Below are 72,089 nucleotides of genomic sequence, written 5' to 3'. Positions count from 1 at the left end.
AATGTCCAGACAGCACCAGGGACCAGCAACCCCGTGGGTAGATTGTACAATGAAATCACATTACCAATGGACTTTACTCACCCAAGATGAATTGAATGGAAGCCCCCGCTTTTGGTTTTTCTCTATTGTGGACTGGAATAGACATTTTTTTCTAGTCCTGGAACTAGAGATTCACACACCAGCTGCTCTTAAAGCTTAATGTTTGCATGCTTGGTCACAGTTTAGTATGTTTACTTGGCTGATAACTTGCAACCACACGGATATTAGCCTACAAATCCTAATGGAAATGATCTGCCCTAAATATGCCCTACCCCATCCAATGTTCAATCTTCACCAGCTTCAAAAATTCCACAAGTGTCAAACCCATACTCTACACCCAACAGAACGTGAAACCTCTTTCAACAAATTCACCTGGTCTATGAATTATAGTTGATCTCACTTTCCTATGCGTATTCACAAACAGGTTTGAAACCCTCTTCCTACACATTTCTGAGCAAAATCCAACTCTAAAGTTTGCATTCATCCACCTCCTGAGCAGGCAGGCCGTCACCCCAGTGAACCAGAAGACACCCTCATAAAGCTGTATAATCTATCTCATATCCTATGCACCAAACACATCTAGGGCTACTTTCAGGACTAGTACAGGGTCTTGCACACAGGACACCACTTGGCGCACTATACACTTAATCCCCTAAGCAAATAACGCAAAGAACGCACTTCAGAAACAAGATACACCACCACTTGCAGTTTTCAATCCTCGCAGAAAGCACTCACGACAACCCGTAGACTAGTTTTAACAGACGAATAACAAACACCTTTATGCAGAAATGACTGTCCTAAATTGCTGATTGGATATGAATTTTACAGATATTACATGTGTTACGGTAACGGTGGAGTTGGAGAGTGTAGTGCCTTCTCCAGGCTGCACGGCGAGATCCACCAATAGTGTGGTGGAACTTGTGACCCTTTCCAAGGCCACGACTCTTGCAGCCAGCAGATGTCAGCCCGCGCATCTCTCCGGGCTTGTGGACTGGTTTGGTGATCCGCTGGGTGTCAGGATTTCTTCTGATAGCTTTATGGAACGGATCAATGAGGATAACTTCAAAAAATGTATATGTGGAATCTTCACCAACCCAGTAGGACTCTCAAAGCCCCACAGTGGCGCCCAGGTCTCTCCTCAGCCACAGACTGAAGGCTTCGGGCAAATTTCTGCTGGCTAACGCCATGGTGGACAGGCTTGCCATAAGTTGCACCCTTAGGAACTGGGTGTTTGCGACCACCACGTCAGACACGAATCCTGTAAATGGCATAACCTTGCTTAGCCTTGTACCCCAGCCTTCGAGCTTTATCCGCGTGGGGCAGGAAGCCCTGTGCAGCGCGGAGAGCTGGCGGTTTTGCCAGCAGCGGACCCTCAGAAGAAAGCACGTCACGTCGGACTGCTTCTTCCTCCACAGCTCCAGTATGCACTCATCTTGGCTCACCTGATGGCTATTGCCCTTCTCCCACAATCCCTTTTGTGGCTCCTCCCCCCACCTTGGTGGCCCTCCTTCCGGTGGGGCGGGGTGGTAGTGGTGTTTTGTTTGATTTTTTTTTTGAGACTGGGCTTAGGCTGCCCTGAAATTCACTGTGTAGCAGGGGCTTGTTTGCCAGCTCCCACTTTCATTCTTAGCTTTCTTATATTCAGAATCACCAACCCAGGGAATGGTGCCACCCATGGTGGGCCGGGCCCTCCAATAGCAAACAAAGATCAAGATAATCCCTCACAGACATGTTCACAGGCCTATCTGACTGGGTGAGCCGTCAATTGAAACTCCCTTCTGAAGTGACTCTAGGCTGAGACAAGCTGACAGTTACACCTAAGTAGGTCAGATCGAGGCCTACCATGGACCCAGTTCAGTAAACATTGCTCAAAAGCAGTGACCCCAAGAAGCAACCTAGTGAAGCTTGGCTCTAAAATGCATGCATAGTGTCTGAGGATGTGAGAGACTGAAGGACACAGCCACCGCCAGTGACAGCATCCTTCCTACCTCAGGGTAATGCAGCAGAGGTCTTGGAGAGGCTCCCTTCTTCCGCTGAAATGAACATCTTGCCTGCCTTCCTCCCCAGCAACTGCCCTTGGTTACTTTGAGCGGTGGGGGCTCATTCACCCCGAGAGAGGTCTTCCACTCCAGAAAAGGCATCAGGAAGCAACCGTGTCCCAGCCCTCCAAGGCACTGCCTTCCCAGGGCACTGTGACAGAGGTGGGGGTGGGGCTGAGCAGGAGAAGCAGCAGTGGAAGCTAAATGAGGTAGGAGCCTGAACCTGAGCAGGAAGCAGTCACAGAGGCCTCTCTTCCTTCATTCGCATGGCAGGAAGCCTAGTGGAAAAGACAGACGTCAGGAAGTGCAGTCCAGGGGAACCAGCGGGGTCTCTGACATCAGCAGTCACTTCAGCAATCAGGAGTACTAAGGCCTGGCTAAACTTGTGGAGAGAGGCCAGGCCGGTGAGGCCAAAATTGTGAGGGCCTCAAACCCTGCTTTTTTTGTGAGGGAAGTCTCTCTCCGGGAGCTGCGGCTCCACCTAGCTCTGGGCGCACCAACAATTGTCATTCAGGGTTTCCCTGTGGGTCCACATACCTTGCACCCCGAGGCCTTTGGCCTTAGAACGGCGTGTATGTTCTGAGGGGCAGAAATCCAAGCATTCGCCATGGCCTGCACTCCTGAGTTTCATATTCCTTCCATCTGTCTGTCTATCCACTGTTACGGTGTCATACTGAGGACAAGGGGAACAGCTGTATAAGGGTGAGCTTTCCTGCCCTCAATAAATAGGTCTGGGAGCTTCCTCTGTGCTGGCTAGACTTCGTAGTTTGGGAAGGTGCTATGCAGATTGGGGGTGGTATTACTCAGCTGGTGATCTGGGTGCTAAGTCAGCCAGGCCAGATATGCCCACTGGTGAAATAGTGGCCAATGTGCCCTAGGGCAGCCATTGGCTTTCTGATTAGACCTGAGGCCTATGACCCAGGAAGGAATTCATGTCTGACATTTTAAACCTGGTCCACACCCCTGGGCTGGAGAAGTGATAGGCCCAGGTGTGGGAGGGAGAGCTGTTTTGCTAAATGCACATGATGTGGTCAAGAAATTGCCCCTGCACAACAATGTCAACCAACCAGACCCCCCCAGAGCTCCCAGGGACTAAACCACCACCCAGAGAGTACACATGGAGGGACCCATGGCTCCAGCCGCATATGTAGTAGAGGATGGCCTTGTTGGGCATCAGTGGGAGGAGAGGCCCTTGGTTCTGTGAAGGCTCAATGCCCCAGTGTAGGGGAATGCCAAGGCAGAGAGGTGGGAGTGGGTGGGTGGATGGGGGCGCACCCTCATAGAAGCAGCAGGAGGGGGGATGGAATAGGGGGTTCCCAGAGGGGAAACCAGGAAAGGGGGATAACATTTGAAATGTAAATAAAGAAAATATCCAATAAAACAAAAAGAGGTTGTCCTTGAAAAAACTATACTCATCTCTCACTGTGCTCTGTCAGAAAAGCTCCTGCCTGTTTTTGAGACAAGCTTTCTCTATAGCTTTGGCTCATCTGAAACTAGGCTGGCTCTAAGCTCAAGAGATCTACCTGTCTCTGCCACCCAAGTGATGGGGTTAAAGGAGAGCGCCTCCAGTCAGCCTAGAGAAGATGATGCTGAAGGCAGCAGTAACTGCAGACTCAGAATGGTCAAAGTGGGAGAAACACTCAGTCGTAAGTGGGACATCTGTGTTACCAGTGCACTAAGGCTTGAGAAACAGCAGGGAAGAGAAGGCCGAATGTTAAGAGTAGACAATGGGGTGGACTATTGTCAAATGTTATCTTCCAGATACGATGTCGCTGCTGGACTCTTGAACTCACAGCACAGGACCTGGATGGGAATGGGCCTGTCAACATCCTGACATGGAGGAGGAGGGACAGGCAGGCTCCAGACTTCCCTGAGGGTTTAGAACTGTGAATGGTTGCTAGGGGAACGAGATATGTTTCCGTTAGTAGTGTAGTCCTGGTAAGGTACCTACGCTCCTGTAAATAATCTCCTATCCCAGAAACCTTAATGAAACTCATTGGGCTATCCAAAATGGAGACAGGAAAGGGAGAAAGAGACTAGTAAGGAAAAGGAAGGGGGTCAGAGGGCTATAGCGGTGTACAGAGTAAGGGAATAGGAGTAGATATGATAAAATATATTAAATCATGTTTGATAATGTCGTAATGAAACCATCATTGTGTATAGTCAATATATGCACACACACACACACACACACACACACACACACACACACACACACACAATGAATTGTGGGTTGGGCACTGTCTCTAGGCCCACCACCATCACAGGGGCCATGGAGAGTTGTACTGGCCTGCAACCCCAGCCTCTGCAATGCCCAGTAGTGCCCACTGGGGGCCGCCACAGCCCTGAGTGTGCTGCTCAGAGATCAGCCTCACCTGAGAAAGAAGGACAGAGATGACATTACACATTACTGACTTTTATGTGAAAAAAAAAAAAGGTTTTGACCCAATTCTAGGCCAGCTCAAAGTCACCTCCCAGGTCTGAGAGAAATTGACTAAATTAAGCCTTAGGCCTCACCCCAGCCAGGAGCTGAATATCCAAAGTGCCCAACCTGAGCAGAGGAACTAGCTCTCCCCAAGGTGGGCCCTCAGACATCTTATCTGGACCCCGTTAACTCATGGGCCCTTAATCCAGGGCTTTGGGTTGGAGGGATGTGTTAATCCTGAGATTCGCAAAAGAAAAACCAGGTCCACAGTTTTGAGAGAAATTTGAAGTAAGCTTTAATTAACTACTGACCAGGACCACCCTCTGGAATTCCCAGCAAATGGTGATGAGACAGGATTGTAGGGCTTCTTAAGGACAAAGCTCTACTTCCACTGTATTTTCCCATATGGCGTGCTATTAAGAACTACAGCTCCCAGCATTCCAGGAAGGTACCTGGTCCTTGGGCAGGTGGGACTTACAGATTAACTTTAGGTCTTACAAAAGGAGAAGCATGTTTGGACTCTCTGGACAGATGAAGGTAGGTGTGTCAGCTAAGGGGTTTCCAATAGGGATCAGCCCAGGGAAAGGATTGAGGAGCCTTGGACTCCTGTCCAAGCATGGCTGCCCCTACACCCTTGGTCAGGCCGTGGTGGATGCCCTCTGCCTGCCGCCACACTTCTAATGACTGATCCTGCAGAAGGACTCCAGACATTTGGGAAACCCCACAGCTAGAGAGAGGCTATACTGATAGGTCAAGATCTTGCTGTTCTAGAAGGTTCCAGACATTGATGTGACCACGGGCAATGGCTGAAGCAGGAGCCAAGGACCCCGGGGCTCTCAGGGAAGGCAGATCTGCTCTTGGGTAATAAGACAACTTTCCCCTTAAGAAATTTCTAGAACCGAAGGGATCATCTCCTATCTCCATATCCTGCAGGGAGCCTCCCAGACCTCAGGCAAGTCTAGCCAGCCCTGGCATCACTAGGATGCTGAGTCTATCTGCTATATCCTGTGAATATCTCACATCATGCTGTGTTATCTCTGTCTCATTGACAGTAACTCTTGCTACAGACCTGAAGGACCGTCCCCCCCACCAAGTCTTTATTATACAGCTTAGGACAAAATCTACTAGTTGTCTGATTGCCTCCTTTATTGTTTGTGTGTTTGTGTGAGGTGTGCGCGGCACATGTTAGGGGTGAGTGAGTATGAACACATAAGCCAGAGAGGGATGTCAACACCTTATCCCCTTGGAGTTTCTCGTTGATCTGTGCTTGACTAGCATCCAGTGAAGTGCAGGGATCCCCTGCCTCTGCCCTCCGTACACTGGCATTATAAACCTTGCTGACCATGCCTGGCTTTTTACATGGGTTCTGGAGATTTGAACTCAGGTCCTTAAGCTTACAAACTTGCCCATTGAATCAGGTGCCCCCTCTCCCATCATGCCCCACAGCTGGTCATTTACAAGTGCTTCAGACCAATCTTCAGAACACATCCCTTGTAGACCTGCTTGGGCCCCCTCGCCAGCCCTACCACCAGAGCCCTGAGCCTCTCTTCCCTTGAGCCGTCTCCACTCCTTGGCCTGCTCCTGCTTCAGTCCCAGACATGGGACTTTGTGACTCTTGAAAGATAACCTCGGGGTCTTTTCACGTCAGACTCCTTGTCTGGCTGCCCCCTCTCTACCTGCTCAGGGGTGTTTCTGCCCACACATCACCTTCTCTGAGACCTGTCCCATCCTGTATAACACTATCTGCTTTCCTTTCCCATGACTGTTTTTAACTGTTATTGTACGAGCTGGAGATACGGAGATGGGGTGAGCATGCTGTAAGCCAGCTGTGGGCTACATGGAGTGAGGCAAGACACTACCCGTGTCTCTGTTTTTGCTGCTAGAAGCTGAGGCTCAGAGGGAGGTTTGACATCCTCTGACAGAGAGCATCAGGGAAGGCTGATTGACCCCCCAGGGGCTCTTGACGGTCCCTAGGCTCCCCTCATACCCAGACTGGGAAAGGTTTGCTTGAACAATGGGGAGAACAGCCCTCAGAGGTTCAACTAGCAGTACAGAAAGGCTGTGGCCAGCAGCCCTGGGGCCTCGTGTGACCAGAGCTTATCCGAAGGTGTAAGGTTGATTCCTGAGGGAGCCAACTCTTTAGGGAAACAAGGCTAAGGGAGGCTTCCCCTTGCAGAGAACCGTCCAAGGTCTGCAATGGAGACTTGCTTCATTGGGCAGCATGAGGGTAGAAGTGAATGCTTAATGGTGGGACCTCTTAGAATTCTGTGTCCTATTCTGGGCTATTCCAGACAGTAGTGTGTGTGTGTGTGTGTGTGTATGTGTGTGGTGGGGTAAGTAAGGCCTGCAGGGTAGGGGTGCCGGAGGGCTATATTTGAACCTAAGGAGTAGAAGAGAGGTGTGGACTAGGTCCAGGTACGCGGTACTTCTCTGCAGTTTAGCTGCCATCTTGTCATGCCCTGCCACCCCTCGCCCCCAGGGACAGAGCCGAGGACTCTACCCAAACCACAGCCACCTGTGGATCAAAAAAACCACAGCCTCTGTACACACGACTGGGGGCTGGGGCTGGGGAGAAGAGTGTCTCACGCATTCTTTTTCTTTCTGCACAGGACAGCAATTTTGCAGAAAGGGAGCAGAGGCTGCATCTGGGCCCCACAGCCAGCTGCCGACGTCTGCCCCACCTCTGCCTACTCTACCTGCCCAAACTCTTGTTATCACCCCAACCACTATGGCTTCCTGTCTCCCCATGGGAACATGGCATGGGGTCTGGGTACCTACCATGCCCAAGGGACTGGGTATCTCCCTGTCACAGTTCATGTCAGCAGAGGTCCTTGAGACACCTGGGGATCCAAACCAAGTCAGGCTGCCCTGTGGTCACTGCTGTGAGATTCCCGAGGTTCAGGTGTTCATGAATCTCCATGAAAGACATTTGAAATCAGAAATAAACCCTAGCAAAGCCAACCAAAGACTTGGCTGCACTATACCAACTTGAAGGCCACTGGCTGGGTAAGTTCTTGTAGCTCTTCTCATTGTTGCTTTTTTTTTGTTTGTTTGTTAGTGTGCTTTATATTATTGATTTTTTAAAATTTATTTTTTATTTATATGAGTACGCTGTAGCTGTCTTCAGACACACCAGAAGAGGGCATCAGATCCCATTACAGATGGTTATGAGCCACCATGTGATTGCTGGGAATTGAACTCAGGACCTCTGGAAGAGTAGTCAGTGCTCTTAACCACTGAGCCATCTCTCCAGCCCATTTTTTTCCCTAAAGACTTATTTTATTTTTAAGCGTGTCTGTGTGTGCATGAGCCTGTGCAGGCCAGAGGCATTGGGGAACCCTGAAGCTGGACTTACAGTTTGTTCTGAGTTGCCTGACATGGTGCTGGAAACTCAAGTCCTCTAAAGAGCAGTACACACTCTCTGGATCCATGTTTGATTTTTGTTTCTGGGATAAATTCTCATAGTCCAAGCAGGTGAAGAACTAAGCATCCCAGGTTGGTTCAAAATCACAGCAATCCTCCTGTTTTAGTCTCTTGCACTGGACAGCCTCTTAAACTCACAATAACTCTGGGCTCCTGTCAAATGAGATAAACACACCTTCCCTGTCTAAGCCACCATTTTTCATATTTCTGTCCTGGCTGCTGCTAACTGGCATCTTTAATGACACCCTCGGCAGAGTGGCTCTTGTTTGTTTTTCTTTTATTTTAAGAACTTCCCATCAGGACCTAGGGTGGTAGTGGTGGTGGTGGTGGCACAGGCCTTTAATCCCAGCACTCAGGAGGCAGAGGCAGGTCAATCTTTGAGTTCAAAGCCAGCCTGGTCTATTGAGTGAGTTCTAGGACAGTCAGGGCTACACAGAGAAAGCCTGTCTCAGAAAGCAACAAACAAACAAAAATAAAACAAACAAAAACACCCCCCCAAAAAAAACCCCACTTCCCATTAGGATCCATACCTCCATGACATTTCTAGACAATGTCTTGTCCACTGTCTCTTTCTGTACATGTATGTGTGCCAGCGTCAAATGTCTTCCTCAACTGCTCTCCATTTTGATTTTTGAGGAAGGGATTCCTACAGAACCCAGAGAACATCGATTTGGCTGCACTGAGTGGCTAGAAATTCTCAGGGATGTTCCTGTCTCTGCCTCCTCAGCACTGTGACCATCTCAGCTTCAACCACCTCAGCACTGCAACCTCCTCAGCATTGCGACCACAGGCAAAGTGCTGGAGATCCAAACTTAGGTCCTGCTGCTTGTGAGGCAAGCTCTCTGGAGTCTGAGCCATCACGGCAACCCTGTTTGGAGTGCTTCAGTATTCTTTCTTGCCTGCCTGCACCATCTGTGGCCAGCTGAGGGTAAGGAAGAACTAAAAGTGGTCAGCCCTGAAAACACACACACACACACACACACACACACACACATACACACACGCGCGCGCTCATATGTGTGTGTGTGCAGCAACAATTAATGAAAAAGAGAGGCCATGAATTTGAAACAGAGCAAGGAAGGGTCTATGGGAAGATTTGGAGCAAGGACTGGGAGAAACGATGCAATGATATTATTATAGTCTCAAAAAGAAAAGAAAAATGTAAAGGCTGTGATGTCTACAGAGGAATGCCAGCAGCCGTCTCTCTGGTGATGTAGAACATGGCTGTTCTCCTCACACTCCGAGTCAGGTGTGTGCCTGCTCCAGCTATTTGCACTTCAAGACCTTCTCAGGCAAAGAGCTCCTAGCCCTCTGGAGGTCTGGTGATAACTTCCTTGTCCCAGTTCTGGGGTACTGACAAGGTTAATGTCATGACCCATGACAAGATGTCACTGACAGCAAACTGTTAAACTGCCCCACGTGCCACACACTGCCCTGTGTCCCACTATATGAAGCTGACTAGAACAATATTTAAAAACTAAAACAATCCCAGTAGGCTGGGTGGTCTGGCCCTATTTGACAGGAGGGAAAAGGGCCTGTGTGGCGGCAGGCTGGCTCTAAACATCAGCTTCCAGCCTAAGGAGCTGCAGCTGCAGGCATCCGGTGTTGGGCGGGGACAGAGCCGTGGGACCGCAGGTGGTGGTGTGACTGATCCTCCAAGCACTAATAGGAAGCCACACACCGTCCATTCTCCTAGAATAGCTCTGCATCCGCTGAGAAGCAGTTTCTGTTGTGGTGAGAAGCAGTACAAGAGAGAAATGTAAAGGCAGGCCAGGGCCCAGACTGTGACAATTCTTTCTTGTGGTGAAGTTGCTGTGGTCCTCACACCTCCTACTCACTTTCAATCAGTGCCACTTGCGGCCACCGGCCACTCAAGCCACACAGACACCTGTGCAGAGGGGCAGCCAAGCCTGTCCCCAGACCACTCACCTGAGACCACTGAGGTCACTCTCACTGAGAGCCTTAGAAATGAACCCTAGTTTGGCCACATTTGGTCTCCATACTCGCAGACAAGTCATATACAGCTTGTTGGAACTTTAATTTCCTCTTGCAAAGTAGGAATAATGTAGCTCTCTTCAGAGGCTACTGTGATCTGGACCATAGCTGAGGGCAGTGCCTGTCCTGTTTGTGGGTGGAGATGCTCTAGTTGGCCTCCTGCCTGTCATGTGGCTGAGGAATATTCCACCAAGCTTGAAAGAAAGTATGTTTAAGGTATGATCAGTGTGCTGGCTAGTTTTATGTCAAGTGGACACAAGCTGGGGTCATCAGAGAGGGGGGGAGCCTTAATTGAGAAAATGACTCCATCACTTAGATCATGACCCTGTTCATGTAGTTGGATCCCCAGCGCGCGTGTATCCTGTGGACCCCACATGTGAAGAGAGTCAGTCCTGCAGAGGACCCAAACAATGAAGAGGAAGACCTTCACGCCACGAAGACAGCACCCCAGATCCGTGATACCCCAGAAGACATTGTGCTGGAAGCGCCAAATAAACCCTTTCTTCCCCAGGTTGCTTTGGTCATGGTGTTTTTTGGCAGCAATGGTCATCCTAAGACTGGTCCCTCTAGGACAGTGGCTCTTAATTGTCCTAATGCTGCAGCCTGATTTTCATGACTACTATAATCTTGCTACTGTTATGAATTGTAATGTAAATATCTGTGTTTTCTGATGGTCTTAGGCAACCCTGTGAAAGGGTTATTTGACCCACAAAAGGTCTCGACCTATAGGTTGTGAACTGTTGCTCTAGAACGTCCTCAGCCACCACCACACAGCTGGTCCTTCTGGAGGCTCCTGTGTATATGACCCCAGTCTGTGGCCTGAGACAAAAAGAGGAGGGTTCACCAAGTCAACGCTTTCATACCATAGATCAGATAAGCAAAGGGACACCTCTAAGCATTGGAATAGGACCATGTCCCACAGGCCTTGTCCTTGTCTGTCTGGTGCATTATCTCTTAGCTTAACTACTCACGTGAGAACAAAGAAATGTGCAGGGAAAATGAGGATCCCTAGGGCCACAGTTCAGCAAGGGAAAGAGAGACCTGGAAAAGAGGAAAGGGAAGAGAGCAAGGGGGGAGGCAGATGGGGAAGAAGGAAGCAAAGAGGGAGACAAGAAAGAATAGGAAGGGAACAAAAGAGGACAAAATTAACAGGGCGAAACAGAATCAGAGTAGACCAGATGTAGCATTAATCTTAGCATTTGGGAGGCAGAGGCAGGCATATCTCTGAGTTCCAAGGCCAGCCTGGCCTGCATAGTAATCTTAATGATTGTTAGGACTACATAAAGAGACCTTTCCTCAGACTGGAAAGATGGCTCAGTGACCAATCTTTAGTTGCCCTTCCAGAAGACCTGGGTTCAATTCCTAGCACCCACACGGCAGCTCACAGCTGTCTACAATTCTAGTTACCGGTGATCCAACACCCCTATAGAGACATTCATGCAGGCAAAACTCCAATGCACATGAAATTGAAAATAAATAAAAGAAATAATTAAAGAGACCCTGCCTCAACAAAACAACCAAACAAACAAAAACCCCAAACAAACAAAAAGAAAAACTTGGGGGTGGGATAAGCAAACATATCTCAAATTCTGATGAGATGGGGTCGTCTCTGAAACTTGGCATTCTTAACTTCACTTAATTAGCTTATGTTTGTCTAGCCTTACACCTCTTGGAAGGACGTCAAGCACACAGCAGCATAATTTAGAACTAAGCATTAGCCAGGTGAAGTGGTATATGCCTGTGGTCCCAGCTCTTGGAGAGGCTCAGGTGACAGGGCACTGAGCACAGAGGTGAAGACCAGCCTACATGGCCTTGTCAAAATAAATGAATAAAAGAGACAAGTAGGGAGAAAGAAGACAGCATTTCTGTGACTGCTGGATCAAAGGAGCCTTGGATCTTTCACTGGTTCTGAAAGCCTTTCACCCATGTCTGTGTTTTCTCTTCATGGCTTTTGCTGGTTCCCCTTAACTTTTCTTTCCTCATTTTTTGGATAAGGAAGCTCTGAGTGGGATGCTTTAACGCATCTTGTTAATTCCTACTTATTTCCCTCTAGTTCAATGTAATCTTCATATCAAAGTGACATTGTCACATAGTTTCATTTCCTACAAGAACTGGGAACATAGTTCCACCTATAGCATGCATGAATGCCTGGGTTTTATCCCCCAGAACTGTAAAAACTGGACATGGTGGCATATGCCTGTAATCTGAATATCTGGAGGGTAAAGAGGCATTAGAATTTGAAGTTCGAGATCACTTTTAGCTACATATTGAGCTGGACTAGTCTGGCACTACATTAGTGCTGTGGGCAGTTAATGATTGCCAAGCAAACACCCTACCATTAAGATACATCTCCAGTCCAAACTGCCCTTGAGGCATCTGGGCTGCCAGCTTTGTATCCTACCCTTTGACACTAAACCTTTTATCATATTGGATGGGAGCCCTGGGGACCTACCTTGTCATAGATGTTCTTTCTTATCTTCTGACAGTAGACACAACCCAGTTTCATTTTTCTAATCAAGATTGGCCACTGAATATGGTGTTAAAATGCCTGTGGGTCCCTTAGCCCCAAGTGGGCAAGGGGCAGCCTGTTTCTAGTTTAATGGAGTCACTTTGGAGGTATTCCTCCATTGAGAACCTGGACTTACAGCTTGAACTAAGTGACATGTAATTTATAGTGAATAGCTCACAACCTGTTGACTTGGTAACACATACTTAATGTGATGGTTGAAGGCAAAAGTTGTGCTATCTTGGAACTTGTTTTGTAGATAGGATGTCCTTAAACTCTGCCTTGCCTCTGGAGTGCTGGGCTTAAAACCATGCACCACCACACTGCTAGAATCTCGTTTTTGGTCTGTTTCCTGGGACCACTAATAGCATGTATTTATCAATCTAGATCCCAACAAGAAACAGATAACCCGCTCTGGACAGGTTAGTGTGAGGAGATCATATTAACAGGCACAGGGGAATCTAATAAGGAAGGAGCTGACAGAAGAGGTGAGAAGCAGTGATGGGATTTCAGTCAGATCTCGAGACAAAGCCGCTAGTGAGAACCTGCTATAAAGGAATGGAAGGAGCTGGAGGACTGTATTGTCTTCCATTTCTCTGACTCTCTGAGGGGTGGTGAGAGGGTTGGATATCCCTGCTAAGTCTAAAGGAATATGCTGGAGACCCGATGCTTAGTTCACACAAGTCAAATATGGAGAAAGTGAGGAAGCACCTGGAAGGCAGATATTTGGGAGGATGAAAGTGCGGCCACGGGAACCCAATCCTCCAGCATGGAGTCACATCCCTACAGCAATCTCCATAACGACGATGTAGTCACAGAGCCGGTTCTCAATGCGGGTAAAGACTGTAAATGTGGGGTTGGAGCAATGGCTCAGAGGTTAAGAACACTGACTGTTCTTTCAGAGGTCCTGAGTTCAATTCCCAGCAACATGTGGCTTAAAACCATCTGTAATGGGATCTGATACCCTCTTCTGGTGTGTCTGTAGACAACAGTGTACTCATATACTTTAAACAACAAACCAAACCTGTAAACGTAATTTAGTAATTGCCTTAACTCCTGATCTAAGTTCCAACTCCTGTTACCCCACTCCATATCCATGCCTGAGAGACCAAATCCAGCAAGATCAAGAGTTTTTGAGGGAAGCAGAAATAAAGATGGAGAAGAGCTATGCCACAACTATAACCTTACTTAGGCTAGCAGTCTGTTTCTTACCCCTTTCCTGCACAACTCTGCATTGGCAAAGATCAATTGCTGGTGTGGTGGTATATGCCTGGAACCTGTGCACTTCAGAAGCAGAGGCAAGCGCTGAAGCAGTGTGAAGCGGCAGCAAGGACGATCCCAGACGGACCAAACACACGTGCCGACGGGCGTCTCCTGCCTCCGCCATGCCCAAAAGAAAGCTGAAGGGGATGCTAAAGGAATCAAAGCATAGGTGAAGGACAAGAGCCGCAGAGATCTGCAAGGTTGTCTGCTAAACCTGCTCCTCCAAAGCCTGAGCCCAAGCCTAAAAAGGCCCCAGCAAAGAAGGGAGAGAAGGTGCCCAAGGGAAGAAGGGCAAAGCCGATGCCAGTAAGGATGCGAATAATCCTGCAGAAAAATCCAAACAGACCAGGCACAGAAAGCTGAAGGTGCTGGAGATGCCCAGTGCCGTGTGTGTAGTTTTCATAACTGCACTTCTGGTGACTGCACAGCTGGAAATACTATTTTTACCAAGCTGTATAAAAATACAGAATTTTGTTTTACTTTTTAAAAAACTATATTGTTAGCACAGAACACTTCATTGTTGGGGGGAAAGGATCAGTGTCACTAACAAAATAACTAACAAGCTGGACTGAGGACAGAAAACCTCTTTCCTTGATAATTTAGAAAGGTCCTGAATAGGTGGCCACCGAGGCACAAAATGCCTTGTGGTCTGGGAACACTTTAAATTCATTTTTATCACCTCTTTCTCCTGTGTACCATGAACGTAGACATAATTCCCTTAAAACCAGAGACCTGTTGAAACCTGACCCTCAAAATTGGTTTTCTAGTCTATTGGACGTGGACTTTGCAGTGACTTCTCGCTAATTTCCCCGTTTTGAAGCACTGAATGAAGATTTCACTGGGTTTTACAGTGGCTTTCTGATTTGGGCAGTCTATACAAGAAGGGAATTTGGAAGTTCTCATTGTCTGCCCATGTCCTGCCTGAATACCATGATTGTTTATGAAAAGTATCTTTAATAAAGCTGGTTACAGTTAAGCTTGGTGGGGGGAGTTGAAGGCCAGCTTGATCTGCATAAAAAGTTTCTTGAAGAAAGCAAAATGGTTTATATACTTTGGGACTCATTTTTTCCCAACTCTGCAATGCTCTGGACAATCTTCTTTCAGCTGAGCTCTCCATTATTTTTGTATACAGTGTCGCCATGACATGCCTTCCCATTCAGTTCACAACACTGGTTTTCTACTTACCTGTAGGCCGTGACTCCTTTGGGTTGGAATGACCCTTTCACAGGGATTGTCTGAGGCCTAAGGCAAACAAAGATATTTACAACTCAACAGTAGCAAAATTTCAATAAGTAGTAACTAAAGCAATGTTGGTTAAGAGCACCAACTGATCTTCCAGCGGTCCCGAGTTCAAATTCCAGCTACGCATGGTGGTTCACAACAATCTGTAATGAGATCTGATGTCCTCTCCTGGTGTATCTGAAGACAGCTATAGTGTATTTATATATAAATCCTAAAAAGATGGACTTTAGCTCAAACTAAGGGCATTCTTACCAACCCTCTTTACGCTTGAGGCTGATCTTTCCCTAACATTTTGTTGCATCTAAGCAGCTCCCTGGGGAAGGACTTGCAAGGTCCTTCTTTGGAGCATGTCTACTGATCTCTTCTAGTTCTTTAAGATTTGGGAATATATACAGCTTTACACTTGACAATAATTCTGGAAGCTGATGACTTAGAATCCCAACCAATCTTGGTTCTTCATCTCTGCTATGAAAACTGTGTTTGCACAGGCAATCCAGGGTGAAAGACAGAATTCTTTAAGTTTATTCAACTAGGCTCACAAGAAAGTGGGCCGGATGCACCATCTCAAGTACAATAGTAACAGTCTCAGATTCCTAAAGTACAACCTGCTTCAAGAACATACATACAAAACACTTGGAGTTCCAGTGGGCTTTTATTGAGATAAATTAACAAAAAGAAATAATCAAGATTTGACCAACCATCTTTTCTGAACCATGTATGAACTCCTTAAAGACTCAGGTCCATAGACATGTACATACCATGTAACACATCCCAACAAAAACAGACCCTCCCACTGGAACATTTGCCAATTAAACAGAAAGCCAATTTTCCCTTTCCCCAATTTTTTCAAAATTTTGAGTTCCTACTGTTCAAAGTGGAACTGGTCCCTTGTGACTAGGGACATTAGAATTTTCTTATTTTTACTAAACAAAAAATTGTGTTTTTTTTTTTTTTAAATTTGATTTGTTTCAAAAAAAGGGAAGTGACTTTGTATTCTCCAAGCACCCCTCCCCAAGAACCACTGGTAAGTACAACAGCCTGCATCTTACTAACCCAGGCCCACCCCTCCCTTGCCCTGCCCAGCTCTGTCTACTGAGATTTAAATACACTTCTGTTGGAGTCTGTCAGCTGTGGAGGGGCAGAGTCCAGGCCAGGCCAGCTCCCTCTGACCTCATATCTGGTACAACCCTTGGACACTCAACTCTTTACTCCAAAGATGAGATTTTACATTAGAGAAGAAAATAGATTTGCTTTGGGAGTTTTAAAAAACTATCTTTATGAATATAAAGTAGAACTACAAACTCACCAAAGTCCACATAAATTCACCCAAAATCTGGCTTACTTCACCTCCTATGAGGCCAATAATTTTGCCTGACAAAGATATTTGGCAAGAAAATCATTCTACAGTAACAATTTAAAAGATACACAGAAAGTTGAAAAAAAAAGTATCCAATTAAAATAACATGGCTTAATTCCCACAAACTTATTTCATCTTTTGTTACTCATCTAAAGGTCAGGAGTGTGGCTAAAGGCAGTTTCCCATGAGGTTATGAGCTTCCAAAGTGTTTCTAAATCCTTAGTGCAGACACCCTCCCTTTTGGGACACAGTACCCTCCCCTCCCACCCCTATTTAAAAAAAAAAAACAAAAACAAAAAAAACCCAAATGATCAGAATGAGATGTTTTGTTTCCAACACTTTTCACTCAAAGCTTTGTGCTGTGCTCTGTTCTAACCAAGCACGATGGTGTCCAACACAAAGCAGGTGGCCAAGGAAAGATGCCCTCATCTCATTCTGAAAACAAGTAATGACAACCACCCACCCCATCCCACCCCACTGTTTCGGGTCAACCAATTGTTATGATGCTGGTACCCATTTGGAAATAATTTAGAACTACTTTTCAGGAAAAATGTTTTATGGTAAATGTATTCCATTCCTAATAAAGTTTCTTTCATGTTCAGAACATTAAGGGAGAGAAAAAACAGGCCCCGAGGCAGCAAGCTGTGTAACAGTCCGTAACTTATTACACAACTACATGACCAGAGGCTAAAAGCATTGAGGTGGATATTAAAAATAGGACATAGTTTTTATCCAAATGAACTACTGGAAAAAAAAAAACATAACCACTACTTTAAAAATTACTGGAAAGAACCTGAAAGACAATTCCCAGTAGTAGCAATATTCCTTATTGAGAGGGATTTAAAAAAAAAAAAAGAAAAAAGAAAACCAGGCTTTGACCTGGTTAGTAGGGCATCTTCCCATTAACAGCTTAAGTGAGCTAAGCACCACCCCCACCACTGCCTCTCCAGACAGTGATCTATGGGGTGCTCAGCTGGACCAAGTGCCACAACTCAGCAGAGGCTGTACTTCAGAATACTCTCCATGTGGAGTCTGTGCTTTAAGAGGGACTCACAGGCATGCGGCACCTAGCGGAGCAGTCAGGGCTGGCAAGAGACTGCACTTTGTTGAATCACCCACATGCCCTCTGGTGAGATAGCAAATTGTGTTTATACTCTTTCCTGCTGCTCTTCTACATGGAGATCCCTCTCATCTCCCCAAAGGCAGGAAGGAGGAGAGCTGCATCGGTACAAGGGCAAGATCTGTTGGTCAAAGAGATTTTTAAGACCCCATTTCCACCCTCCCTAAAAAAGTGACTTCCTTAATTTGGTTTATGTTCTATAGCCAACACTGACTGGACTTGCCTTTGGGGTTGTACCGTGCAGCTCCTGCTACAGTTGTTACAGTCAGGGTAATATCTGATAAGGAGGCATCTGTAGGATTTTGATCCTCAAGGAATTTGGGATAAGTTACAAATAGTTTTGCTTTAGAACTAGGCAAAGTCAAAAAGCAACTGACTCCTTTATTCAGGTGAGGTAAGCATGGAAGCTTACACATGACATACCTGGTCATAGTTTTAAGGTTTTCAAAGTGATGGAATATGGAAATCAATTTTTTTTTAATTTTGTTTTTTGCTTTTTTTGTTCCCTAGATGCCTCCTGACCTAGTATACTGGGTTAAAAGGGAATTAAAAACATTAAAAAAAAAAAAAGTTCACTGGTTTTGATTCATCTCACTCCTTTTGCCTGGAGATCAGGCCAAACATCAAGCATGTTGGGAGGGGCACAATTTAAAGCAACACTACCCACCTAAAGCATCTGCCAGCAATTTACAATGCAAAATGACAGACAGCAAATCTTGTTGCGGCACAGAGAATGGCAAGCAGCTTTCTGCAGCATGGAAGTTAACAGCTCTCAGGGGTTGCCCATTCCTGCAAAAATGTATGTGTCAAGGTGGGCAGAGGGCGTTCACTCACACACTACAGGAGGTGACCGCAGATAACTAAGCTCCACAACTGCCAAGCCCACCAAGGCTGTTCTGGCTGGTCCGGTGAAGTACAAATCCACGTTCACACACTCTGCTCTAAGACTGCACTCCGTACACTTCTCATACTCCAAGGAAGATTAATCTTTGTTCCCCTTTGCAGAACTTGGGAAGTTCTTCAAACATTTAGGACAGGAGAGCCAAACCACAGAGCTTCTCAAAGCCCTCAGGGACCACAGACTTGCGAAGCTTCCTTTCTGTCTGCTAAGACGGCTGGCATGCACATTACAAGAGCGGTGTGGTGGCGCACGGGCACCCTGGGCTTCTGGGCCCTTTTCCAACACAGGCCCTGCAGAGTTCTACTTCCTATAGTTAGAGGCCAAAGCACTTTTTAGAATTTAGTGTTGCAGAAAACTGAGCCCCTCTCATCTTTAGCTGCTCCCATAATCACTCTAATCCCTTAATCCCAGCAACCTTCATCCAAAAAAAATAATATATATATGTATGTATATATATATATATTTATATATATATATATGAACCCAGAAAAAAACTTATTTACAAAGTTTATACAAGTATACACATCCAATTTTCTACGGGTCGCGCTTTGCCACAGAGGAAAGAGGGTCAAGGCTCCGACAAGTCTCTACACCAAGTGCCTTACTGCTCATGGAAGCGTGTGAGCCAGCTTAGTGTTCTGCTGTAGAGCACAGAGGCTTGTCATATGGCTCCTGCAGTAAGAGGCTGCTCTTTCCTTTGGGAGCGACGATGGTGTGTCTACTCAGCCCAGAAGAAAATTTTCCTTGGTATTGTTTTTTTAAATACATGTATTTACAGTGTGGGTGGACTGCAGTTGTGAATCAACTCCTCCATATGAAGAAAAGGAAAATGGCGCTACCATCACTAGTCCACCTTCCGGCCCTGGGCATGAGCACTGGGAGAACAGGAAGCGAGACTTCAACTTGAAACCAAAATGAAGAGGCACAGAAATAAAAAAGAAAGGAAAACAGAACATGACTTTGTTGATTCCTTGGGCTGTGTAAAGATGATATTCTTAATGGTCTTGTAGCATAAGGCACTTCGCACAAATAAGTAATAAGCTCTTCAGGCTTAAAAACGGATGAATAATCAGGAGAAGTTGAAATGCAGTAGAGTCAGCTATTGGAGAATTGTAGACAGGTGCATGTGTTCACCAAGATTCTTCTCTTTTTAGGGTTTCTCTCCTTCTCTTTCCTCCTTCCTTGTCCCCTTTCCCCAGAAAACATTTTTAAAAACCAGCAGTTAGTGCAACGAATGTTCAGTCAGCACACAGTGCAAACAAGTGGAACAAAAAAAGGTCTATTTCTTCTTTTCAGTTTTTCTTCACCAGTTAAAAAAAAACAAAGATGTCTGAGCTCTTATATAACTCTTCATAGTTCCAAAATAAAGATGAAAAAACCCACAAAGAGAAGAGCACCCCCCCAAAATGTGTCACAGATCCAAGGAGCCTTCTGTAGTTTGTCAAAGCCTACAGAAAAAGTTTAGAAATTTAAGATTAGTATCTATGAAAGCAATATAAAATAAGGATCCATGTTTTCACCAACCTCCCACTAAACTCTCTCTAGCATTTTCTCCTGAAACTGATCTACGAGTTACGGGAAAGATTTCACTTGGATGTGACAGCTCATGCATGTAAGTCTAGCATGTGAGAGGTTAAGGCAAAAGGACCATGATCAGTCTGTTTCAGTTGAGTTAGGGTTACAGATTGGCTCAGAAAAAAAATCAACTAAACTAGGACAGTTTGCTACATACCCCAGGACAGGATGAGATCGTCAAGTTCTGACTGCAGGCAGCCTTTATTCACAACTAAGAGGCCAAGTGTGTGGTTTACATCTCTAACCCACCACTTGGAAAGTGGAAGCATGAACATTAGGTTTTCAAGGCCATCCTACAGTAGACGGACAGTTTGAAGGCACCTCTCTGGCTGCCCGAGCCTCTCTCAAAAATAAATACACGAAAATAAAGTGAAAGAGTAGTATCAGAGACGCCTTTTGTGTCTGAATAATAGGGCTATGTTGCCCTGAATGACTCCAGATTCACAATTCAAAGTCTCCATGGAGTGCTGAGACTCCACTCACAGTGCACAGGGTTTGGAAACCCTCTGAAGATACAGCAAAAGACATGGCATTTACTGGGGGCCTGGAGACTTAGTGGATCACAATGCTTGGCCTTGGGTCCTAGCATTAAAAAAAAAAGGGGGGGAGGGTGTGGGAGCTGTAACTTGGAAATAAAGCAGCTCAAACCCAATCAAGGCTTCTAAGGAAAACTTGAAACAGTAGATACTGCTCACTGTTGAGCCTAACTAGAGCCACAGTGAGATGTGAGGAGAGGGCATATGAGAAGCTAAAAGGGCATATCCTTTATTCTCTCATTTTAGTTGAGAATTTACAATGTATCTTGATAGAAGGGGAATTTTAAAAACATCTTTATAATGTATTACATATTTGACAAGGTATTTATCTAACTTATTAATGTACCCCAGAAAAAGGATAGGTAAAAAGGGGGAACAGGAAATATCTTTAAACCAAGACTGCCAATGCTCTACCACAATGCTTAGGAAGCAGCCTACAAAGTAGTCTCTAACATGCTTCCCTCACCCAGGAGAGCCTTGGCTTTCATTCATATTTATGACACTGGGTGTAACTACTGTTATTACAAGAGGTTTGAGGAAGAAAATTTAATTCTTTCCTAAATCTGAAGGTTCTCCTCAGGTCACGTGTACATACGTGCTTGTTAAGGTTTTTCATCCTCTGCAGGCTCACTGTGGTATTCTGCAACATACAGGCTCTTGTCAATGTTGCTTGGGATGGGTTTGATCTCTGTCCCCAGCTGCTCTTCAATACTCTTCAGGTTGAAGCGATCATCATATGTGATCAAGTTGATGGCTAAGCCAAGATGACCAAAGCGACCTAAAGAAAAATGTGTTTAATGAGTTTAAAATTTGTTAAAAAAATTAAGAAGTGGTAAATAAAAGAAGTCAAAGTAAGAGCAACATGTAGGTACAAGTTTGTAAGAAGCCAAAACATACAGCAGGAATATATTCCTTTGGCACCATTCTGAATGGCACAAACAAGACTGAGCATATCAGAAATAAAACAACTTAAGGTCTTTCCATTTGTACATCAACTGTATAAAACAAACAACAGACTTCCCGGCCATTGGCCCCTAAACAATACAACAGTGTAACAACCACTTACAAAGTCAGCTTGTGCTATAGGAGGTATTTTTAAGGTATTGAAAATAAATTGCAGGCTGAGAGATGGCTCAGTGGTTAAGAGCACTAACTGCTCTTCCAGAGGTCCTGAGTTCAATTCCCAGCAACCACATGGTGGCTCACAACCATCTGTAACGGGATCTGATGCCCTTCTGGTGTGTCTGAAGACAGCGACAGTGTACTCTCATACATAAAATAAAGAAATAAATCTTTTTTAAAAAAGACAGTTGTCCATCTTTTGTCCGATATGGGTGCTGGACAAAGCTTTACAGACTCTTTGATAGCAAATCCATTTCTCCAACCCCTCCCCCAACTATAATCATGATCCTCCGGCCTCAAGGTCTTAAGCTCAGGGATAACAGGGTATGTGCCATCGTTTCCAGCTTACTTTTACACTCCCCAGGCCCCTGAAATTGGGTCTCAATCATATTTTTTTGAGGCTGGTGTCAAAATCAGTTTGTAAACCCAGTTGGCCTCTTAACACACAGATGTACAGATGTCACTTGCCTCTTCTTCCCAAGTGTACCACATCCAGCCAGCCTACCTCTAAAAATTTTTTATAATGTGTGTGTATGTATGTGTTGGCAGTTGGTTCTCTCTTGTTACTGTAAGTACCAGGATTAGATTTAGGTGCTCTATTGGGCTTATTTTAGTAAATAACATAAGGACTTGGGAGACTAAGGTAGGTACATTCATAAGTTCCAGTTCAGCTTGGGCTACGTATGTATGTAGCCAGACTCTGACTCCAAAAACAAACAACTAAATTGCAGTGATGTCTCTGTTCTCATAGCTGTTACTCCAGAAAGGAAATATTAGTGATTCTATTTCTCATCAAGCCATGTCTGCTAGGCTATCCCCACTTTTACTCACCTGATCTTCCAATCCGATGAAGATAGGTCTCTGCCAGCTTTGGGAAGTCGAAGTTTATTACCACATTCACAGCTTGTATATCAATACCTCGGGTAAACAGATCTTAAAAAAAAAAAAAAAGTACTAATTTTCATTATTGAAAGGTAATTCACTAATTATCCTTTCAGAAATCTTATCCACTTACAGTAAACAATTTACAACTCATCTGAAATAAACTAATAGGCAAAGTCCCTCAAACTCACAACAAGGTCATAACCAGGTTCTCTTGCCTTTCTCAGAAAACCCTTCCAAAATCATTCAGGACACTGACTTTTTTTTGTGATGGGGTCTCTGGTGGCCCAAGCTAGTCTTGAACTCACGTTCCTCTGTCAGTCTCCCAAATGTTAGGATTACAAGCACACACTACCACACTATGTTTGTTGGACCTGTATGGACCATTTTTAACCTAAGCCTTCAAACTTGAAATCTTTTTTTTCCCCTTCCACATCTCAAAACTTTCCCAGTCCAAAGAGCCAAGCAATACACCACACCATCTCTCCTGAAACTACTCGACCGCTATTACTTTTATATTCTAATAACCACCAGGATAACAATAAATAAACATGTTCCATGACTCCCTCGTCAACCAAGCTTAACTATTTTCAATACAGGTCTCTCTAGTTTTGGCCTTGTTGCTAGCAGAGCAGGTGGATCTTGAACCTGAAGCAACCTTCCTGCCCCTCTTCCAGTGCTTGTTGATTACACAACATCTGGCACTGACTAGTTTCTTTTGTTATTGTTGGCTTTTATAATTTTATTTTTAATACTCATTCATTTGTAATCCATTTTAAGGCTGTTTCTGAGATGGCAAAGTCTAGTACTTTTAATGAAGATTACATGCTATGCAAGTTTTGTTTTAATACTGACTTTCTAATTAAATCATCATTCCTTGAAGAAGTGGGATTTTATTATTCATTACTTTGCTTTTTTTGAGACAAGAATTCAATCTGTACCACAGGCTAGCTTCAAACTGTGTCAGTCACCCAAACAGGTAGGATTTTATATGCCAAAGATATTTATACATTCCACATATACGTTAAGAATCTTGATTGAGTGCAGTGTATAAAACCCTAACCCTAGGCAATCCTAGGATTCCAGCATCAAGTAAAACTTGGCATATTGGTACACCCATAATCCCTTGTCTCAGGAGAGGAAGCAGGTCATCCTGAGCTTCATGCTGAACTTCAGGCTATCCTGACTCAATAATAAATAAAACCAATTAATCAGTGTAGTTATATGTGCCATTGTACAAGCACTATAACTACAATCAATGTCTTTTTCTTTTAATATTAGGATTGAATTCATAGCTCCTAAACCCCAATGTTTTACCTAAAGTGGAAAAATGGAGAGGGGGAGGGGCAGGTACATGATAGCATCAGTTTCAATTTTCTTATGAATATTCAGTTTAACTAACAACTTTACTTTCACCAGTAAGTTATTTCATAGGTTTCCCAAATATAGGAAAAAATATAATAGATAACATCTATACATAGCCAAATTTTCAACACAACTTAAAACAGTTAACCACTCAATAATATAGCTGCCTCCATAAAACCTGCAAAGACCACACCAGCTGGCATGGCTACATAGGTAAAGGAAAACATCACAGGCCCCATCCCTACATGAACAACTACGGCACTCAAAAGCTGCTGAGAGGAGAACCACTTTTCTTCACAGCTGAGGCCCCCTAACTGGTTGATCTTAAATGCATGCTTTTACACAGGCATACAAAGCAAAAAAGACTGTGTGTCTACATGTGTGCGTATCCATGTACAAAACAAACAGCAATAAGTACAGAGGATGAGGTCATGAGTAAGAGGGGACAGTACAGGAGGAATGGTAATAATGCAGTACAATATATTTATGAATGAAATTCTCAAATTCAGAACTGGAGAAGGAACATACTTTGTGCTTTTGTGTAATACGATCATAATGTACAAGTGTTTTTTTTGTATCAGCTATCTAATTTTCAAAGAGTAAACTCTGTGGTATGTGTGTGTGTGTGTGTGTGTGTGTGTGTGTGTGTGTGTCTTGTATGGGGAGTAGTTGGTGCCTAATCTTGAAATTTTAGTATTCTTGCTGGACATGGTTATACATACCTATAAATCCAGCACCCAGGAAGTCAAAGTGCAAAGACTGTTGTTAGAGAACAGCCTAGGCAACCATCATAAGATTGCTTCAAAAACAACAACTAAGCAAAACAAAACAAAACCTAAAAAGCTCTAGTAATGTGGTGTATTTTCTGACTAGAATGTAAGCAGTTAAGAAAACTAGAAGCATGCAGCTGCTTTAAAGTCCCTCCTCACTACTAGGAATGACCAATTTAACCTCTGGTGGCAGTGACACGTGTTTTATTTATGTGCATTTTCACTAAGATCCCATCAAATACTTTAAAATAGGCGACTAAAGAGATGATGGCTCAGTGGTTATGAGCGCTTGCTGCTCTGAGTTCCATCTCTAGCACCCACATCAACAGGCTCCTAACTGCCTTCTGTTCCAGTCCTGGCTTCTGCAGGCACCTGTTGTACATGTGTGGGAGGCACTCAGACACAAAGAAGTCTTTTTAAAAATATTATGCATATTATTGTGCCAGCACTATAGAGGCAAAGGCCAGCTAATAAAAGCAGTGAGTTTAAGATCAGTCTGGTCTACGTATCAGTTTCCAGGCCAGTAAAACTACATAGTAATATCCTGTCTCAAAACAAACAAACAAACAAACCAAAAAAAAAACCCAATCAACTAATGAACCAAAACCTCTAAAATAAAATTTTATCTGAATGATTGTACAGGTACATGAATATGTGAAAATTCACATGATAAGAGATGAGCATATTCTCCAATGCATACGTTATAGTTAATCTCCAAGTCCTTCTACTTCCTCAATGATTATCCTTCTCATACTAATAGTAAAATTAACTTCCAAGTATATAGCTGGGAAGGCACACTCATTCTATGTCTTGCCTGAGCTATATTTGTGCCTCCCCTCCCTATATAAGTTTATTTTTCTATAGTAATAGAATAACCAAAATTTTTTTAAAATCTTGGCTTAGGGTATAGACTAGCTTGATTCTGAAAACAAAACAATAACAAAAAACCAAAAAGACACAACTTCTAAAATGCAATTTTTAGTAAAGTTTACTTTGTGTCTGTTCACTCACATGTTAAAACTGTCTAGAAAGCACATAAATGCAAAACCTATTTTAAAGCCACAAGTGCAGCATAAGCATCAGGATGAACCCAATGTGAGAACCAAATAATACCCATTCTCAACTTAGGAACTCAAGAGCATGCATTCTTGTCTTCAGAAGCTTTCAAAGTGGCACCAGGGTGTAAGGAGCTATTACAGGCTTCACTACATGACAGAAAAAATACAGCCAATTAAAAAAAAGCAGTAGATCCAAGTAATAAAACACTTACCAGTGCAAACAAGATTGCGGCATAAGCCATTTCGAAAATCATGAAAGACACGATTTCTATGTTCCTGGGGGAAGGGGGGGATAATGATAAAAACTATTGAGTAAAATTTATAGACAATTCAAAACTTTCTCCATAGTTTCTCCTACCCAATCAGTCCTTCAATCCCAAACTTGTTTATACAAACACCTATGCTTCTATAGCAGTCAAAACCTGCATCACTGCCTGTATGACACACTTCATTCTCATCATGCAAGCATTGTATCATTTTGTATCATCACAAGGACAGACATAAGACATGCTGAGATCACAGTCATGTAAAATTTATGACAAATATATTGTCCTATTTATTCTATTTCATTATCCTAATGAACTTTCCCCCATGCCTAATGTATAAACTGTATCATAACAAGCATGCACATATAATCTGGTGCTGTCTATAATTTTAGGAATCTGCTATGGGATCTTGGAACTCTTTTTTGTAAGAAGGAGTTGCTGTATATTAAATCCTAGAGCAGTGCTTTCTGCAAAAAGTGTCTGCACTGGTATTCTCTAATAAAAGAGTCACTAGCCTGAGGTATTGGACTGAGGAACAAGACTTTATATTGTATTTGCTTTTACCTAATTTAAATGGCTACATGGAGCTATCTAATAGTTATTGCACTAACAGATCAAATCCAGAAATTATCTGAGAATGTTTCTTCCTGTGTCCTTCCCTCCCCACAGGATTTCATGCCACTCAGGCTGATTTCAAACTTAGTATGTAGCAGAATGACTTTCTTCATTTACTCTAAGTGAAATCCTCATTTACTCTAAGTGCTAGAACTTCAGGCACAGATCAAAAGATCTGCCATTTCTGTACTGCTTTTTAAGCCTGTTGGTCTATGTGAAGGGCTCTTTGTCTATTACAAATAGTCCGTTCATATGTTCTTTTCCTGGAACCAGGGATTGCAACCTTGCTCTATCATTAACACAACAGTATCCACCCAAAGACAACAAATTACTCTTACACACAAGGCATTTATGGAATATTATAACAAAAGAAAATGTAAAAAATACCTAGGAAAAGATTTTTTATTTAATCTATGCAAGTCCTGGAAATTGTACTTACCTGCCTCATTTTAGCATGAATATAGAAGCAAGAGTACCCCAGCTGAGAGATCTTCTTGGCCAGTAATTCAACTCTCTGAGAAGAGTTACAGAAAATGATCGACTGGTTTATCTGAAGCTAAGCACAAAAGAGAAATATGAGAAAGCAAAAACATTTAGCCAAAACTTTCAGATGATTTGACTTCAGAAGAGTCAAATCTCATAAGGGCCACCTAACTGCCAGAGACAACATAGTGATGTCCTACAATGCCACTGTTAACACTGCATCAGCAAATAAGAACCACTGCTTCAAGGCTGAAGAGATGGCTATGCAGTTAACAACACATGCTGTTCTTGAAGAGGACCCAAGAGTGTGGGCTCGCAACTGCCTATAACTACTGAGGTGTTCCAACACCCTTTTCTGACACTCCCAGAAGCTGCACTTAGTCCACACAAATGAGTTTTTTAAAAAAAATCATCGTTTCTAGGGAAAATACAAAGTTAGGTACTTGTGAGTCTCTGGTCACACTTTATAAATAGGTAAACATGTAAATCTGTGAGTTTTCTGTTTTCTTTTCTTTAAGCATGTCTTATTCAATATATCTATAGTCCTAAACCAAAATAACCCGTGCCTACAAAAAGCTTAATATCTACTTCCCTGTACAGTACACATCAGGCTTCTTGTGCTTAAAAATTCTGGTTAGTAGTTCAGCAACAGTGCAGGGGCCATTTTGGAATGAAATGATGAACAGCACCAAATTTTGAAAAACAGTGTGGTTCAAAGACTGCAAGATGAATGCTTATTTATAGAATTTACAGCTAAAATAAGGCAGAATGTCCTCTTCTTGGACCTTAGTTGGGTTCAATTAATTTTTTTGCCACAATGCACATGTCTACAAAATGACCAGAACACTTTCAGTACTAATTTGGGGGTCACAAATAAATTTTAGCAATTAGTAGTCACAAATTAGAATGAACTATAATTACAATAAATTATTTAACAATTAAAAGTAAAGCATCTGTGTCAGTTTCAACTTTAAGCCAATCAAAGCAATCTTTTACAAAACAGGACTTTTTACAGTGAAAATAAAGAGAAGAATGATATAATTGTCCAACTTGCTAGACAGGACTCAGCACAAAAAGCCTACCACTTACCCTGGAGAAAAGTGTATTGAGGCAGTGCACTTTTTGGCGCTCTGTTACATATGCGTAGTACTGGGTTACTCCTTTGAGAGTTAGTTCTTCCATCAGGTTTATCTCGTAGGGTTTTTGCAGATGGGAATTCTGGAGTGGGAAGGAGAAGAGTCTGAAGTAAAAAGACTAGTCTTCTCTTTTTATGTTGAAAGATTTTCAGGCATGCTAAGCTCTACATCTGAGCTCTCATTTCTTGTCCTAAGTTTATACTATGTTTTTTGTCTCTGGCTCTAAGAGATATTATCTCTTTTAAAAAACAAGTATTCGTACATAAAATAAATTATCCTAAAATGGTAGGCCTCATATTCAAATGTAGCTCATAGAGATAGGCTATAACCAACTTATAATGAGATTTGTCACCTTGGCACAAAGAGTTAAAAAAAATAAAATTACAACTCCTCCCATTTTGAAACAGGGTCTCATGGCCAGCCGGTACTACATGTAGAAGCTGTGTCCAAAAACCAAGAAAAAAAAAAAGAGAGAGAAAAACAGACCAACCGATGGACAGATATATATACATATAGCATGGAACTCATGTAAACCAGGCTAGCCTCAGAACAAATAGAAATCCAATTAACTAATAAAAAAAAAAAAAAAAAAAAAAACATACTTTGGGGTGGGGTAAGATTGATTGATTGATTTTATGAGAGTACACTGCTATCTTCAGACACACCAGAAGAGGGCATCAGATCTCATTACAGATGGCTGTGAGCCACCATGTGGTTGCTGAGAATTGAACTCAGGACCTTTGGAAGAGCAGTCAGTGCTCTTAACCACTGAGCCATCTCTCTAGCCCACATACATACTTTTAATTACAGTACTCGAGGGGCAGAATCAGGAGACCTCTGTGAGTTTAAAGCTAATCTACTGGCCAGGGCTACATAGTGAGAGTCTGTCTTCAAAACAAAAATAAAAAAATCATAATAAATCTATACACAAATCTTTACTGATCATATTTAAAAAACAAAATAAAAAACCTGAAATAATATAAAGCATAAATATTCTGATAATAAAATGTAATTGCAGGTAAAAGCATACTCATAGTACCATGATAACACTGATTCCAAGTAGAGATTTAATACTTACCATAAACTTCTGTACACTAAGAGGGAAAGTAGCGGAATATAGTAAAATCTGCCTATTTTTAGGTAGTGTGAGAATAATATCCTCCATTATCTGCACAAAATCCTGTGACAGCAACTTATCTGCCTGTAATACAAAGAAAAGGTACTTTAAGAAAAAGAAAGAATAAGACATTAAAAGTTTTGGATGGCACTATAAACAAAGGGCAAATCACAACCTACACAGCTGTTCCTGGCTATGAACATAACATCTACTACATACAATATCCCAGGTTACCAAGTCAAACCCTAAGCAGTGCAGTAGGGGAAGAAGCTTAGCATGGTAGTATACTCCTGTATGCTCAGGACCAGAGGGGCTAAACTAGGAGAGAAGTGAGAATTTGAGGTCAGCCTGGGCTATATTGTGAATCTGTCTTAAAACAGAGTAGGCTATAATCCCTAAAGGAAAAAAAAATGTAGACTGTCTATCAAAATCTTTCTTCTTTGACAGAATTTAAATGGGATTCCCTTTAAAGAGATAATAGAGTATATTGGTCAAAAACAGATTTTGAACTTGACGTGGTTGGCATAAACCTTGCTCTCAGGAGGTAGAAGAAACATGACAGTAAATTCAAGGCCATTGGGCTGAAATGTTTTACTCATGAGCTGTACTAACTACATAGCTGTTTAGTCAACTATGATCACAGGTTATCACACCCCCATAACAACATTCTAAGATACCCATCTTATCATACCAAAAATCACATTAAGTATTTAATGAGACATAATAGTGTTATTCCTCATTAGTCAAAGGCTAGAAACTAGTAATCTAAAACAGAACCAAACAGGAAAGTAGCTGTATACCAATAGACTAATACTGACAGGCTCAATGTATAAAGCACTGCTACATCCCAGACACACAGACAGTAGTTTTTAGACAGTAGTTTTTATTGTTTTTTTAAGACATAGTCTCACTGTGTATTCCTGATTGGCCTGAAACTTCCTGTGTAGCTCTCAAACTCACTAAAGACATCTGACTCTATCTCCCAGGTAAAACATTTGACTTCAGTCAAGTAATTTTTAAAAAGGCATTGATACTAGGTTATAACCTACGGAACTAACAAATTTCATAGAAACTAAAGAACCAAACAAGATAAAGAAGCAGAACAAAGGGTTAAGAGATATCCCTTACATGCTTTTAAAATCTAACACTTTTTATTGCAAAATATAAAGACTTAAAATGAATTTGGCTTGGTTATTTGGTATCATACATATCAAGGACAAGGTTTGCTTTATTCACTGAAAATGGTAAGCAAAGCTCAAACAGTACTCAAGAGCCCTTTTAAATGGAGAAACATTACCTCATCCAATACTATCATCTGGACATGATCAACCTTTGCTACTCCTTTCTTGATAAGATCCAGGATTCTGCCAGGGGTAGCAATCACCACATGCACTACAAAGATTTACAGGGAAAAAAAAAGATTCAGAAAATATATACATTTTTTTGTTAATTTTATCTGGATAAAAAACCCTGTAATTTTATAATATGTATTTAGCATCATAAATGCTGTTTATAGAAATACAAATTAATACAAAAGGTACAAAGATGTATTTTGGGCTGTATATTTCCATCTCTTTTCACAACAGCTAGACATTACTTGTTTCATCTATTCAGTGAGTGGGCTAGTTTCCCAAATCACTAATTCCAACTAAGGGGCATACAATTTTTATCTTATAACAATCTTTAAGAAATAACAGCCAGAATACAGGGTTCCTCACACAAAAAACATGTCTTCAATCTGGGCAATGCTGCTCAGATTGTTTTAAGGGGGAAAATTATGCAAGTTAAAAAATATAGCCAAGTAACCAGATACTAATATATCCTGACATCCTGAGTAAACTCCGCATTACACTGGTCTGACTCTCACTGTTTGCTGCTACTCTTCACTCAGCATTACACCATGAACAACCCTTCATGACAACTCAATACAAGTCAGTACATCTTTACTGCATTCAGGCTGACTGCATCTAGCCAATCTCCTGAAATAGTTAAATTTACCTTCTTTTTCAGTGCTACAAACCACAACAGAGTAAACAACTTTGTATATATACAATCTTATATTTATCAAAGTCCTTGAAAATGTAAGTTTATAAACTGAAATACTGTCATGTATATTGTACATTCATGTTATAAAACAGCCTACTCTCCACAAACATCCATTATTCATAACTAATTACTTTTTAGCCTTGAAATTTAGAACAGTTAATATAAACACGGTACTTTGAACTACATTAAACAATACTAAAAATAATTCCAGCATTCCAGAGGCACAGACAGGCAGATCTCTGTGAGTTTGAGGACAGCCTGGTCTACATAGAAAGACCTTGTTGTCTCAAGAAAACAAAAACCAAAAATACTAATAAGGCTGAATAACCTTTTAGTTATCAATCTCTTTTCTCTTGAAAGAAATGGTTGGTTTTACTCCTCATTTCTTACCAGTGTTTCTGTTCATTGATTCCTTGTTTTGTTAGAACAAGGTTATCATGTGCTCCAGGCTGGCCTTGAACTCATTATGTAGGTGAAGAATAACCTTGAACTTTTGATCCTCTTGCCTTCACTTCCCCAATGCTGGAATTACAGGTGTGTACCACTAACTCCAATTTATTTGGTGGGGGAATAATCAAGGCTTTGCATGTGCTATGCAAGCAATTTACCAACTAAAAACCCTTCAGTTCTACAGTTAATTATTAAAAACATACTTTAATGCCAGACAGTAGTAGTACATGCTTTTAATCCCAGCACTTGGGAAGCAGAGGCAGGTGGATCTCAGAGTTTGAAGTCAGCCTGGTTCAAAAAAACAAAAACAAAAAACCAACAACGTTCTATTTATTTCCTAAAAAAAAAAAAAAAAAAAAAAAAAAAAACCCTTGGAGACTCAAGAGATGGCCTAGTGGTTAAGAGGTCATACTGCTCCTACAGAGAATGAGTTCAATTGCCAGCACCTACAGGCTTACAGCTGCCTGTAACTCTAGCCCCAGGGGATCTAATTCCCCCCACCCCAGGCACCTACACCACACACACACACACACACAAAACCAATCCCCATCTCCATATAAATACAAGTAAGTCTGAAAAGTAAATAATGAGACATTTGTAGTCACTATCAGACAGCTCTGCTGCCTTAATCATTTCCTACCTGTATCATCAAGCCTCATTATGTCATCCCGTAAATTGGTTCCTCCAGTGGTTGCCATCACTTTGGCCCCTCCCATGTGTTTGCTGACCTGGATGCAAATTTGACTGACCTGTAGAGCAAGTTCTCTAGTGGGAACAATCACCATTGCTAGAAAATATCAAAGAACAAAGGAGCGGGGGAAGAGAGAACACCTTTTAGAAATTTAAGAAGCTATGAAAAGTTTCCCTGAGGCAGTTTGCCTAAACACTCAGGCATAACATAGACATAATATACCAGAGTCTTAAAAACTACATTTGTTTGACAGAAGAAAGTCACTAATCTAAATACTCTAGAAAATGCATCCTGCTCAACAATGAGAGGAGAGATAATTATAAATTGAAAGTTGGGAAATTTAAGAAAAACTTTAGAGGTGAAATTTTAATGAACTGACTCCAAATACAACTAAAGAAATCTTTATTTCTACTGTCTAAGCTCTTAAAATTTGATAAACTCAAGTGTTTACAAACAAGCATTTACTGTTTCTACAAGGAGCTCTGCTTACATAGCTCCCATAAAGGAATTCAGTTGCACAGGCTGTAAGGCTATAAGCAGTGAATCATTTAATCTCTCATCAGTTTGGTTTTAAATAAAGCTTACTCAGCTTATCTCACATGAACCTTTTTTCAACTGTTTGTTGATCATTAAAAAAAAAAAAAAGTACTCGAAGATGGAAAATTCCCTTTAAAAGCTGGGAATAATTTTTTAGTCAATTAAGCCAAATATGGTAAAAAGAGAGTAGATTATATAAATTCTGACTAAGACTAAAACCTACAAAGCTCCAAGTACAGTCTCCCCTGCACCTCCCACCCCCCACTTTATTCAGCTAACCTTGAATATTGTCCTTCTTCAGGTCCAGCCGTTCAAGTAAGGGGATGAGGTAGGCACCGCTTTTGCCTGTTCCATTTTTTGCTCTAGCTAAGATATCCCTACCAGATAAAGCAATGGGAATGCTCTCCTCCTGAAAGACAAGGTGATGCAAAAATTACTTGTAAATTAAAAAATTACCAGCTTCTTCTATAAGTTATATCGAAGCATCCCCCCTTTTGGTACTGCTTTGAAGTGTACTATGTTTGTATCTTGCATGAATGGCAAAGACCCAAGTGAATTAGCAGGACCAGTGAGCATTAACACCATTTTGAACCAAAAGTCTGCTGAAATTGTTAACAGAAAAACATTAGCTGAATCCCAGCATGACACAAAGGGTTGTGAGCTGGGTGTGGGTATATACATCTTTAATCAGGTAGATTAGAGTTCAAGGCCAGCCTGGTGTAGGCAGCCAGGACTAAAGGAAAAAAAGACCCTGTTTCAAATAAACAAAATTAAAATAAACAAAAGTGCATGCCCCACCACGTTCATAGCAGCCTTATTTATAATAACCAGAAGCTGGAAAGAACCCTGATGCCCTTCAGTAGATGAATGGATATAAAAATTGTGGTATATTTACACAATGGAGTACTACTCAGCTATTAGAAACAATGACTTTATGAAATTCCTAGGAAAATGGATGAATCTAGAGATATCATCCCGAGTGAGGTAACCCAGTCACAAAAGAACAGACATAATACGCAGTCACTGATAATTGGATACTAACCCCAGAAAGCTCTGAATACCCAAGAAACAACTCACAGGCCATATGAAGCTCAGGAAAAAAAAAAAAAAAAAAAAAAAAAAAAGGCCAGAAAGTGGAAGCCTCAGTCCTTCTTAGAAAAAAACAAAAACAAAATACCCAACAACAACAAGTGTATAGCACCCACTCAGAGTAGGGTACACCTAGACCTTAAATCATTCATAACTCAAGAGCTAAGAAGATAGCCTTGTGGCCATTTTTGGTATTTAAAAATCATTATGTCTAATCTATACACACCAAGAAAACTTTGACTATTTCCAAGTTATGTTTTGTTTTATATGTACTTTATGCTTATGATAACTAGTAATATTTCAATGCATACTATCAAACCTTTAAAAAAGTCAAGTACTGACAAAAATATGTTCATACAGTTTTATGCCAAAATGCTTTTAAAAATCTGTACATATATCTCTTTTTTAAATAAAGTTCTAAAAAAAAGTGCCATGAATATGGGAGGGAAAATAGTGAAATAGTCTTCAAAGACATTTTTGTTAGAAATAAAAAATGACCACATAGTAGCTCATGCCTGCAATTCTAGCAGGCAGGAGCAGGAGTTCAACACCAGCTTGACAAATTTAAGAGCTTGTCTAAAAAAACAGAAAAAGCAACACTAACTCCAGGGAAAGGTTATACAGCATACACTATTTTCTCTTTAAATTTTATTATTATTATTTATTTTACTTATTCACTTTAAATCCCACTTACTAGTCCCCTTCTTCTTCTGAGTGGGGTGGGGGGTCCTGGGTATCCCCCACCCTAGCATATCAAGCCTCTATGAGGCTAGGTGCATCCTCTCCCACTGAAGCCAGATATGACAGCCCAACTACAAGAACATACATATCCCACATACAGGCCATAGCTTTTGGGATACTCTCCAATCCCACTCCAGTTGTTCAGAACGGAAATGAAGACCAAGCTGCACATTAACTACACATATTCAGGTAGCCCTGGGTTCAGCAGTGGATGCTCTTTGGTTGGTGGGTCAGACTCTGAGTACCCCAAGGGTCCAGGTTACTTGACAACACATGCTGTTTTTCACATTGGTAAAGTCAATCATGCCATATGAAAAATGTGTATACCTTGTTGGAGGTGTAAGTCACTGACTGAGTGTATACTTAGTCATTTGTTAGGCCTTTGGTTCAATGCCCAGTACAAAAAACAAAACAAAGAACCCAAAATCCCAGTTGGGGGGAGGAGGAGTGATGAGCTTTCTCTTACACAAAATAGAAATGTAGAAATAAACTGAAAACATTTATCTCTGGGGTCCAGCTGCTACTTATTTTTTTATTACATTAACTTCCAAAGTCTTTATCAAAACAACTTCTCTGTCCTGAATCATGTTCCATGGAAAGTGACACTTCATCTTCATTTTTAAGCTTACTTTATCATCATGTGTGTTTTCAATAAACATAACAAAAATAATACTTATTATCTGGGACACAGTAAAGAATTACCAAGTTACTAAAAATTAAGTACATATATTAAAAGGGAAATAGGCACAAGTAAGACAGAACATACATTTGCTCAGCTGCAAAATCCTATAAATAACCTGTTCACAAACCTGTCACTCAACAATGAGCTTTTAGCTTTTATAAGAGTGTTTGGAAAGGGTTAATGTAAAAATAAGCTTAAAAAGAGATATTTATGTGTATCTGTCTCTCTCTCTCTCTCTCTCTCTCTGTGTGTGTGTGTGTGTGTGTGTCCCCTCTCTCCCCCTTTCCATATCCCCGTCTGTCAGAAGAGTCCCTGGAGGTGAGTTAAAGGCAGTTTTGGTTAGTTATGAGTCACTGAGATGTGGGTGCTGAGAACAAAACTCAGGCCCACTGCAAGCAGCAAGTGCTGTTAGCCATAAGCCAGCTTCTCTTCAGTCCCATAAAAATCAAGGTCTTTAGACTTCTGGAAAGAAATCCAATCTTTATAACTTCCTACTTTACAGGTTAGCTAACTATGCAAAATGCTTTCTTATCCTAAGACTTCACATATAATGGCTCAACATCAATGCACTTCAGAGACAAACAGCTTGGTCATCAAACTCCAGGAGCAACAAATTTAATAGTAGTGGAGAAGCAACTGCTACTAGCTTTCACCATCACTAAACATATTTAGGTATAAAACCAATCCTTCAAGTTTGGGAGAAACTTACCCCTACCCCCACAAAAGCGTCTTTCCTTCCTATTCATTTCAAAAACTAAAAACATGAAAAGCATTCAGTGCTTTCTGGTTTATTCTGTCATATGGCTTCTGCTAGTCTGAGACCAAGCTGGTCTCAAACTCTTAGGAACCCTCTTGCCTCAGCCCCTGTATGTACTAAGTTTACCAACATGAGCTGCCAAGCTCAGTGAAATACTTCAAAGACAATTTTAAAAAGATGTATTTAGTTATGTGAGTACACTATAGCCAGTCTTCAGACACCCCAGAAGAGGGCATCAGATCCAATTACAGATGGCTGTGAGCCACCATATGGTTGCTGGGAACTAAACTCAGGACCTCTGGAAGAGGAGCAGCCAGTGCTCTTACAAGATTAGCCATCTCTCCAGCGCCACAAAGACAATGTTTTAGAAAACTGTTTGTATACTGTTTCAGAGCCTTTAGCCTTCCCACTTCCCTGACCCCTAACCAATTCCTAAAGTAAGAGTATAGTATATAAAGAACTTATTTTAAACTGCAAAGGCACATAAACTGGCAGGTGAACTTGCCAAGTAAAAGCACTTGCTGCAAAGCCTGCTCATCCATCCCTGCATCCCACGAAGAAAGGAGAAAGCTGTCCTCGGTTCTACACACAGGCAGGCAGGATCTATATAACCAACCATACCTTTTGCCCCCACATTTTAAAAAGTTCAAAAAAGTCAAAGAATTTTGAGCCTGCTCACTGTATCTAGAGCTCCAAATTCAACAAATTATCTTTGAATAAAAGATCAACTATAATAATTTGTCAATTATACCAAATACATTTTACACATCTCAACTGAGAATAATCATCTGTATATGACTTTTGGTAGGAAGGAGGGACAGAGCAAAGGACAGCTTGTATCCAAAGTTGGACTCTTAACTCATACAAGATGTCCCTAAAATTCTGGTCCTCCTTGTCTCCATTTCCCAAGTGCCAGGATTACTCAGTTTATTTGATGCTAGATATCAAACCCAGGGCTTCAAGTATGCTAAGCAGGTACCCTACTGAGTCACTCTAGCCCCTTCCTTTAAAAACACACACACACACACACACACACACACACACACACAATTTAAATTTAAGAGAAAAACCCCTAGAGTAGGCCAGCTGTGAACCTCAGTAACTGCTGGGAGGAGAGAAGAAAAAAAGCCTCCGAATTTCTAAGGCAGATACAAAGGATAAGCAACCTATGATGAATAGGGAGGTTTCAAATAAAGCACTAGCAAGCCAGAAATGTTGGGGAAAACCATTAAGGAAAGCATGATAAAATAAAAAAAAATATAGAAAAAATAAATGAAAAATGTGAATTCCAGGCCAGCTTGGACCATAGAGTCAGACCTGGACTTAAGAAAGGAATGCTGGAGATATAGCTCAACAGTTAAGAACACTGGCTACCCTCCCAGAGGACCAGGGTTAGATTCCCAAGTACCCACACTGCAGCTCACTGTTGTCTCTGACCCTAGTTCCAGTGGATCTGACATCCTCACAGACATACATGTAGGTGAAACACCAATGCATATAAAATAAGTAACTTTTTTGAAAAAATGAAAAGGGAGGGAGGAGAAAGAGAAGATGGTATTAATTTCCAACCTACTGTAAAAAACATATCCAGGGTTGGAGAGATGGCTCAATGGTTAAGAGCACTTCCAGAGGTCCTGAGTTCAAATCCCAACAACCATATGGTGGCTCACAACCATTTGTAATGGAATCTGATGACCTCTTCTGGTGTGTCTGAAGACAGCTACAGTGTGCTCAAAAATAAAATAAATCTAAAAAAATTCAAACTTAGACAATGGTAAGTAAATACTAGACTTAAGGACAGAACTTAATTCTTTTAGCCTTATTTTAATCCATGATTAGCTAGAATAACTCATTAAAGGATTCAGAATGTGTAATTACTGTGTATAAGCTACTCTGAGAAAGGGAGTGTGATTAGTTTGGTAACAGTGTTTAACTAATATGAGCAAGCAGGAAGACCTGAGTCTGAATCCCCAAAACTCACATAAAAGCTAAGGAGGTATGATAGCCTATATTTCTGTATTTGTAATCTCAGAACTCAATGGTGAGATGGGGGTGGAGACAGAATCCTCAAGGTCTTGCTATCCTAGCACACACAGCAATTAAGAGAGATGGGGAAGGCCACAGGAAAGAGATCTCCCACTTTAAAATAAAAGGCAAGGACTGACACCCAAAACTGTCCTCAGATCCTCACATAACTCAACATGCAGAGTTGCCACCTCAGGGGGTTGGAGAAATGATTCAGTGGTTAAGAGCACTGACTACCTTTCCAGAGGTCCTGAGTTCAATTCCAAGGAACCACATGTTGGCTCACAACCATCTTTAATGAGATCTGACTCTGACGCCCTCTTCTGGTGTGTCTGAAGACAGCTACAGAGTACTCATAAAATTATATACACACACACACACACACACACACACACACACACACACACACACACACACACACACAAAATGGTGACCAGAGAAAAGCAGATTCCCAGGTTCTCCCTCCCAAGGAGTACATGCTACCTTTAGAATGAAGTCACTCTACTGGACACAGGGCTCACTGTGACTCATTACAGATGGCTACATCTGGAGAGATGTATGGGCACAATCTGTTGTGTATCTAGTTCTGAGTTATCACTGTAAAACCTCTTTTGAGAAAACAATTTTTTTAAATTTATTTATTTATGTATATGAGTACACTATAGCTGTCTTCAGACACACCAGGTCCCATTACAGATGGTTGTGAGCCACCATGTGGTTGCTGGGATTTGAACTCAGGACCTCTGGAAAAGCAGTAGGTGCTCTTAACCACTGAGCCATCTCTCCAGCCCCGAGAAAACAATTTCATATGCCTCATTCTCCAATAATCTTACTGCCAAATCACAACTCAATGTCATCTCTTAAAAGTTGTTCAGGGGCTAGGGAAATAGCTCTTAGTATCATACTTGCTTCAATAACACTAGAACCTGAATTTGATTCCCAGCACTCAGGTAAAAAAGCCAGGCATGACAGCAGGGGTCTGAAATCTCAACCTTAGAGAAGCAAAGATAGACCCCTGAGATTTACTAACAACCAGTCTGAGCTACTTAGTGACTGGTAACTTGTAACACCTGAGGTCCTCTGGCTTGCACTTACACACACCACACAAAGTTCAGGGGAGAACTAAAAACTCATACCTGTAACCTAGTACTTGAGAAGCTGAGCCAGGAGGATTGCTGCAATTTCAAGGACAACCTGGGCTATACAGTGAGTTCCAGGCTAGCATGGGTTACAGAGTAAGGCCCTATCTGCAAACACAAACATACATGAAACAGTAACAAAAAAGCATGAATACTGAAAAACAAAACACACAACTCAAATATGAACAGCTTAAACATCTAACCAAGAAGGCTTTAATATTTTTGGGAAGATAGCTATTAAATTGCTCAGCGGTTAAGAGTGTCTGTTCCTCATGCAGAAGACCCAGGTTCAGAATCTACATATATCTCTAACCCCAGATTGGACATTCTCTTCTGATCTCTTCCAGGGACAGGCCTGCACATGGTGTGGGGTAAAACACAAACATAAAAAAAAAAATTCTAAAAAAAATCATGTTCTTTCAAACTATAATCTCAGGGATAGAGAGATGGCTCAGTAATTAAGAACTCCTCTAGAGGGACTAGAATTCCCAGAACCCAATGACAACTCATGACTAGCTGGCTATAACTCCAGTTTCAGGAAATGCAGAGGCCTCTTTTCCCAAGCACAAAGTGCACTTGCGTATATACAGGCAAACACATAACATAAACAAGCAAAACAAAAAAACAAAAACTTGTAGTTTTAAATAGCAGGAAGCAGGCAGATCTGAGTTTGAAGCTAGTCTGATTTACAGAGCAAGTTCTAGTGTAGCTAAGGTTACATAGAGAAACCCTGTTTTGAAAAGCTAAGAAAAAGGAAGGGAGGGGAGGGGAAGGGAAAAAAGGTAGGTAGATAAAAGGCAGACTTGCTGGCCCATGCCTACAATTCTAGCACCTGGGGAGGTTAAGGCTGGAAGACCTTGAGTTGGGAGTTGGCTTAGCTGCACAGCAAAATCCTGCTCAAAAAAAAAAAAAAAAAAAAAAAAGAGCAGAGGGTAACCTACCATGAGGCCCATTTTGTACTAGGTGAACTGTAAATCTCTTTTTGGATCTATTCACTATTTTATGCTTTCCATAGGTCTGATTCTCAGTATTGCATAAATTGGGTGAAGTTTAAGGTCATTCTCAGCTACTGAGGGAGTTCAAAGCCTGCTAGAGGGCCAGAGGTAAACAAGGCCCCTTTTGTTTAAACACTTACACACACACACACACACACACACACACACACACACACACACACACGCTCACGCCAAATATGATAGTCTACTGTTTTGATTCCAATACTTGGAAGGCAGAAGCAGTTTTAAGTCAGCCTGGACAGTGAGTTCCAGAACAGCCAGGAATACACAGTGAGACTGGATCCAAACAAGAACAAAAAGCTTCACCTACTTTCTCACCTATGGGAATCACTAGGTGTATCTCAACAGTTCTAATGCTGTGACACTTTAATACAGTTCCTCAAATTGTGGTGACCCTCAACCATAAAATTTTCGTTGCTATTATTTCATAACTGTATACATTAAAAGCTGCAAAAGGCTGGTGTTAGAATTCAGTGGTAGAGCACTTGGCTATCATAACCAAGTTCAACCCTTAGCATTGCAAACCCCCAAATACTCTTTTAAAGGCACATATAAGGGCACATTCTTTTTAACAAGGGCCAAATATTGAAGTACTGATTAAGCTGAAACTTACAACCCAAACCAACTGTATCAAGGAAGACTAAAGATGGTAATTAGAAAATTATCATTAATATAACCAGGAAATATGGCGAAGAGAAGGCTATTTGCTTGGTTTTTAAATAGTCTCTAGAATGTTTATTAGTTTTAAAGAGGGGCAAAAAGTAGTAGACATAACATTATGGAGGGGGGAAAATCAGACAAAACTTCGAGTTCAACAAGATAATCTAAATTAATGATATCAGACTATATATATGTACCTTCAAATTCAACACCTAGAGAAATCTGCTTTGCAGCATTTTTGCTGAGAAAAACCTGACTTGAGCCAAATCACAGGAACCCATCAGAAATGTCTGTTTAAAAAAATAAATTGATATAATTTTAAGCAAAAAAATGTTTAAAATCTTTACATTTATCTTTGTTTTGTAAAATAAAGTCATTTAAAAAAAATTAAAAAAAAAAAAATAAAAAAATAAATTGAAGAGCCTGGAGATGTAGCTCAACTGGTAGAGTGCTCTCCCAGCAGGCACCAAACCCTGACTTGGATCTCCAGCACCTATATAAAGACAAGACTTTACAAGCCTGTAACCCCAGCACTCTTCTACAGAAGGGTTACAAGTTTAAGGTCACCTTTAGATACAAAGAGTTTGAGGCCAGCTGGAATACATGATACCCTGTCTCAAAAAGCAATAGAGCCAGTAAGATGGGTTGGTAGATTAAAGTACAACAACCTGAGTCTGATCCCCAGAATCTCTATAGTAGAAAAAGAACTGACTCCTGTAAGCATCTGACCTCTGAATTCACAAAATGTTAAAAATAAAATCCAGGGGCAGAACAGATGGCTCAGCAGTCAAAAACACTAGCTGCTCTTCCAGAGAGCGCAGGTTTGACTCCTAGAATCCACATGACAGTACAAGACCACTTAAAATTCTAGTTCTAAGGGACTCAACACCCTTGTCTGGCCTCTTCAGTCACTGCACACATGTAGTACATGAACATACATACAGGCAAAACATTCAAACTCATAAAAATATAAAATTTTAAAATAAATAATAAATAAATAAAACATTCAAACTGTCAACCAATGACAATAAAGAACCCTACAGACACACAACCCCTATTTTTTGGGAAATAAACACCAAGAGACTCATAAGGGATAGATTCTGTGATTTAACCTTTAAAAGTTCAAGAAAAAAAGCTGGGAGTGGTGATGTTTGCCTATAATCCTAGATTTGGGAGAGTGAGGCAAGAAACGAGCTCAAAGATCACTTTCAGCTATGCCTTAAATCCAAGGCTATGTGGACTAGAGCAACCCCCCCCCCCCACCTTACTTCAGAAAATAACTGTCCTTGCACACACAAATACAAAGACATGTTACCATGTTACACTATGGCTCACAACCATCTTTAACTCTAGCTCCAGAGACTCTGAGGTCCTCTTCTTGCTTGGTACCAGACATACATGCAGATAAAACACCCCATACATGTGAAAATATCTATCTACCTATCTATCTATCTATCTATCTATCTATCTATCTATCTATCTATTTATTTAGCTGTCTTTCAAGACAGGATCTCTGTGGTCCTAGCTGTTCTGGAACTTTTACTCTGTAGATCAGGCTGGCTTGAACTCACAGAAATTTGTCTGTCTCTGCCTCCCGAGTACTGGGATTGAACGGTTATGTCCCCACACCTAGCTCTAAGTATTTTTAAAAACATTTGCTGAAGTGTGTAATATATAACCTTCATGTAACGAAAGGATGAACATACCTGTATAGGAGATGGTTTTTCCCAGCCCATTTCAAAAATTCCCATTAGCAACTCTCGTTTCAAACAGTAATCTTCAAACTCATTTCCTTTTGTGGAGGTCACATCCTAATCGAACAAACAAAATAAAATACATTCGGTTATTTCATAGTTAGCATGTTTTAAAAAGTATGCCCAACAGACTGAATTGAACTCTTTCTCCACTTCAATCTAAACAGACATACCACTACTGCTTTAATCTCTGTGTCAACTTTCCCTGAAGAATACTTCTCTACCTTCAACAAATAAACATCACTTTAAAAACGGACCTTTGGGCAAAACCACGTATGACCAAAGTCTAAAGTAGAATATTTCTACATAAATAACATTCCATTAGTTACAAGATATAAAATCAAACCCTAGTTCTCCCCACTCACTAGCTACTAATATATGGGCTATGTCTGGGTTTCTCAAGCACAGTGCTTTGACAGCTGTGGTCAGATAACTGTTTTGAGGCTATTCTAAAAGGATCTCTAGTTGTTATTAAATGTTCCCTAGGTCACAAAAAAAAAGTCACCCTTGGTTGAGAATACTGAAATAGAAGAACTTCTTCTGAATGCCTGTTCAATACACTCACACACAGTAGTTATAATACCTAACGTGTTTCTCACTGAGAGGCTGAGAAAAAGAAATTGAGAAAATTAAGGTTATAATACGCAGCTAGGCAGAGGCAGAGGCAGGTGGATCTCTCTTGTGTTCAAAGTCAGCCTGGTCTACCAGGTTTCAAGACAACCAGGGCCACATAGGAAATCCCTGTCTAGAAAAAGAAAACAATAACCAAGATATGCATACTTGTATGTGTGTCCACACACACAACTTAATATATGTTGTAACTACTGTGTAATACCACCAAAGACTGATAGGAAAATTTTGGCAGCCAGTATTTATTAACTATACAGTATCAACTATTTTAACACATAGTCTCAGCTCAACAGTGAAACCCTATCTGAAAAAAATAAAAATGCTCAAAAATAAAACTCTATTTGCTAGCTTGAGAGCACATACTTAACCACACTCCCAGAACTGAGGCTAAGGAAGGAGAACCAAGTTGTAACCCTGGACTACATAGGATATTATCTCAAAATCAAACAAAGCTAACAAATGCCACGTCATTTCATATAACTCCTTTACTTATACTTGTCCAGTTCTTCCATTTGAAATCTATATCCCAACTTACCGAAGTTTTGATTCTTAGATCCTTTGGGGGGAGTTTTAACGTCTTTTTCCAGTCATCACCAGGTCTAGAGAGAATATTGTAAACATGAAGTTATTGCAATTCATAACTACTTCAACAATACAAATGAAACATTTCAAGTATTAACATCTCTCTAACAACCACAATAAGTTTAATACATTCAAGCACTTAGCACAATTAACAAGGACATCAACTTCAAGAACATGTTCTTGGGAAATCATTAAGGAGAATGAAGACTTAACACAAGGGCTGGAGTAACCAAGTGTTTCTCAAAACATGTTTTTTTTTGGTTTTTTTTTTTTTTGTTTTTAGTGGTTTTTTTGTGTGTGTGTTTTGTTTTGAGCAGTAATCATTTAACACCTAAAGGCTCGGCTCAGATTCTGGATTTTCTTTTAAAAACTGTTAAATTCAATCCACAGTACTTTAGGAAGACACACTTTTGACTCCAAACACAAATGCACACAAAGTCCTGAAATTTCAAATAGAGGCTAAGTCTTGATTAGATTCCTATTCCTTCTGTGATGCTGCTCCAATTACTTCCCCAAACCTCTATTCTCATGTACAAACTGGGTGTCTAATAATCTTATCAATAATCTATATAAAGGTGGCACAATGAATGGCACATACCAGGTAACTCTAGCACTTAGAAAGTAGAAGGTGGAGGGTTAGGAGTTGAAGGCTCCTTGGCTATATAGCCTCTTGGGAAGTCAGTCTGGGTTACCACAAAGGGTTGTCTCAAAAAGCGAATAGGTAATTTTGAAAACCAGTCAGTATTATGCCTGACAAAATAAGAACATCTCAGTCATTTCAGCTGAGACTCTTGAAACTGTAACCAGAACACCCAAAGCTTGATTTATCTAAAGCTACAGCCTGCATATAAAGTGCAAAAGTTTAACACAGGTACCTTTCTTTATTTAAATAAGAGCTTGCTATTCAGCCCAGGCTAAATTTGAACTCATTCATGATCCTTAGCTTCAGCCTACAGCACTGAACTTTCTACACAAAAACATCAGGTAACAACCTAGTAAAATAGCTTGCCACATTGTCAAATTGAACAGTGCATAATATATAAGATAGTGCAAAAACTGGTCCACAAATTATACTCAATTATATCTTTAAAAAGAAGATTTATTTATTTTTATGTACAATGGTGTTTTGCCTACATGTGTGTCTATGTGATGGTGTCAGATTCTCTGGAGTTACAGTTGTGAGCTGCCATGTGGCTGCTAGGAATTGAACCCAGATCCTCTCAAAGAGCAGCCAGTACTTCTTACCACTGAGCCATCTCTCCAGCCCCCACTCAATTATATCTTAAAAATGAAAAATCAAAGTGAGAAAATAGGCGATAGAGGTAAGCATGGAAGAGTTCTAAAACAGCGGACAAAATTCAGACGGCCCTAAAGATACTAAAGATACGACACACTAAGATGCAGAAAAGAACAACAGAACTGGAAAGAAACCACTAATCCCAGAAGAAAAACTATTATCTCAAATCAAAAATTCCAACTGAACACTTTCACAGTGAAATATGTATCTGCCTTTGGGAACAAAAGGAAACTAAAATTTTGCTTGCCTATTTGTCTGTGTTAAAAGAAACTACAATTTAAAAAAAAAACATTCTCAAGCCCACTATGCCTTTAATACCAATAAATAAGAGACACAGGCAGGCAGGCAGATTAAGACCAACCTGGTCTTCATACAGGGTTCCAGGTTCCTGGCTAGCCAGGGTTAAGACAGTATGGTCCTGTCTTAAAACAGTACAAAAAAGTGGGCACTCTTAGAGACCAATACCGAACTGCATAGCTATGATCTATACATTCTAGTAACCAGGGAAGACAAGTTTCACCTAAAAAGATTCAGGTTACAAAACTTTAATGCAGTTCAAACTCAGAATGATAACACACACCTACAATTCCAACATTCAACCAGGGCAGGGCTACAAAGACCCTATCTTAAAAAAAAAAAAAAAAAAAACAATTAACAAGAAACAAAAATAAAGCAAGTCAATAAACCAAAGTATCACTATAGGAAGATTTATAAATGTTAAATTTTTTTATGAACGTCTTTATTTTTAGTAAAAGCCCACCTTCCATCCGGATAGATTTTGATGTTAATTCTTTATAAATCAATCTTTAGAGAGACAGTTACTTTCTTTTTGAGTTTCTCTGTGTCACCATGGCTGTCCTCCAACAGAGACCCACCTGCCCCTGCCTCTGTGCTGTGATTGAAGACAGGTGCCACCAATGCATGAGCACTGATAGATGATAACCTACAAATTCTGCTTTAAAAATATTTTGTTGTGAGCTAAGCCTGTAAATCTCACCACTTGAAAGGTCTCTGAGATAATTGAATCACAAGTTTAAGACCAGTTTGGGTCACATAGCTCAAGGCTAAGCTAAACTTCTGTACACTAAGACATTATCTTAAAAACAAACAAAATCAACAACAAAAGCCCAACTACAATAAAGATGAAAAGTCAATAATTTTAAGTTTAATAAACATACTTAAAACTTTTCCCAAAAAAGTATATTTTCAAGAGTTAAAAATTCTAAATTTTTATAATTTTGTATATATCCTCAGAGAAGAAACATTTTCTTGGCAGAGGGGCAGGGCTGAAACAATGTCTTACTATGTAAGACATTCTAGGCTTTACACACAGTTTAACTCAGGCAATCTTCGAACCCTAGTCACCACACCTGGCTGAAAAGTCAATTCCATAAACAAAACAAGATATGGATAAAATGTGAGTAAGTATCCTTGGATCTGAGAAGGCTTGTTAAGTGGACACAGTGGTATACACTATAATTCTAGTACTCACAAGTTTGAGACCAGTCTCAGCTACACAGAAAGTTCAAAGCCAGCCTGGTTTACACACCACGTTCCAGGCCAGCAGCTAGGATTCCAAATGAGCCTCTGGGCCATGCCTTTATCCCAGCATTAGAAGTCTAATCTCTTTGAGTTCAAGGCTAGCCTGGTTTACTGAGGACTACACAGAGAAACCCTGTCTCAAAAATAAATAAATAAATAATTAAACTAAAAAATAAAATGAGCCTCTGTCTTTTTTGGGGTAGAGGGGAGTAAAGTCCAGACAGGGTTTCTCTGTGTAGCCCTGGCTATCCTGGAACTCAAAGATCCACCTGCCTCTGCCTCCCTGGTGCTAGAAGTAAAGGCACTCACCACCATGCCTGGAGAGCCTGTCTTAAAGCTTGAATCTTTAAATTTGCTTTTACAGGGGGCTGGGGACTCAGTTTATTAGTTAAGAGCACTGGCCCAGATTCAATTCCCAGCACCCACTAAGAGACTCACCATCATTTATAAATTTCAGTGGCTGTAACACTCTTCTGGCCTTTATGACCACCAGACATACATATAGTGAAGAAACATTCATACAGGTGAAATGCCCATACACATAAAATTTTTAAATCTTTTAACTTTCAAGTAATCTTTAGCCATTGTGAAAACTAAGATAAGTTGCAGTAGTAACACTACAAGCAAAAAAAAAAAAAAAAAAAAGTTGGATGTAGTGGCTCACAGCTTAGTACTTTGTAGACTGAAACAGGAGTGCCATGAGTTCCAGGTCAGCCTGGGCTACCAAGTAAGCCTGCTCAAAAACAAACAGAATGAGATCATTTTATCCGCATAACCCAGTAGTACCTTCTACAATAAAATAAAACCAGCACATTTATTTCTAAACACAGTAATTTATAGACACTTATGTTCATTGGGTCAATTACAATGGCAGATACACATTATTCTATTACAAATACCTACGGGCCATAACAAAGTGATCTGTCCTCCATCTGCAATAAAAATGGTTAATGAATGTAAGGCATAAAGTAGTCAACAACAGAAATAAACAGAAACCGTGGGTCCCCAAGCTCTTCTTCTCAACACTTACTTAATAGTGGCGGCCATGCTCTGTGCTTGCTGCTGAGTGCCATTATTGATTGTGCTGGTGTTCTTCAACTGGTTCATCTGTGTCTGTGTCCCCCCTCCTCCAGGGCCAGCACTGGCCTTCACAGGGCCCCTCAGCTGGCCGTTCTGACTGGACAGACCCATGATAACAGGGTTCTCTGTTCTGACCGTGCTCATGCTTTGTCAGCTACACAGGTGACTCCTTCAAACGTCAAAGTCAGTAGAGAAACTGTAATAACAGTTTATGAGACTCTCCAAAATGAAGAGATAAATAAGTCTTGCTCAATATATGAGTCCTTTATTGCAATTCAGGCAAGCACCTGTAAGTCTCTCAACGGTGAGCAGCAGTAGTTAACTTGCTCTCATGCACCAAATCAACTCTGTATTTTTTAAAGCGCTCTAACAAGCTTGAATTAGATCTGAATTCACTCACTTCAATCTGAAACAAAGAAAAAAATTAAATTAGCAGACAACAAAGTTGGGGTTGGGATTGTTTCCTTTTAAAGAACTCCTTTGGAATGTTCATCTTCTAAAGAACCACTAATAGCCACACTCAGGCCAAATCACTACTTGAGATAGGAAAGACACAGCAAAGAATTGCCTTAAAAACCCAATCTACAAAACACACACACACACACACACACACACACACACACACACACACACAAACCAACCTCAAACACTTAAAATTCTAAGATCAAATGTAAAGAAAATAAGACACAAGATACTATTGATAAAAATTCAAATTCACTCGCAAATAACAATGTTTTCAATCTCCTCTCTGATGAATTCTCTCCAAGTTCTGCCACCTCTAAAAGCCATTACCTTTAATTGCATTAAGACTCAAAATATCACTCAATTTACTTAATGTACATCTAGATTTGACCAAAAGAAGATAATTCAATAACATCTTTCTATTTCTGACAGAAACCAAAAACCTTTACATGAGAACTTTTCAAAAAAAAAAAAAAAAAAAAAGTCTTCTTTCCAGTTTCAATTACAGAAGTTAAGCATCTTTTTTTCATTGAGTTCTGTCCTAACCAAAATAAATGAAGCCATCAAAGGACATGTATGGAGCAGTCTACATGTCAAAAATCTTTTGCTCAAAAAACTCTTAAGATGTTCTTCAACTACTGGGGGACCTCAATACTAAAAGCTGTTAAGTGTTGCCTTTTAATATAACACTTTTCAAAAAGTATGTCCTAATTTAATATAAAGTTCGAAGGTGTGTGGGGGGGTGTCCTACAGTTGAGGTGGGAAAAAAAACTAGAGGGTTAAACTTGTAGATGTTATAACATTCTCCCAAACCACCCAGAATACCGAGGCTAATGAACAGTTTTTTAAGAAAAGAGTTTTTCAACCTCCTCTACTTTAAATTGTTCCCCAAATGGAATTCCCAAAATTTAGTAAATAAAAAAAATTACTAACGACTAGTATAAGCCCAACTCCTTCAGTTTTATTTTGTAACTTCCTTACATTATTTCCTGGTTCCCGAAACACTAGCTTAATTAGTGCTGGTTATCTTTGCCACACACCAAGTATTCCAAATCCAAAATTTTCAAGTCAAAAGCTCTCTTCAAGTTATACACGAACTTGCGCACAAACGCTGCTTATCACATAAGGCTGTTTATTTGTTCTGTTAATAGGTATTTTCTGTATTGACAGCATATGATCAACAGTATCAGGTACATCTTACAGGAAGACTTACTATCTGTACAGCACTAAGAGGCTGAAGGGGGCAATCTCTGAATACCAACACCATGGGTATTGTCAATCAAGCACCTCCTAGTGCCTTAAACCCGGAGACTTCGGGATAACTGCTCCCTCCAAACACCAATACCTGCACTGCAGCTTTATGTCTCAGTGGGGAAAATATTCGTCCTACCCCTTCCCAATTTAGATCTGCAAGTTATATTCCTAAAACAAAACCACGAAGGAACGTAGACTTAGCTGGGAGGAGCCCCTGGTGGAGTTAATTACAGTACGGCCTAGACCGAGGTTAGCAATTGACAGTTTCACACCTAAAACAGTACCATAAGCTCCAATAAGGGCTTTTGTTTGCAAATACAGCGCGATTTCTCTAAGCCCCAGTAGGAAGTTGGAGTGATTGGGATTTTTTTTCCCCCCCAGAAGGAAACGGGGGCTAAATGGCGAAGGGAAAAACCAAGCTAAGCCTCGGAGTCCGGTAACCGTAGGGCAATAATTCCTTGCCCCCTCCCCCAACTACACTCTCTTCAAATCCAGCTCCCTCTGATCAAAACGCAAAAGGGTTTTCTGCCCTGCAATCCTATCTGCGCCACAAGAGCCGGAACCAGCTCTGCCGAGTGGGAAACAATAGGGACTCCCCTCAGAAAGCCCGGAAGAGAACCCCGAAACTGGACCGCCTCTCCTTTCCTCTTACGCCGCCGAGTCTCCCTACACCCCAGGCTCCCACCACGCTGCAAGGCCTACTTGCAACCGAGCAGCTGCGGATCCGCTCCTAGCCCGGTCTCCGGACAGCACAACCCTGCCGCCCCCAACAGGGCTGCCCCGCACTCCCAACCTCACTCCGGAGTCCCGGCCGCCGCTCCGTCCTCGCTCCCGTCCACCACACCGCTCGCCCAGAGCACTCCACCGCTCCTCCTCCAGACACCGCACACACACCACATTCCTCGGTTCCACTCCTCTCCGCCGCCCCCGCTCCTCTCAGCGGCCACCCGCCCGTCCTCCCGGACCAGGCCTGGGCCTCGGGCTTCCGCCCCAAGCGCGCCCTGACGCCCGCCCGAGGGTACTCCCCGCGACCCTCAGGGCCCTGCCGACCCCGACCACACCGCCTCACCCCACGTCCCGCGGCTCGGACCCGAGTCCTATCACCGAGGCCACTCCCGCTCCGCACCCTCGGTCCTTTATTGTTGACTCGAAGCTCCCAAAATGGCGGCGGCTCCTTCCTCCTCGGAATCCTCCGCCCGCCCCCACCCGGCCCCTCGCCCTACGCCCGCCGCCCCGCCCCCGCCTCGCCGCTCACCGCCCGCGCCGCCGCCACTATCGCTACCGCCCCGCTCTACCTCGGCCGTAGCCCGCTGTGCCGGCGCCCCCGATGTCGCCGCCGAACTGAGCTTACTCTGCCCCCTCCCTCGCCCGCCGCCGTCGCCTCCCTCCTTCCCAGCCTCTCCGCATGGCGGCGGCCGCGGCTCCTCCTCCACACAAGATGGCGAGAGCTCGGCCGCTGCAGCCGCCGCGGCGTCACGGCTTCCTGGGCGCGGCGGGCGAGGGTCAGGAGAGACCGGTCTCTGACCGGACCGAGCTCAGGGAAACACGGGGCTGCTTTCGGGAGGAACGGACGGACAGGAGGGATGGAGGGAGGCAAGGCTTGCCTGCAGAGCTGAGGAGACCAATGGGGAAATGAATGGTGGCCTGGAGTGTCGCCCTTGCCTTCTTCGTCCCTCCCGAGCTGGGTCTGACGGGTCCGGACCGAGGGGACGCCTGCTGACTGCTGACCCCGGACGCGCTCGGAGGGCAGCCTGCGCGGGTCGGAAGCTGAGCTGGGGTGGCTGGAAGGCTGCTGCCAGGCCAGGGCTCACCTCCACCCAGGGACGTGCAGAAAGATGGGGCCTGCGGGGCCGATGCTGTCGGCGAGGCAGCGGGGAAAGCCTGAGCCCGCAGCGCGCCCTCGGTCGTGGGCTACCAAGCCCAGAGTGCCAGCGAGGTGACCCTTTGCTCCTGCCCGCAGTGGCACTCTCCTAGAAAGGGCGGTTGACCTCTGCAAGCGAGGTCTCAAGCTGTGAAAATGGGAAACCAGTAGATTCTCCTGCCTGACCCTCACTGCAGATACCTGTGCATTTGTTTCTGTGATTCTCAGATCCTGATGACTTATCCTTAACCTAGAAAGCCGTCTTGTTTCAAGCAAAACAAACATTTTTGTTTAAGTAAAAATCGAGCTGGGCCGAAGAGAAAACCTATGTCTTACGCTACTGGAGGGCTGGAAATACTGACAATGGTCAAATCATTTGTGACAATAAGACTCCATACTAGAACGCTCGTTAAGGGGTTCTGGACAGTCAATATTCACTCACTGACTAGCAGCTTCCATATTTTAACTGCTGCTTCCAACTTGAGACCAATCAGAGATAGCCAAATAGGCTCTCTAAACCAATGACTCCCTGCTTCCAGCCCTCCTCCAGCTTTCTAGACAGCAACATCCAATCAGAATAAGCCTGAACCCCCCCCCTTTAACTGCATCGCTTTCCTATGGGGGGGGTTGTTGTGTTTGTTTGTTTGTTTTACTTAAGGGCCCAAGTCTTTACAGAATTCCAGTGGATGTTTGCTGACCCCATTGCCATAGCAAGCACTGAGTAAAAGAATAGCCGGTTATCATTTGGTGATTCTGATTTAGCTCCATAGAGCAAAGACAACCCTTTATTGTCTTGAAATAGGGTCTTGCTTGGTTGCCCTGGCTAGCCAGTAACTCATAGCTGGGACTTCCCAGAGTGTGCCACCACACCCAGTACTCTTAATTTATTGTTATGACAATGGTGATGCTTTTTGCAGTTCTCAATTTAAAGCATTTTATCTCCCACCCAAATTTTTAAATAGCTTCTCAAGTAAGGGAATAGGGCTGTACCTTGTGTTCACCCTGGGGAGAAGCTAAGTGATCTCTTAAGAAAAGGTGTGAGTTGTTGTTCGCCCCCCTTTTTGTTTGTTTGTTTGTTCTGTTCTTTATTTTTTGAAACAATCTCTGTGTAGCACTGGCTGTCCTGGAACTCACTCTGTGAAGTCCAGGGTGGCCTCTGCCTCCTGAGTGCTAGGGTTAAGGGCATGCACCAAGCTCTGACATGGCCAGACTTTTATTTTTTTAATGTGGGTTCAGTTTTAGTGGTTAAGAGATCCAACGATTATGACACGTTTTTTTTTCTCCTTAATTCAAATAGATTAGCACTAAGCTAAATCTCTAGCCTGAATTCTTATTTTTAAGGTAAATTGTAACCTATTAATCTCTGTAAAACGTTTTTGGACTAGGCTTCTGTTACATACACTTATCCTAGCACTTGGGAGCTAGGTGAATCTTTGTGAGTTTGAGGTATGTCTGGTCTATATAATGAGTCCCAGGCCAGCCAGGGCTACACAAATGAGACCATGTATTTTTTAAAAAGCAGGGAGGAGGAAATGGAGCTGGAGAAATGGTTCAGTGGATAAGAGCACTGGTTGTTCTTTCAGAGGTCCTAAATTCAATTTCCAGCACCCACATAGTGGCTCACAACCATCTATAATGGGATTGGATGCCTTCTTCTGGTGTGCAGGTGCACATGCTGATAGAGCACTCATACATAAAGTACATAAATAAATCTCAAACTACATATATATATATATATATATATATATATATATATATAATGGAGGTTTCCCAGCAGGTAAAATATTTGCAGCTAAACCTAACAACCTCATTTTGACCCTCAGGACCAGAACTTAACCCTACAAGTTGTCCTCATATCTCTGCCCACACATAATATTAAATGTGATTTTTTAAAAAAAAAACACAGATGAGGGTCTTGAGAGATGGCTCAGAGGTTAGAAGCTACTCTTGGAGTGGACCTGGGTTCAAATCCTAGCATCCATATGACAGCTTACAACTGACTGACTCCAGTTCCAATAATCTACCCTCTTCTGGACCAGGCACACACACACCTTGTGCACACATGTACATGCAGGACACCCATAGACGTAGAAAAAGTAAAAATAAAAATGAGCTGTTTTCTAGTATACATAGTATCTTTTCATTTATGAAATGTATACCTTCTCAGGAAAAATGATACAGAAATCTACCTCCAGAGTAAAACTGAAAAGTCCTTTCCCAGTAGGACAAAGAAGAATGGAAATAGATTAGACACATTTCTTGCCACTTTATCTTGCAGTTTTATTCCCTATGACAGGTGATGTCCCCTTGCCACCACTCAGCCAGCTCAGTTTGCCAGGTGTCTTTAGGCCTCGCCAGTCACACATGGTCTGGTCTGGTCTGGTCATCACCCGGAGGTCTTGCTATTCATTTTGGTTTCCAGTTTTCCTAAGATTACAGTGCACCACTATTTTTTTTTAAACTTATTTGAAAATAATAGTGAAAAGACAGTGAAATCTGGAAACTAGGTTTTTAGGCATAAACTTTGGTCTATTCAGATCAAGAAAAAATTGACAATAGTCCTCTTGCCAGATGTGTTGGTCCCTTGGGGACTTCCCAAGTCAGTTCTGGGGCAGTTGATGAAAAATAACATTGTGACCTTGTTGAGCTGCTGTGATGGCAGGTTAGGTACCAAGTCCCAGTGGTGCCTGACCCTATGACAAGACACTGTTTCTGAGTTCTCTGAGTGGGTAGCAAAGACCCAGAACAATCATGAAGCCTGCCCAGGCCTTGGAAGTAGAGCTATGATTTTAAAAACAAGACCTGAAGCAGAGCATGGTAGTGTATGCTTTTAATTCCAGCACTGGGGAGACACAGGCTGAAGGGTCACTGAGGTTGAGGCCAACCTGGTCTACATAGCAAGTTTTCAGGAAACCAGGGCTGCATAGAGAGATCCTGTGTCGAATAAGATCCTGTTTTGTATGTACATGGGATGTAGATGTTCAGTCTGTAACTCAGGCCTCTGTCCTTATACCTTCACCTGGGTTCCAGAGTTAAATTCCAGTTGCTAGGTGTATTCACTGACAGCAAAGTGCCTGCCTTCCTTCCTTCCCTTCTAATCAGAGACTCACTAGCTGTGGTTGTACTGGAACTTTCTGTGTAGACCAGGGTGGCCTCAAAATCACTAAGATCCTCCTGCCTCTGCCTCCTTGAGGCTGAGCACCCCTACGCCAGTTTCTCTCTTTTTACATAAATTCTTTCACTGCTTCCATCTCTTAGACTCTCCTCCCTTAGTGGGAATCTTCCCTTCAACGTGGATCCGTGCTGAAAATGTTCTCCGGTTCTTTGGTTTGTTTGAGTCTTCTGTAGCCCAGGGTGGCCTCTAGATGACTCTAAATTGAGCCCCACTTAATCCCACAGACTTTTCTCAGTTCTAATCAACAAACTGAAGCAATCTTCCCTCCCTCGCTCATTCCCTGCTAATGGCCTCCTGGGAATAGCGGCTCTGCCAGGTGGGGAAAGCCCTGAACTTGTTCCTCTATATTAACATTTCAACCCCACTATTGCTGCCACTGTCCCAAGCCAGGGACACTGTCTCCCACCCTCCACCCCCACTTGTTTGGACTATTCCAGTAGCTTAGTAGCCTTCCTCTGCCTCTCCCTCCCTAGCCCAGTGTGCACAGAAAGGCACAGGAATTTTCCAGTCAGATCACCAGCCAGCTTGAGAGGCCTTAAAAACGATTCTCCATTACTGACAGAATAAAATGAAGTTCCCATCTCCCTTTAAAACAGTGGAGCAGGACCTACTTCTCCGAGCCACTGCTGAGATTATTTTCATGATCTAAGAAAATTATTTACTAGATTTATTTTATGTGTCTCTGTGCGCTTTGCCTGCCTATATGTCTGTGCACCATTTACATGGTTGGTGCTAGAAGAGGATGCCGGACTCTTTGGAGCTGGAATTGCAGATGGTTGTGAGCCCCCATATAGACATAGGAACCTCAGCCCAGGCCCTGTGCAAGAGCAGCCAGGGCTCTTAACTGTGGAGTCATCTCCAGCATGTGCATCCGTATTTTTATTTTCCTGTTTTGAGATACAGTCTTGTTAAGTGACCCTGACAGTGGTGTCTGTTCTGCCTTCCTGCCTTAGTCTAAGTGTTGGGATGGCACATGTGCACCACCCTGCTGTGTGGCAGGCATGTGTGCATACATATGGTACTTAAAGCCGTGCCCCTCCCCCTCACTTGATACCCCATCTATTTGCCTCCTCTTGCTTACTGCCTCTGTCCAGCCCCAGAGCAGGAACATCATTAGCTGCACGAGGACCGTAGGCAGGGCCGGGTGCAAACGACCAAGCAGGCTTTAGTCAGAACAGTGTTTTCTGGAAGAAGGGGAAGACTCATCATGGAATAAAAAGACCTCAAGAGCCTGCCCACTCATCTGTGAAATGAGGGCCGTCCTGTGCTTCTGGGGGCAGAGTGTAGGAAAAATGAGAAAAGCATGTGGCGTGCTTAGCATAGGGTCTGACTCAGCATGTTGCAATAAACAATGGCCTTTCTGACTATGGGCCACCTAGGTGGCTTCCAAGCTGTTCTGATGCTAAAGGTGAAGCTAGCTTTTACAATGAAGTTCTCAAGTTTTTAATTAAACCTTGTTTCTAAAATCAGCAAGCTATAATTATTTACTTATTCATTCAACCATTCGTGCTTTTGTCATTAACTCATCAATCACTTTAAAAAGACTTATTTTTAAATGTTGTGTGTCTGTGTTCACACATCAATGCATGTGCCCCTGGAGTCTAGGGGTGTGATAACACATCATTACAGAAGACTAAGCCACCTGAGGGGGTGCTCTTACATACTTTTAACCTTTGCACCATCTCATTAAAAATTATGTATCCTCTGCCAAGTATACGATAAATGTTGGTAAATGCTACTGAATGGTGCCAGCAAGATGCCTCGGAGATGAAGATGCTCGGTCACCTGAGCCTGGTGACCCAATGACCTGAGTGAGTTTGATCCCAGGATCCACATGGTTAAAAGACAAAACTGACTTCTTAAAGTTGGCCTCTGACCTCCACACACATCTCATGGTGCACATACATACACAAATAAATGTGTGAAGAAAGAAATCAAGTGCTATTTAATGAATAATAAAACAATATTAAGTATCTTGGGAGAAATGAAGACTTGGAGCTATGTATGCCTTCACATGGGCATTAAATGCCCGGTGTCTAGGATCAGGTCCTCAAACTAGATGTTTAAAGTCAGTACTTTGTAAGGTAAGGAGGGGTCCACAAAAAAGATACCTTGGACTTAAATAGTGTATAAATGCAAAGAGTGTTTTTATTCTGCAGAAGTCCAGCATGCTGGGGTCTACCATCTACAAAGACGGAGAGACCCTAAAGTAAATTCAAAGGCCCAATTTAAATAAAGCACATTAGGGGAATTCTGTGGAAAGGTAGATGACCTCTATCTTAATCTTGGCTCTATCTCTAGTGACATTCCAGAACCACTGCTGCAGCCTGGGGGCTGGGGGATGGAAACATTGCTGAGGAAGTCTGGAAACGGCTGCTGACCCATTGTCCTTGCCTCAGGCCAGGTGATGTTCGGAGGCCTGGACTTGCCCAGTTCTTCAGAGATTTAGGCCTGGTCTTCTGAACTGCCAATTTGAAGCCCGACATGGAGTCACCTAGCCTTCCCAGGTACCCATCCAAGAAAACACACCATTCCTTTAAGCCTTGACATTTGTGACCTCCTCCAAGCAGGTAGGTGCCCTAACCCAAAGGGAAAACATCAACGTGTTGGAATTCTGTTTCCCAGTTTCCTTCCTTGGTGTCTAGTCTCATCTTCCATAAAGTCTAGCCTTACTCCCTGAGTTTTCAAGAGCACGAGCAGAGGTTAATGACTCTCACCTTCGTGGTACCACCGAACAGATTTCTATTACTATGCAGATCACTCAGTATCCAAGGAACATCTCTTTATATTTGCCCCTCGTGAGGACTGGCTTATACTGTTAATGAGTTCACAGCATGCACATGCCCTGGTATTTGCTATGTGCTCTGTACATGTTTGCTTAAGGGGCTCTTAAATCAACTTCTCATTCCATCCTTCCCTTTAGTCTCCTGGAGCCCTAAATCTGTTGGGTTTCATCTCTAACATATTTCCTGTGGGGAAAGGAGAGGGATGGTTTAGTACTTTCAAGTGAGTACTGTCTGCTCTTTGCAGAGCACCGGGGTTTGGTTCCCAGAATCCACATGGTATGGCTGCACACAATCATACCCAACTCCAGTTCCAAGGGATCTACAACGTCTGTCCTCCACAGGCAGTATACACATGGCACACAGACATACAGGTACATAAAAAAAAAATAAACGCCCTGAATCTGCCCAGTCCTTCCCATCTAGTTGTCCCCATATTCATTCTGATAGAAGTGACCCATCTACTGCTGTAGTTCTAACTCTCGATCCTGTGACCCTTCTGTCTTCCTTCCAGAGGGCTCTGGCTGGTTTACAGCTCTGCTTCCTCACCTGGGACTCCTGCAGAGCCCCCTCCCTTATTCGGAGGTAGGTTTCCAAGTAAATCTCATTCTTCAAAGAAACAGACTCCTATCGAGGAACACGAGAAAGGATCGCAGTTTCAAAGGGAATAGGAACTCCAGGAAGACCAACAGAATCAACTAACCTGGTCCCCTGGGGCTCTCAGAGACTGAACCACCAAAGAACACACACGGGCTGGGCCTAGGCCTCCCTGCTCATATGTAGCAGATGTGCAGCTTGGTCTTCATGTGGGTCCTGAACAACTGGAGTGGGGGGAGTGGAGAGTATCCCAAAAGTTGTTGCCTGTCTGTGGGATACCTTCTTCAGAAGAGAAGGGAAGGGGGAAGTATTGTGGGAGGGGCTGACCGGTAGGGGGCACTGAGTGGGATGTGAAGTGAGTAAAAAAGAAAAAGAGAAAGAAAACAGACTCCAGACTTCACCCTGCTTTCTCTCATGAGATTTGTTTTTTTCTAAAATCCTTATCAGAAGCTCAAATTATTTTATTTCTTCATTCGCTCACTTGCTTGTCATCTGTCTCCCCTGTGGGAATAAGCTTCAGGAGAGCAGAAACAATATTACAAGTGTCTAGAATGTTCTAGCCGAACATTTACAATTCAATTTGCAAATTTGTTAGCTTTTCTAATTTACTCAATTTTTTATTTGCTTGTTTATTTTTATTTTATTTTAGAGAAAGGATCTTACTATGTAACCTTGCCAGGTCTGGAACACACTATATAGACCAGACTGGCCTCAAACCCACAGAGAGCCCCTGATTCTGCCTCCCATGTACTAGGATAAAAAGCACTGCCCTTTAATCATGACCTGACTTGATTCTTTTACTTTAACTTGCAAGTAGTTTGGCTTCCCAGACAGACAGGCCTCAGCAGACCTTCTACTGCCTCCACCCAGGCCTCTGCACTGCTTCTCCCAGGACTGCCACAGGAGCAGATTCTGTTTAGATTTCATCCACAAAACACACCCAAAGGGAGCAGTGCTGACTGCTGTTCTCACTGACCTTCTCTGCTAATCCAGAGGCACATAACCCCATTCTTGGCTGTTCTTCCTGAATTTTGCTCTGCACAACACAGTCCTTTGAGCTGCTCTGGTAAATACAAGATTGAAAATGTGTTTGTGTTCTTCTTCCTCTTACATTCTCGAGTTTTAGGCAGTACTCCACCCTGAGCTGTATGGATCACAGCTGTGAATTACTGCTGTGTGTGCAGGACGTGGTGGGGTGTATATGTGCATGTGCTGGTACTCACCCCTGATGGTAGGGGTGGAGACTGGGGATTCACAACTGATGCCTTCCTCAGTCACTTCTCTTTCATTTATTATTATTATTATTATTATTATTATTATTATTATTATTATCATTATTATTATTATTAGAAATAGAGTTTCTCTGTGTAGCTCTGGTTGTCTCAGAACTTACTCTGTAGACCAGGCTAGCCTCGAACCCAGAGATCTGCCTACCTCTGTTTCCCATGTGCTGGGATTAAAGTGTGCACCACCACCACCTGGTTCATTTATTTCTCTAAAGAGGGGTTCTCTCTGTACCTGAAATCCACTGGCTAGACTGGCTGGCCAGCAAGCCCCAGAATCCACCTGTCTCTCCCTGTCAACGCTAGGGTTACAGATATGTGTCACCCTGCTCCACACTTTACCCACTAAGCCATTCCTCTAGCCCTGTAATAACTACTCTTTCTAATCCTATCTTTCAAATGACTAGAACAGAAATGAAGTCATACTCTTCCAAGAATCTTGGCTAAGTAGAGGAGAGAGAAGATTGTGAAAGGGGGAACGGCCTTGATGGCTATTCTGGAGTGTGATGGGTTAGCGCATGCTTGATACTCAGAGTGGCATTACAGTTCAGAGCAATAAGGAGACAAAGAGATCTAAAGCAGTGAGTGACTTCTCAGCATCCTCTGTAGGGCAAGTGCTGTCATAATCCAGACAGCACTTCAGTGCCCAGGCACACCACTGCACATAACCTATGCACACACTGGTGTATACGTCATCTCTATATTACTTATGTCTAATACAATGCAAGTGGCATCTAATCAAATGGTGACTTTACATAGTTGACCCCAAAGATATGGAATCCAAAGTTACAGAAGGCAAAATGTTTTGAATAAATGATCAATGTTTTGAGAGACAGACAGGCCTTCAGAGAAGGTGGGAGGACTGTATCAAAGTAGCCAGACAAAATACAGGACAGCCAGTTAAACTGCAATTCCATATAAATAATTTTCTAGTATAAATATGTTTTAAATATTGAATTATGGGGCTGAGGATTATAGCTTAGTGACAGACACTGGACCACTGGACTAGCATGTATAAGGCCAAAGGTTCCATTCCCAGACATGAAAAACAATTGAATTGTCTTGCTGCGTGGTCCTGCTTGACCTGGAACCTGCTATGTAAACCAAGCTAACTTCAAACTTGTAGTGATCCTCCTGCATGGTAGAACTCCATCTGTACAGTAACATTCCTGCTATGAAAATACTTGTACAAAGGAAATAAAGGACCCCACCAGAGATGCATAAGAAATGGCTTTCAAGAGGAAATTAAATATACACTGAGACCTTTAAGATGAATCAGAATTAGCCAGAGAATTAAAGGCAAAAATAGAATACAGAAAGCCCACAGACAAAATGGAATTTGACAAAGTTGATAAAAAGTGGCTCAGATTGGATGAAAAATACAGTCAGGGAAAGAGGAGGCTGGAGAGAGAAAGAGGGGACTCTGGTTTTGGGAAGTCTTGTGGGTCGTCTAAGATGTTTACTCTTTATCCAGTTGCTACAGAAAGTCATTAAAGCAGATGGTCAAACTCAAGTGCCTTTAGGGACAAGGCAGGTGACAAACAGGAGTATGGAACAAGGGGTAGTGGGGACTGTAAGACTCCAAGAGTGGCTCCTGACACATTGCCAGAGTCAAATATTAAAACCTTTACCCCAGGAGTATCATGTGTCATGTCACAATATTCCTGGGAAACAGGAGCAAATGTGGATTTACACAGATAGAGAATTGATAGCCCATCTAGATAAGGACACCACCAAATTTGGTGAACCAATGATTTTTCTTGGGATAACTAGCAGGAGTATGGCTCGGGGGTTACTTATAATAACAGTTATGACTCAAGGTTGCTGTATCATCAAAAGTCCACTGAGCATGGGTGATGGCTCACAAAAGCTGGAACCCTGAAGCTCACTACACTACTATTCTCTTTCACTTGGTCTAAGTCTCTTCCAGAGAGCTTAGCTGGTCTTCAACTCCTCAGCAGTCCTGACTGCCCATATAATCTTGGAGAGAGAGAGACCTAGTGCTTCTGGCCAGTTTCAGGGACTTCCTAAGGCTTCTGAGTTGTTTATTTCTTTAGCCTTTTTTCCCTCTTTAAGACAGGATTTCTCTGTGTAGCCCTGGCTTTTCTGGAGCTTGCTCTATAGACCAGGTTGACCTTGAACTCATAGAGATCTGCCTGCCTCTGCCTCCTGAGTACTAGGATTAAAGGCATTTGCCACCACGGTGAGCCTTATTTCCTGAGTCTTAATGTGCCTCCTTTCAGAATTTCCCTGAGTTTTTAGAACTTGCTGAGTCTTGCATAGCTTCTTCAGAGGAAATTGCAACACAATGCCTTTGTATTTTATAACAAAACATTAGAATACATAGGCAATGCTAAGTCAGAGGCAGGAAAACCAAAACCTGTCCCAGGGAGACAGGAAAGCCTGAGTTATGATCAAGCATGACACAAGAAAGGTGGCTGCTTGTAGAGATGTTTAGGAGGAAGATAATAAATAGCTCTTGTAGGTAAATCCAATGGGAGGCTAAGGGAGGCTATGGAGGAGGTTGCCATTGGTATTGCAGGGCAGATTCGGTTACATACATCAAAGGATAACGAGGTTCGTGGTAGTAAGAACCAAAGGGAAGAAAACACAAAGAAATTTTTGAAATGAGGGATAAAAATGGCACATGATGAGATGGAGAGATGGCTTGGTGGGGAAGAGTACTCGCTGTGGAAGCAAGAGGACTTGAGTTTGAACCCCCTAGCACACGGGAAATACAGACATTGCCACATGTGCCTATATAGCTTCATGGGTTGGGTGACGGTGGCAGAAACCGGTGCATCCCAAGAGCTCAATTGCCAGTAAGCACAGATGAAATGGCAAGTTCAGTGAGAGGGAGATCCTTCTTAAAACAAAACTAACCAACCAAACAAACAAACAAAATCCAAGGTGGGGAGCAATAGAGGAGATCCTGAAAATATCCTTCTGGCCTCTGCATATGTATATGTAGAGATAGACACGCTCACACGCCTCCATGCACAAACTTGTTAAAACTAAATTTTTTTTTAATTTAAAGAGCACATGAATCAAAATAATTACATTTGGGTATTTGTTCTTGGATTCTGGGAACAGAGGCATGGAGGTAATTAAAAGCCTAAAATTCACTCAAGAATTGTAAAGACACATTAAATTAAACGTGTTTAATTCCCATTCCTTCTAAACCTTACTAGAGTGATAGAAAAGAGACTTTTCAAAGGTCTAAGAAGGCAAAGCACCCCTGATGCCCCAGCAAGTAAACAAGAAGAGTGCCAAGAGTTTGAGGCCAGCTGGTTGCACACAGCATGTATGGCAACAATAAACCAAACCCAAACCAAACAAACAAACCAAAAAAAAAAAAAAAAAAAAAAAAAACCAGTTAGGCAGAAAGGGTAGGAGAGGGGACAAAAGCTAACAGAGTTAACATAACTAGAATGTGTATTAACACACTTAGTTAATAGAGGAAAAGCCAACAGGCTATCCATTCTCACCAAAGAATTTCCCAAAGGCTTCCAGAAGTCTGGGGTAAGTGAAAGGGTTTTGGGGTTAAGAAGTGTCTTGGTGACCAGGGCCAAAGAATGACATCCCAACCATACCTCTCAACAGACCTCATACAAGAGATATATTGGGGAGGGGAGGAAAGCCAAAGGCTGCCTCTGAATGACAGCAAACAGAGGTCACAATGGTGGGGTATGCATAGGCAATGGAGCTTGCGCATAGGGAAATGTGTGAGATGGAGCACATGCGGAAAATAGAAGAAGATGAAAAAAGAGTCACATCAGTGATGGGGAGAGGGGAGAATTGGCACTGGATCATTGAATGTGGGGAGGAACCTGTTTCTAGAATGTGGCCAGTTCTTAATTGACTATCAATAAGTAAGCAGAAATTCCTGATGGAATTTAAGAGTCAATTTAAGCGTGGCATGGCAGAGGCAGATGGATCTCTGTGAGTTTGTGGCCAGCCTGGTTTACATAGTTAGTTCCAGAACAGCAAGAGCTAAATACTAGACAGACCTTGATTCCAAAACAAAAAACAAAAATTAAAGTTATCACATGCCACTGTGGTACATACTTGTAAGACCGACACTTTGAAGGTAGAAGCAGGGTGATCAAGAGCTCCAGGACAGCCTCAGCTCCATAGTGAGTTTGGAACTAGCCTGCTTGTGAGATTCTGTCTCAAACAAACAAAAACAAAAGAAAATAAACAGAAATAAAAAATAAACCCATCAGGTTGTGGTGATGTGTGTCTTTAATTCCAGCACTTGGGAGGAAAAGGCAGGTAGATCTGGAAGTTCAGGGCCAGCCTGGTCTATAGAACCAGCTCCAGGACAGCCAGGATTATATAAAGAAACCCTGTCCCAAAAAAAAAAGGAGAGAGGTGGGGAGGGAGGAGAGGGGGAGGGGAGAAGAAGAAGGAGGAGGAGGAGGAGAAGAAGAAGAGGAAGAAAAAGAAGAAGAAGAAGAAGAAGAAGAAGAAGAAGAAGAAGAAGAAGAAGAAGAAGAAGAAGAAGAAGAGAAGACTAAGACTAGAAGAAAAAAGAAAGAAAGAAACAAACAAACAAAGGAAGGAAGAAGGCAGGCAGGCAGGCATCTGGATTGCTATGAAATTAGGCTGTAGGTAAAAAGTCCTTACTTCTGGGTTTTGAAAACCCACCAATCCCTGAGCTTGCTCAAAGATCAGGCCACAAAAATTCCACCAATCCCAGCTATCCTGAAACTACCCCCCCCACACACACCCCAAGAGACTCTATATAAAGCCTGCCTCCTGCTCAGTTCTTTGTAGAGGTGGGCAGTCTTTTGTGTCTTTCCCAGTAGGTCTCTGGTGTGAAATTTGTTATGTGGCCGCCACACTTACATAGGTCCCTTCATGGCTCCAAGTAGCTCTTGGATTGTTGGTATCTCCAGAAAAAGATAGAAGTCTAGTTTCTGGTCTTGGGTGAAAATGGTGAGACCTGAGCCTGCTGCCTCTGGACATTTCCAAAGCTAACAACATAGCCAGGCCAAATGAAAGTCCCAATAACAGCTCCTTCCCAGAAAAGGCTATGCACAGAGAGATGCCAGAGGATCCCCAGGCTATGTGGAATGTTGTCTTATATGAAGGGACACCAAATAGGAAGACAGGGTGGGGGGTGGAATGCTTAAAGAAACAGCCAGCAGAAGCCTACTTCCTTCCTGTCTTCCTTCTCTTTTGTCCCTCTGCTGATTTTGTCCAAAAGCCTAAAGCAGACATCTATGTGGGAGTTTAGAGGGGTAGGAAGAGTTAGAAGGGCTCCTGGGGCTAAGTGGTAGGAGGAGTCACAATGGGGACTTCAGGAGTGGCATACAGGCTCACACACGTTGTTAGATACCCAGATAAGTAAATGAATGCAATAAATATTTATAGCCATCTTAAAAACAGTCAACATTAACAGCAAGAGCTCAATATCACTTCTGAGTTGTTCCTGCCCTGCCCACAGAACTTGAGTCTGGTCACTAGGAAAAAAAAAAAACCCACAAATGGAGGGAGGTTATACAATGCAGTAAAAACAAACAAATAAAATCCCACCAAACTCTCAAGTTAAGGAAGCCCTACACAAGTTTATAAAGTGAAAAACCTGAATTTTATCATAGTAAAATGTTTTAAAAATTGACACTATACCTAAAATGGTGAATGTTCTAAAAACATTCTATTGTTAAGTTCTGGGGAGCATTGTCCAGCAGGAAAGGAAGGTTCTCACACTGCATTGGGACCCACTTGCAGGAGACACTGACTTGGTCTTAGTGGCTCAGTAACCTCAGTCAGACTTTCCTACACTGACACTTTTGCCTCAGGTATGTCGCCACAGCGGAGTGATGAAATTTGGCCCAACTGTGCTTCCGTAGGCAGCCAAGTCTAGCTTATGTGTGTTACTCTACCTTTCATGCTCTGACAGATGCCTGGGGGGAGGAATTACATGGGGACCCTCTTTGGTTCCTGCATACAGAGGTTTCTGCCCATAGTCAATCAATCCCATCACCATTGAAAAAAGCGAACAAAAGAGGAATCATGGAAACAGGTTTATCATTTTGAGTTCAAAACCAGCCTGGTCTATCTGCATAGTGAGCTTCAGGCCAGCTAATAGGGCCTGTAGATAGTCTCTATCAGAACAAAGCAGTTTAGGGGCTGGGTGGGGGATTGCTTAATGTGTAAAGCACTTGCTATGCGTAGATGTGTATAAGAAAGGTCTTACTGGTCGGAAGGGGTCTCTAACTCCTCTGCTTTTGCTCTGCCCACAGACCGAAAGGTGCCCAGTGTTCACCCTTCCAGCACATAGTTAAAGAACACAATTACATTCCCGCCTACTTGTTTTTTTTTTTTTTTTTTTTTTTTTTTTTCTGGAGTTTTATTCGGTTGTTTTGTATGTAGTGCTGGGTGTTGAAATTGGACAAGTGTTTCCTTTACTGTTGGGCTATTTCCTACCCTGACTTTGCTTTTTCAGAAATCACCTACTTCCTCTCTTAGGAAATATAAGGACTTGTTTCTTTTACATGCATCACCTCTGCAAGGATAATTACATCATAACTGTGATTATTAACTTGGTTAAGACAATTCTAAAAGGAGTTCAACTTAATAACGTTATTCGGGAAGGAAAAAGGTTTGAGGGTGGGGCAGTATTCCCAGTGAAGTCCCTATCCGAAGCTGCCACATGCACTAGAGAGGTTACATTCACAGAGAAAAGGATATATACAGAAACAACCTGATTGGCTGCAGTTATTGTTTGCCTAATATGAGCAGGCTAGTAGAAGCATTTGTTTTATATGGATATGGTCTCATCAGTTGGCAGCCTGTGATTGGCTGAAGCCCAGTGTCTGCCTCATTGGCTGAAACCCAACTGCTACAGGAATACGCTCCTGAGTTAGTTTGTCCAGAGTAAGAGGCGGCTGAGTGCTCAGTACAAAACAGGACATTTATACCCTCCCTCCCCTCTCAGGCTCAGGGGACATTGCACTAGGGGTGGTAGCCGCAAGAGAGACCCAGAGGGTAGGAGGAAGGGCTGTGAGACACTGTCTTCTGGGCAGGTGTGGCTCATGCAGTCATGACCTTACAGCAGCTGTGGCTGCCTTCAGTGGATCTACACAAGCCTGGGCCTGCTGGCAGTCCTTTGTAGGTTGGGAAAGGGCTCCCTGCTGAGCAATCAGCTACACACGGATTCTGCAGAAGGGACAGTCCTTATTTGTGTATCCAGGGGGGAGTTCACCAAGCTCCAGTTAATAGTTCTGAACCCTCCTGCCACACAGATGATCCTGGTTAAATTCAGTGAGTCTCAGGGCTGGGGAGGTAGCTCAGCTATCTAGAGCTCTTTTGGAGGACCCAGTACAACCATGATAACCCGTAACCATCCATAACTTCAGTTTTAGGGAATCTGACGCTTTCTCTGGGCACCATGGTGTACATACATAAATATGTAGGCAAAACATTCATACGCATAAAATAAAATAAATAAATCTGAAAACATTTCAGGACCTGAAAACAAACAAACACAATGACATCACCAGCAATAATAAAAAGAAGCCATGATGTGAGAAGGAATCTTGTTGGGGGAAGGGTAAGAACGGTGGTGGGAAGGAGCCTGGGAATCACTGTGATCAAAATGCACTTTGCACATTGTAGTGGATATGTTTATATCAAGTTGACACAAGCAAAGGAGGGAACCTCAAGTAAAAAATGCCTCCAGAAGATTGGTCTGTAGGCAAACCTACATTTTCTTAATTAGTGATTGATGTGAGGGCCCAGGCCATTGTGGGTAGAGCCATTCCTGGGCTGGTCGTCCTGGGTTCTATAAGAAAGTAGGCTGAGCAAGCCATGGGGAGCAAGTCAGTAAGCAGCATCCCCCTGATCACTTATTGAGAAAATGCCTCACAGTTGGATCTCATGGAGGCATTTCCTCAAGGGAGGCTCCTTTCTCTGTGATAACTCCAGCTTCTGTCAAATTAACACACAGAACCAGCTAGTACAATGAGTGTGTGTGTGTGTGTGTGTGTGTCTATGTACTCATGTGGCAGTCAGAGGACACCATGAAAGATACCTCTTTTTTTCCACCATGTGGGTTCCAGGGACCTCACTCAGGTAGCCAAGGTTGGCAACAAGCGATTTATCTGTTAAGCTATTAAATACATTTGTGCACACATGCACAAATTCACCTGTGTACAAGTAGATGATTCATCATCCATGGAGAAGTCAAAGAACATCTTTGTGGAATTGGTCCCCTCCCTCCACCATTTGGGTCTGGGGGATTGAATCTAGGCTGTTCATCTTGGTGGCAACTGCTTTTACTTGTGAGCTACCTTGCTTTTACCTCAATACGAATTTTAGAAAGCAAATAAACAGCAACAAGCAGACCGAGCTTACACATCTCCCTCTCTCTCAGAAGACGCTGGGGCGAGAGGACTGCTAGCCAGAAGGACCTCTGCCCCCACTGCCATAAATTTACTTCTTTTATTTTTTTATTTTTGTAAGATTTGTTATATGTAAGTACACTGTAGCTGTCTTCAGACACACCAGAAGAGGGCATCAGATCTCATTACAGATGGTTGTGAGCCACCATGTGGTTGCCCATATGGGAATCGAACTCAGGACCTCTGGAAGAGCAGTCAGTGCTCTTAACTGCTGAGCCATCTCTCCAGCCCCCCACAGATTTACTCCTATGTCACTTTTCTCGAAGGACAAATATTAATGAGCATAGCTCCGGGTACTCAGGAGGCAGAGTCAGGTGTACAGAGACCAGCATAGTCTATACAGTTAGTTCTAAGATAGCCAGGGATACATAGAACTTGTCTCAAAAAGGAAAAAAAATAATTATATGAGGATAGTAAATAAAGATGTATATTATTTTGTTACTATATTGAATGTATTCAGAGGATTGTATTAAAATTGTAGTTTTGGAATAAAGGAACTCTGTGTAGACGGAGTTGCTTTCTTGAACTGGCAAAACTCCCAGGACAGATTCTCACAGGTCAGCTGGGCTCTATTCCTTGTCTGTATTCCTGAATGAGTCTTTGGTAAAGGAATTCGAATATCCTAACTGGCCAGGTCATCAGGTCTCAAGCCCTAGGGCTATGGTCCATAAATAATAATCACAGAAGTCAGGCTTAACTTGTTATAATCTTATACTTGAGGTAGTGTGACACAAAGATGCCAATTATCCTCCTGCAGAGATTAGAAACTGGAGGAGTTTGGTGTAGAGATGGGTGTGTGACTCACATCTGTAATCCCAGCATCTAAACATCTAAATACACATACATACACACACACACATGCACGCACACATATGCACACAGCATGCATGGCACGCACAAGAGGAGGGTTTGTCCTAAGAAAGCTCTACCCAAGAACAAAGAAAAGTGGGAGTGAATAAGTAACGTGGCGGGAAAAACATGAAAATCTCACACAAAATCCTTATTAGTGGGGGCTGGAGAGATGGTTCAGAGGTCTGGAGTGCAAAACCCAGTTACTGAAGACCCCAGTTTGGTTCCCAGCACCTGGATGCAATGGGTTACAACCCCTTGTAGTTCTAGCTTTGGGGGATCTGATGCCATCTTCTGGCCTATCTGGGCAACTGCACTCACATGCACACTCCCCACCCCCCAACATATAATTAAAAATGAAAAAGATCTCAGAGGTGGGTTTTGGAGATGACTCAGTGGGTAAAATACTCACTATTAAAGCCTGAGGGCCCGAGTTCAAATCCCCATCAACCGTGTAAATGTTGGTCAACTTAGAATCCCAGGGTTTAGGAGACAGAGGTGGGATTCTTGGAATACCAGCTAGCTCTGTGTTCAACAGAGAGTCTTTGCCTTAATATATAAGGTGGGAATGATCTGGAAACTACAGGACTCCAATGTTCTACACACATTCACACACATTTCACACACATGTAAATGTGCATGGATACACACATACGCATGCCCCTCAAAAAGTTTAGAAGTTGTGGTGGTTTGAATAAAAATGGCCCCCATCAGTCCATTAGGTAGTGACACTACTAGGTGGTGTGGCCCTGTTGGGATTGGTGTAGCTTTGTTGGAGGAAGTGTGTCATGAGCAGGTGGGCTTTGTGGCCTCAGAAGCTCAAACCAGGCCTAGTGGCTCACAGTCTCTTCCTGCTGCCTGATGACCCGGATGTAGAACTCTTGGCTGCCTCTCCAGCACTGTGTCTGCCTCTATGCCATTGTACTTCTTGCCCGAATGACAATGAGCTGAACCTTTGAACCTGTAAACCAGCCCCAACAAAATGCTTTCCTTTCTAAGAGTTTGCCGTGGTCATAGTGTCTCTTCACAGCAATAGAAAAACCTAAGACAGAAGTGTAGAATTCTGGGACATTTGATATGACTCAAATTGTTTAACAAATTCAGTCCATGATACAGTTACTATTATCTATCTTTAAAGTTTTATGTGGTTTCCTTTCTTTTTTTGAGACAGGGACTCCATGTAGTCCTGGCTGTCTGGAACTCACTATGACTGGCCTTGAACTCACAGAGACCTGCCTGCCTCAGGTTCCTGAGTGCTGGGATCAAAGGTGTGTGCCACCGTGGCAGCCATTGCTGGGATTTTCATGTTACGCTCGCTTAACCTAAAAATATACTCACAGTGCTCATGGCTCGTGTCGGATGTAAACATGTCGCTCACTGGAAAGCAAGTCATCTCTTCAGTTCTCCTTTGCAATTTCCTCTTTAGTAGGGTGTGTGTGTATGTATGTTGGAAGAACCGCAGCATGGCTGACCACCAGGTGCCTCACTTTCCTGTTGACAATGACTGTTGCAGGGACATGTCACACTTTCCCCATCAGTCTCTGACAATAGAGACACCTGCTGCTTCAGTAGATTCCAGGGAATCTATTTAGAGCAATGGTTCTCAACCTTTGGGTCTCGACCCTTTCACGGGGGCCACGGATCAGATATCCTACCTATCATGATTCATAATGGTAGCAAAATTGCAGTTATATAAAACCGTAATTATAAAATTACAGTTATGAAGCGGCAACAAAAGCAATTTCACGGATAAGGGACACTAAAACATGAAGAAGTGTATTAAGTGTCATGTTTAAGGATGTCAACATTAAGAAGGTTGAGAGCCACCGGTCTAGAGTCACATCTATGCCTCACCCTCATTATGGTGTATGATGAAATCCTCCCCAAGTTAGAAAGTGTCAGGAGGAAAGGAGAGAGTGAAGGGAAGATAGAAGATTGTTCATAGGTGAATTTTCCAGCCTTTGGTTGCTCTCTGGTAATCTATTTCCTTCACTGTGCTTCAGGATAACAGAATCCAATGTGTAGCTCTCTCAGTACATTTATATGCTCTATGCTACTTAGACACCCAGGGCCAAAAATTACTTTTACACAGCAATCTAACAAGGAAAGAATAAAATCCTGGGAAAACCCAAAGATCAGTCAATATCATTGACCATAGAATATCTTGGGCTTTTGGAAGCGTTTATCTCTATGGCAAGAGTTTGCTTTGCACGTTCAGTGTGTGAGCTGGGGGTAAATAATCAGCAGCTATCCACACTTTCAAGGGTGCAGCCAGACCAGGAGTGGGAGATGAGCAGCCGGTCTGGGAGAAGTGCCAAGAGGAGAGTTGTAAAGGGTCACACAGCTGTGCCTGCGGGCAAAGCTCAGGGTGGGATCCAGCAGCTCAATTAGAGGAAATTAGTTGTTTTTGTTTCTGTTTCCATGGCAACCAAAGTACCTTAGAAACAGGAAATAGGCCAGGTGGGGGAAATAAAGAGAAACATGAATTCTCACTTTAAAACATCCTTGATGGGCCTTAGGACAGCAGGTTGTAGACTTGCTTTAGTTAACGGTTATAGAAGCCACTGATTTTATGCACATGCTTAATCCCAGAATTTAGGAGGCAGAGGCAGAAGGGTTAATGACAACATCTTCAGCTACAAAGCAAATTGGAGCCCAACCTAAACTATTGAGACTCAGTCTCAAGAAGAAGGTGCTGGAAAGAAGAGCAGGAGGAGACAGAGATGGCAGCTGGGCCACCAAAATGGCTTAGTGTACAAAGGCACTTTGCTGCCAAGCCTGACCACCTGAGTTCAATCCCCAGGAACCACAAGGTGGAAGAAGAGAAATGAGTCCTGCAAGTTGTCTCTGACCTCCTTAATGCAAATCTTGGTATCAGAGTGTGTGTGCGCACACACAGAATGAGTAAGTGTAAAGCATTCTGCAATCTTAGATTTATTTTATTTTGTGTGTAGAAGTATTTGCCTGTATATACAGATGTTCACCACACGTATGTCTGGTGCCTGCAGACATCAGAAAGGGTGTCAGATTCCCTGGAACTGGAGTTATAGATGGTTGTGAGCCACATGTTGGTGCTGGGACCCAAACCTGGGTCCTTTGCAAGAGCAATAAGTGCTCTTAATCACAGAGCCACCATCTCTCTTGCCTGGTACACCTATTTTAGATTTGTTGTTACTTTTAATCATGTGCACGTGTGTATGTGCCTGTGATTCTAGCTGGGAGGTATCAGTTCCTTCCAGAGCTGAGTTACAGAGAGTTGATGTCTGTGGGTACTAGGAACTAAATCTGGGTCCCTTGAAAGAGATGGAAGAGATGTGTGTGAGCACAATGGTAGATACATGTTGTTAGTGTAACAAAAGTTATATTTTATTATGCCAAGAGCTCACACTCTGAATTCCTAACTATGGCCCCAAGCCTATCTTCCAAGGTTACTTAACCCTTATGATGTATCTTAGCTGAAG

The 72,089-nt window shown here is 42.5% G+C and overlaps 1 protein-coding gene and 2 pseudogenes across 6 annotated transcripts; 1 reads left to right on the top strand and 2 right to left on the bottom strand.

Moving 5' to 3' along the window:
• Nucleotides 1–836: 836 nt before the first annotated feature.
• On the bottom strand, nucleotides 837–2,687 carry LOC308431222 (large ribosomal subunit protein eL15-like; annotated as a pseudogene). Its single transcript has 2 exons — nucleotides 2,616–2,687; nucleotides 837–1,496 (listed from the first exon to the last, which is right to left on the bottom strand). The product of its transcript is annotated as a large ribosomal subunit protein eL15-like (transcript).
• Nucleotides 2,688–13,196: 10,509 nt separating this feature from the next.
• On the top strand, nucleotides 13,197–14,907 carry LOC308431221 (non-histone chromosomal protein HMG-17-like; annotated as a pseudogene). The gene is made up of 3 exons: nucleotides 13,197–13,263; nucleotides 13,828–14,076; nucleotides 14,882–14,907. The product of its transcript is annotated as a non-histone chromosomal protein HMG-17-like (transcript).
• Nucleotides 14,908–16,767: 1,860 nt separating this feature from the next.
• Nucleotides 16,768–51,520, bottom strand: DDX6 (DEAD-box helicase 6). 4 transcript variants are annotated; one of them, XM_080929965.1, is made up of 15 exons: nucleotides 50,739–50,862; nucleotides 48,241–48,359; nucleotides 47,904–48,122; nucleotides 43,988–44,051; nucleotides 42,775–42,879; nucleotides 33,239–33,368; nucleotides 32,372–32,518; nucleotides 30,533–30,627; nucleotides 29,197–29,319; nucleotides 28,072–28,200; nucleotides 26,939–27,055; nucleotides 25,831–25,894; nucleotides 22,375–22,476; nucleotides 21,017–21,199; nucleotides 16,768–19,758 (listed from the first exon to the last, which is right to left on the bottom strand). In XM_080929965.1, exons 3-14 carry the CDS (start codon nucleotides 48,095–48,097, stop codon nucleotides 21,024–21,026), a joined length of 1,446 nt encoding a protein of 481 aa, XP_080786091.1. In that variant the 5' UTR covers nucleotides 48,098–48,122; nucleotides 48,241–48,359; nucleotides 50,739–50,862; the 3' UTR covers nucleotides 16,768–19,758; nucleotides 21,017–21,023. The 4 variants fall into 4 exon arrangements, with proteins under 4 accessions (XP_080786091.1, XP_080786090.1, XP_080786089.1 ...); XM_080929964.1 differs by lacking the exon at nucleotides 50,739–50,862 and adding an exon at nucleotides 51,481–51,520 and having other exon boundaries at nucleotides 47,904–48,359; XM_080929963.1 differs by lacking the exon at nucleotides 50,739–50,862 and adding an exon at nucleotides 50,965–51,050 and having other exon boundaries at nucleotides 47,904–48,359.
• Between the last annotated feature and the right edge of the window lie 20,569 nt (nucleotides 51,521–72,089).

Source organism: Micromys minutus (assembly GCF_963924665.1).
Source record: "Micromys minutus genome assembly, chromosome: 16".
NCBI classification, from domain to species: domain Eukaryota; kingdom Metazoa; phylum Chordata; class Mammalia; order Rodentia; family Muridae; genus Micromys; species Micromys minutus.
The sequence above is the reverse complement of the archived record's forward strand: the minus strand, read 5'-3'. Positions and strand labels throughout refer to the sequence as shown.

Bases quoted from the DNA above. Each gene is read 5' to 3' on its own strand.
- DDX6 (XM_080929964.1), bottom strand. From the start codon at position 48,097: ATGAGCACGGTCAGAACAGAGAACCCTGTTATCATGGGTCTGTCCAGT. The intron at 42,880-43,987 runs GTAAGTTGGGAT...TTGTTCGATTAG, and splicing joins ATCTAAGAATCAAAACTTCG to GATGTGACCTCCACAAAAGG. The intron at 28,201-29,196 runs GTAAGTATTAAA...TTCCCACTCCAG, and splicing joins TTAGTGTACAGAAGTTTATG to AATTCCCATCTGCAAAAACC.